The sequence below is a fragment of the Triticum aestivum genome, chromosome 4B (genome assembly GCF_018294505.1).
Source record: "Triticum aestivum cultivar Chinese Spring chromosome 4B, IWGSC CS RefSeq v2.1, whole genome shotgun sequence".
Lineage (NCBI taxonomy): Eukaryota > Viridiplantae > Streptophyta > Magnoliopsida > Poales > Poaceae > Triticum > Triticum aestivum.
Genome location: NC_057804.1, coordinates 307,189,829 through 307,261,917, shown reverse-complemented (window position 1 = coordinate 307,261,917; position 72,089 = coordinate 307,189,829). Strand labels below are relative to the sequence as shown.

The window sequence follows — 72,089 nt, the reverse complement described above, 5'->3', positions numbered from 1 at the left end:
GACCCAAGAATGTACGAAATCTGGGGTGCGCTCATTGCCTACCGTTCCGCTCTACCTCGCGACCCACAACTTCATGGCGATGATCCGGAATGCTTGGGCTAAGGAAGGAGAACAATGGAAACGACAGTTTACCCATGTCTGGGACACCTTGCGGTGTAAGACCCTACTCCTGCATTGTGGTTGGATTGCCTGGCGAGGGAGGATGAGTACGAGTGTACAAGGTGAAGGATGGAAGAGGACCCTGCCCTTACTTATATGTAATGCCCCGGATCCGATGCGCCAGGTGTCCGCCAGTTATTCGTCGTCATTGCCATGTCATTTGCTTGCATGTTGCATTTTATCATGTCATCATATGCATCTCATTTCGCATACGTGCTCGTCTCATGCATCCGAGCATTTCCCCCGTTGTCCATTTTGCAATCCGGCACTCCTATGTCCTCCGGCGCCCCTTTTTACCTCATTGCGTGAGTGGCCGAAAAATGTTTTCGGAATGGGTTGAAACTTGGCATGCGGTCTTATTATAGTGTAGACAGAGCGCCTGTCAAGTTTCGTCGCATTCGGAGCTCGTTTGATAGCCCAACCATTAATCATATATCGGCATAGTTGTCGGTCAAACGTCGGACGTTTTCGGTCTTCGGAAACAGTTGCCGGGCTGCATTTCTCTCCTCTCCTCTCAGCCCAACCCTCTCTTCACAGCCCACCTAGGCCTGCTTAACCCCCCTCTTGATCGGGTCCATCGGATCGCGATCGGAGGCTCCGAAACCCCTCCAAAATCCTCAAACCCTAGTCCTTACCCTTTATATACACCTTCCCCTTCCATTTTTGGCAGCCTACCCCCCTCTCCTCCTTGTTTTCACCGCCTCCTCCCACCTCGAGGGTCGCGCCGCCGCCTCCCTTCTCCAGATCTGGCGCGCCCCAACCTCCCTCCGCCACTTGGCAAGCCCCCAGTGGCCAGCCGCCGCCTGCGCCGCCCTCCACAGCCTATCCCCGTGCGCCACCGGGCCTCCCCGCGTCCCCCAGCAGCCTCCCGCCGCCGCAGGCCCGCCCAGGCCCGTGGGAAGCCCCTCCGAGCCCATCTGGGCCCGGATCTCACCGCCGCCAGGGCCCGAGTCCCCACCGCCCGATGATGCTCCGCCTCCTCGAGCAGCCCCGCTCCAGGGACCCGCCACCGCCGTGGCTTCTCGCCGCCTCCGCTGGGACCATCCCGCCGGTGGCCCCGAGCTCCGCCGGCGACCTTCGCCTCCAGGCCAGTGCCCCGGCCCCTTCCTTTTCTCCTCCCTTCTCTGTTTTCCTCTCTCTCTCTCATCGATCTCTCTCTCTCTCTTCTCGGTTGCCATGGACAGGAGCTCACCGGAGCCCCGATCCACTCTCTTCCGGCGGGATCCGGCCCCCACCGCCCGGATCCATCCATCCCCGGCGGGATCCGCCTCCCTCCTCTGTGGGAGCTCCGCCGGAGACGCGCCAAGCCGCCGCCGCCGTCCTGCTTCGTGCGGAGGAGCGCGCCCAACCGCCTCCCCTGCAGCGCCCGCGTGAGCCCGGCCCAGCGGCGTCAAGGTCGGCCCGCAACCAGGCCCAACTGCACAGGCCCCGTGGCCCAGCCCAATTCCTCTCCAGACCCCGCCGACCTCTCCTTCCTCTCTGGGCCCAAGCCCATGGTGATCCACCCACTAAAACTCGCCCGTGCACATTTTAACTATTTGACGCTCGCTGTAAATTCTGCTAAGTCATGTAATTATCATATTCTGGTGCCATGTTCATCGCATCATATCTCCTTGCATACTACTCCGTTTCGTGTGTGTGATATATCAAAATGTTCGTTGTGAGATGCTCTTCATTTAATTCCATTATGCCATGGTTGTTTGATTCCATCTTGATGCCCAAATCATCGTTGCAAAAGTGCTATATGATGTTAACCTGCTGAAACTGTTATAACTTGTTGTTTTGTCTTTTTCGTTGCATTTTGTGTGTGCATCCTATGAGCTTTATGTCTACATGAGTGTTGAGCTACATCATGCCATCTTTACAATGGTGCAATCCATGTATTTTTGTGAGTCTTTTAGTGAGTTCATCGAGCTCGTGAAGTAGGGTACTTGATGTTGCTGTTTTGCTAGTCTGAATCTGCTATATCATGATGCTATGTAAACTTGCTGCTACAAGTCATTCTATGCATAATCTGGAGATGTTCACTAAGGATGTTTTGTTATACATGTCATGATCTATCCATTCAGGCCCCTGGTTGCATTTATAGCCTGCTGTAACTTATTTTTATTTTGCTCCAAACTTGCTAAATAATGTTGCTGTCAGCCTGTTAACATTAAGTTCAATGTTGCCATGATTGTTGGTAGTGATCCAAGCATGCTATGAACTTTCTCTTGCCATGTTTAGCTTCATAAATATGCCATATTACTGTTGGTCACTTTTCCATGCCATGTATTGCTCTGTGGTGAGTGGTTCAAGCTCACCAACATGCCTACTTATTGTTGTTCCTGCGATGTATGAATCAGTCATATCATTTTCCATGTTTGCATGGATGATACCATCTTTTCTGTTGATCTTTGGAATTAGTTCAATAAGGGAGTTTTGTTCTTTGTCTTTAGTATTAGCATGACATGCCTTTGTTTTCCATGTTAAGTTCATGTAACATGTTGTTTGATAGCTCTAAACATTGCAACCTGATGTTATTTTCTGCTAAGTCTGAAACTGTTATTATTTGCAATCTTGCCATGTCCTTTTGAGCATGTTATAGTGTTTTCTGGAGATAGCTCAGTGTCCATGTTTTGTCATGCTTTACCTGTACTTCATGCCCGTGCATTTTTTCACGTTGAGATGCTTTAGCATATTGTTTTGATGCTTGCTAGATGCCTAGTTGCTGTTTTGGACAGCTTGTCCTTTAAATTTGTATAGTGTATATGTTGAACCGTTGCTCCGTTTTGAGTGCGCTCTATATGAAACTTGCTTGTTTTTGCATGAAGTTTCATATTATCATGTTGCATACTTGTTTTGAGGTGTTTGCTTGATGTTTGTATGTATTTTGCATCAATGTCATGTTTAACTTGTTTTGCTCATATCTTCTAGGTCGTAGCTCCGAACTAAATGAACTTTATATGTAACTTGACTAGAATTTCGTGTAGATCATCCTGGTGCATCTTAACTTGATGTTTAACAACTTGAACATAAGGTTTATTCAGGTCAGGATCAATTTCGAAATTTGCATATGGGGACTTACCGGAATTGTTATATGTCGTTTCCGGCCTCATTTAAACTTGCCTTGATGTGTTGTTCTTGTATGCATCATCTCTTGCCATGAGTAGCTTCATGTAGCTTTGTCATGCATCATGCGTGGTTGAGCATCATGTCATGTATATGTGTGGTGTGTTTACCTTGTTGTATGCTTCTTCTCGATAGTTCCTGTTTCGTTGCGATCGTGAGGATTCGTTCTTCTACGCTTGGTTCATCTTCATGACTTCATCTTCTTCATGGACTCGTTCTTCTTCCTTGCGGTATTTCAGGCAAGATGACCGTCAGCTTGGATCTCACTACTATCATTGCTATGCTAGTTGCTACGTTCTATCGCTATGGTGCGCTTCCTATCACTTGTTCTTCAAGCCTTCCCAAATTGCCATGTCAGCCTCTAACCTTTTCACCCTTCCTAGCAAACCGTTGCTTGGCTATGTTACCGCTTTTGCTCAGCCCCTCTTATAGCGTTGTTAGTTGCAGGTGAAGTTGAAGATTGCTCCATGATGGACAGGATTATGTTGGGATATCACAATATCTCTTATATTATTAGTGCACCTATATATTTGGTAAAGGGTGGAAGGCTCGGCCTTATGCCTGGTGTTTTGTTCCACTCTTGCCGCCCTAGTTTCCGTCATATTGGTATTATGTTCCCGGATTTTGCGTCCCTAATGCGGTTGGGTGATTTATGGGACCCCCTTGACAGTTCGCCTTGAATAAAACTCCTCCAGCAAGGCCCAACATTGGTTTTACCCCTACCACCTATACCTTTCCCTTGGGAGTAATCAACCCGAGGGTCATCTTTATTTTAGCCCCCCGGGCCAATGCTTGTCTAAGTGTTGGTCCTAACTAGAGCACCGTGCGGGACCATCCCTTGGCAACTTGGGTTACGTCGGTACCTGTACGCTTAGCTTATCCGGTGTGTCCTGAGAACGGGATACGTGCGACTCCTATCGGGATTGTCGACACATCGGGCGGTCTTGCTGGTCTTGTTTTACCATTGTCGAAATGTCTTGCAACCGGGATTCCGAGACTGATCGGGTCTTCCTGGGAGAAGGAATATCCTTCGTTGATCGCGAGAGCTTATCATGGGCTAAGTTGGGACACCCCTGCAGGGTATAAACTTTCGAGAGTCGTGCCCGCGGTTATGTGGCAGATGGGAATTTGTTAATGTCCGGTTGTAGATAACTTGACACCAGATCTGAATTAAAACACATCAACCGCGTGTGTAGCCGTGATGGTCTCTTCTCGGCGGAGTCCGGGAAGTGAACACGGTTTTGGGTTATGTTTGACTTAAGTAGGAGTTCAGGATCACCTCTTGATCATTGCTAGCTTCACGACCGATCCGTTTGCTTCTCTTCTCGCTCTCATTTGCGTATGTTAGCCACCATATATGTTTAGTCGCCGCTGCAACCTCATCACTTTACCCCTTCCTTTCCCTTTAAGCTTTGCTAGTCTTGATACCCATGGTAATGGGATTGCTGAGTCCTCGTGGCTCACAGATTACTACAACAACAGTTGCAGGTACATGTTATGCGATGATCATGACGCGAGAGCGATGTTTGCTTGTTTTGGAGTTCTTCTTCTGCTTCTCCGATTAGGGGATAGGTTCCAGGTCGGCAGCCTAGGCTAGCAGGGTGGATGTCGTTTGAGTTTCTGTTTGTGTTTCATCCGTAGTAGGATGGTGCTCTTATGTAAGATGATGTTGTATTCGTGTGGTATTGTAATGCCTCTTCACTACTAGGGAAAACCTTATACATAGAATTTTAGTAGCAGCGCGGCATAAAAACAGGCGCTATTGCTAATTAGTAGTAGCGCGGGTTAGAAACCCGCGCTACTACTAAGTTGATAGTAGTAGCGCGGGGTATAAACCCACGCTACTACTAAGTGGTATCCACCGTGCTCACCAGGACAAGCAGTAGTAGTAGCGCGGGGTATAAACCCATGCTACTACTAAGTTGATAGTAGTAGCGCAGTGTATAAATCCCACGCTACTACTATATGCTCTCCATCGTGCCTCTCGCGACAGACCGTAGTAGCAGCTTAAGGTATAAACCCAGCGCTACTACTATAGAACCGTACACATGTATACGCACATTAGCTCGCGGAGGCCAAGCCCAAATTTCCCTCCACCTCGCCTGACCACGTCCCCGGCACCCGCTCTTCCTCACCTTTTTCCCAAGTCCCCGGCACCACCGCCCACCGTCCCCACCAAGCACCACCCGTCCGCCACCGCCACCACCTCCCTCTCCCTCTACACCCGCGCGTGCTGCCTCCCCCAGCGCCCCGTCCCCCTTGCTGTCTCCTGCGGAGGACGGGGTCGGCCCCACGGCGCCGACGTGAGGCGACGTGTACCTGGGGAGGCAGCTTGCGGCCGCGGTCGTGGCGGGTGCCCACACGCGCGCGTCAGAGGAGACCATGCAGCGGAAGAGGAGGGAGATCGCCTCTCCCTGGAAGCCGCAAGGGAGCGCCTCTGCAGCTCTCCCGAAACCCTTGACGCTGCTTGCCGCGACCAAGCAGCGCCAGAGGAGGGAGCGAGCGCCGTTGCAGCTCTCCCGAAACCCTAGCCGCAGGTCAGGTCAGGTCAGTCCCCCTCCCCTCCCCTCCCCTCCCCTTGCCTTGCTCCTCTTCCTCCCTCTACTTTCCTTCCTCCCCACATCTGATCTGATCCGATTCCTTGGATTTGTGCAGGACGGCTTTGATCTGGTCGCCTGGCCAAGAAGACGCCCTTCGGCGTCGCCTGCTGCTACGGCTGCGGCGCCCCGCTGCACACCGGCGAGGAGGGGTCCCCCGGCCCCGTCGAGCTGGCCACCTATGACCTGGTAAGCAGGCGCATCCACGGGCTCAGCTCGCTACCATTTTTAGTGTGTTCATCGGTTGTACTAAGAAAAATGAGATACAATGTTGGGATTGAATCACATAAAAGATATCTTTGTACAATGATGCCAGCACAACGGGAGTCATCCAGCCTTTCAACACTGAATACAAGGTCAGTTGATGCCAAAGTGATTAAATAGTTAGAATATAGCTGCATTGTAGTGAAAAATACACTAATTTGATATGCAGATTATGTTTTTTGCATTACACAACCTTAAGATTTTAATTCAGAAGTAAAAGTCAGTTTCAATTACAAACAAATGATTCCATATTTGGACCTTTCAGGTAATGAACGCTTATTCCCCTTTTTTTATTCAGTGGAGATTCTGGGATTGTAAAACCATAACAAATCTGAGTTTTATCTGTCTCAGTAACTTTGACAGTGGAGACAGTCTTTTTCTAATAGATGAACTGTTTCTAGGATGAGTTATGTTTTTAGGTAGCCATATGCTGCTGTGCTCTGTTTCCTTGCTTCAACTTATTTGATGGCGTGCACGCCGGACCTCCTGACCCCTCCATGCATTGATGGATAGCTAGCCGTACAGTTTTCTGTTTTTTGTTTCATTTACTCCAGGCCTCCTTTTGTTTAATTTTGTTGTCTATGCCTTGCTTTGTTTTCATTTGGTTGCCTGTACAGGTTGTGTCATCTTGATACTTCCTCCTAATGTTGGAAATATGCCCTAGAGGCAATAATAAAAGGATTATTATTATATTTCCTTGTTCATGATAATTGTTTTTTATTCATGCTATAATTGTATTATCCGGAAATCGTAATACACGTGCGAATACTTAGACCACAACATGTCCCTAGTGAGCCTCTAGTTAACTAGCTCATTGATCAACAGATAGTCATGGTTTCCTGACTATGGACATTGGACGTCATTGATAACGGGATCACATCATTAGGAGAATGATGTGATGGACAAGACCCAATCCTAAGCATAGCACAAAGATCGTGTAGTTCGTTTGCTAGAGCTTTTCCAATGTCAAGTATCTTTTCCTTAGACCATGAGATCGTGTAACTCCCGGATATCGTAGGAGTGCTTTGGGTGTACCAAACGTCACAACATAACTGGGTGACTATAAAGGTGCACTACAGGTATCTCCGAAAGTGTATGTTGGGTTGACACGGATCGAGACTGCGATTTGTCACTCCATATGATGGAGAGGTATCTCTGGGCCCACTCGGTAATGCATCATCATAATGAGCTCAAAGTGACCAACTGTCTGGTCACGGGATCATGCATTACAGTACAAGTAAAGTGACTCTCTGGTGACGAGATTGAACGAGGTATTGGGATACCGATGATCGAATCTCGGGCAAGTAATGTACCGATTGACAAAGGGAATTGTATACGGGGTTGCTTAAATCCTTGACATCGTGGTTCATCTGATGAGATCATCGAGGAGCATGTGGGAGCCAACATGGGTATCCAGATCCCGCTGTTGGTTATTGACCGGAGAGCCGTCTCGATCATGTCTACATGTCTCCCGAACATGTAGGGTCTACACACTTAAGGTTCGGTGATGCTAGGGTTGTATGAATATGAGTATGCAGCAAACCGAAAGATATTGGAGTCCCGGATGAGATCCCGGATGTCACGAGGAGTTCCGGAATGGTCCGGAGGTAAAGAATTATATATGGGAAGTCGAGTTTCGGCCATCGGGAAAGTTTTGGGGTCCACCGGTATTGTACCGGGACCACCGGAAGGGTCCCGGGGGTCCACCGGGTGGGGCCACCTATCCCAGAGGGCCCCACGGGCTGAAGTGGGAGGGCAACCAGCCCCTAGTGGGCTGGTGCGCCCCTCCTGGGCCCCCCTCTGCGCCTAGGGTTGGGAACCCTAGGGGAGGGGGCGCCTCCACTTGCCTTGGGGGGCACTCCACCCCCTTGGCCGCCGCCCCCACCTAGAGATCCCATCTCTAGGGTAGGCGCCCCCCTGGGGTCCCTATATAAAGAGGGGGGGTGGGAGGGCAGCCGCACCCCAACACCCTGACGCCTCCCTCCCCTCCGTACTACACCTGCTCCTCTCGCAGAAGCTCGGCGTGTTGGAAATATGCCCTAGAGGCAATAATAAAAGGATTATTATTATATTTCCTTGTTCATGATAATTGTCTTTTATTCATGCTATAATTGTATTATCCGGAAATCGTAATACACGTGTGAATACTTAGACCACAACATGTCCCTAGTGAGCCTCTAGTTGACTAGCTCGTTGATCAACAAATAGTCATGGTTTCCTGACTATGGACATTGGATGTCGTTGATAACGTGATCACATCATCGGGAGAATGATGTGATGGACAAGACCCAATCCTAAGCATAGCACAAGATCGTGTAGTTCGTTTTGCTAGAGCTTTTCCAATGTCAAGTATCTCTTCCTTAGACCATGAGATCGTGTAACTCCCGGATACCGTAGGAGTGCTTTGGGTGTACCAAATGTCACAACGTAACTGGGTGACTATAAAGGTGCACTACAGGTATCTCCAAAAGTGTCTGTTGGGTTGACACGGATCGAGACTGGGATTTGTCACTCCGTATTACGGAGAGGTATCAGTGGGCCCACTCGGTAGTGCATCATCATAATGAGCTCAAAGTGACCAAGTGTCTCGTCACGGGAGCATGCATTACGGTATGAGTAAAGTGACTTGCCGGTAACGAGATTGAACGAGGTATTGGGATACCGACGATCGAATCTCGGGCAAGTAACATACCGTCTGACAAAGGGAATAGTATACAGGGTTGCTTGAATCCTCAACATCGTGGTTCATCCGATGAGATCATCGAGGAGTATGTGGGAGCCAACATGGGTATCCAGATCCCGCTGTTGGTTATTGACCAGAGAGCCGTCTCGGTCATGTCTGCATATCTCCCGAACCCGTAGGGTCTACACACTTAAGGTTCGGTGACGCTAGGGTTGTATGAATATGAGTATGCAGCAAACCAAATGTTGTTTGGAGTCCCGGATGAGATCCCGCACATCACGAGGAGTTCCGGAATGGTCCGGAGGTAAAGAATTATATATAGGAAGTGTTGTTTCGGCCATCGAGAAAGTTTCGGGGTCACCATGTATTGTACCGGGACCACCAGAAGGGTCCCGGGGGTCCACCGGGTGGGGCCACCTATCCCGGAGGGCCCCGTGGGCTGAAGTGGGAGGGGAACCAGCCCCTAGTGGGCTGGTGCGCCCCCCCCCCTTGCCCCCCCTGCGCCTAGGGTTGGAAACCCTTGGTGGGGGGGGCGCCGCACTTGCCTTGGGGGGCCCTCCACCCCCCTGGCCGCCGCCCCCCTTGGGAGATTAGATCTCCCAGGGCCGGCACCCCCCCTGGGGGCCTATATAAAGGAGGGCAAGGGGGAGGGTAGCCGCACCCCTGTATCTTGGCGCCTCCCTCCCCCTGCTACACCTCTTCCTCCTCCCGCAGCAGCTTGGCGAAGCCCTGCCAGAGTCCTGCTGCATCCACCACCATGCCGTTGTGCTGCTGGATCTTCATCTACCTCTCCTTCCCCATTGCTGGATCAAGAAGGAGGAGACGTCATCCACTCCATACGTGTGTTGAACGCAGAGGTGTTGTCCGTTCGGCACTTGGTCATCGGTGATTTGGATCACGGCGAGTACGACTCCATCATCACCGTTCTCTTGAACGCTTCCGCACGCGATCTACAAGTGGTATGTAGATGCACTCTCTCTCCTATGACTCATTGCTTAGATGAACTCATAGATGGATCTTGGTGAAACCGTAGGAAAAACTTTAATTTTCTGCAACGTTCCCCAACAGTGGCATCATGAGCTAGGTCTATGCGTAGTTCTCTATTGCATGAGTAGAACACAATTTTGTTGTGGGCGTAGATCTTGTCAACTTGCTTGCCGCTACTAGTCTTTTCTTGCTTCAGCGGTATTGTGGGATGAAGCGGCCCGGACCGACCTTACACGTACGCTTACGTGAGACAGGTTCCACCGACTAACATGCACTAGTTGCATCAGGTGGCTAGCGGGTGTCTGTCTCTCCTACTTTAGTTGGAGCGGATTCGACGAAAAGGGTCCTTATGAAGGGTAAATAGAAGTTGATAAAATCATGTTGTGGTTATTCGTAGGTAAGAAAACGTTCTTGCTAGAACCCAATTGCAGCCACGTAAAAGATGCAACAACAATTAGAGGACGTCTAACTTGTGTTTGCAGCAATTGTCATGTGATGTGATATGGCCAAAAGTTGTGATGAATGATGAATGATATATTATGATGTATGAGATCATGTTCTTGTAATAGGAATCACGACTTGCATGTCGATGAGTATGACAACCGGTAGGAGCCATAGGAGTTGTCTTTATTTTTTGTATGACATGCGTGTCATTGAAGAACGCCATGTAAATTACTTTACTTTATTGCTAAACGCGTTAGCCATAGAAGTAGAAGTAGTCGTTGGCATGACAACTTCATGAAGACACGATGATGGAGATCATGATGATGGAGATCATGGTGTCATGCCGGTGACGAAGATGATCATGGAGCCCCGAAGATGGAGATCGAAGGAGCTATATGATATTGGCCATATCATGTCACTACTTTATATAATTGCATGTGATGTTTATTGTGTTTATGCATCTTGTTTACTTAGAACGACGGTAGTAAATAAGATGATCCCTTATAATAATTTCAAGAAAGTGTTCCCCCTAACTATGCGCTGTTGCTAAAGTTCGTCGTTTCGAAGCACCACATGATGATCGGGTGTGATAGATCCTTACGTTCACATACAACAGGTGTAAGACAGTTTTACACATGCAGAAACACTTAGGGTTAACTTGACGAGCCTAGCATGTACAGACATGGCCTCGGAACACAAGAGACCGAAAGGTCGAACATGAGTCGTATGGAAGATATGATCAACATGGAGATGTTCACCAATGATGACTAGTCTGTCTCACGTGATGATCGGACACGGCCTAGTCAACTCGGATCGTGTAACACTTAGATGACTAGAGGGATGTCAATCTGAGTGGGAGTTCATTAAATAATTTGATTAGATGAATTTAATTATCATGAACTTAGTCTAAAACCTTTGCAAAATATGTCTTGTGGATCAAATGGCCAACGCTCATGTCAACAAGAACTTCAACGCGTTCCTAGAGAAAACCAAGCTGAAAGATGATGGCAGCAACTATTCGGACTGGGTCCGGAACCTGAGGATCATCCTCATAGCAGCCAAGAAAGATTATGTCCTAGAAGCACTGCTAGGTGAAGCACCAATCCTAGAGAACCAAGATGTTATGAACACTTGGCAGTCTCGTGTTGATGATTACTCCCTCGTTCAGTGCGGCATGCTTTACAGCTTAGAACCGGGGCTCCAAAAGCGTTTTGAGCGACACGGAGCATATGAGATGTTCGAGGGGCTGAAAATGGTTTTTCAAGCTCATGCCCGGGTCGAGAGATATGAAGTCTTCGACAAGTTCTATAGTTGTAAGATGGAGGAAAACAGTTCTGTCAGTGAGCACATACTCAAAATGTCTGGGTTGCACAACCGCCTGTCCCAGCTGGAGATCAACCTCCCGGACGAGGCGGTCATTGACAGAATCCTTCAGTCGCTCCCACCGAGCTATAAGAGCTTTGTGCTGAACTACAATATGCAGGGGATGGTGAAGACCATTCCTGAAGTATTTTTAATGCTGAAGTCAGCAGAGGTTGAAATCAAGAAAGAACATCAAGTGTTGATGGTCAATAAGACCACTAAGTTCAAGAAGGGGAAGGGTAAGGAGAACTTCAAGAAGAACGACAAAGATGTTGCCGCGCCCGGTAAGCCAGTTGCCGGGAAGAAGTCAAAGAATGGACCCAAGCCTGAGACTGAGTGTTTTTATTGCAAAGGGAAGGGTCACTGGAAGCGGAACTGCCCCAAATACTTAGCAGACAAGAAGGCCGGCAACACCAAAGGTATATGTGATATACATGTAATTCATGTGTACCTTACCAGTACTCGTAGTAACTCCTGGGTATTTGATACCGGTGCCGTTGCTCATATTTGTAACTCACAGCAGGAGCTGCGGAATAAGCGGAGACTGGCGAAGGACGAGGTGACGATGCGCGTCGGGAATGTTTCCAAGGTCGATGTGATCGCCTTCGGCACGCTACCTCTACATTTACCTACGGGATTAGTTTTAAACCTCAATAATTGTTATTTAGTGCCAAGTTTGAGCATGAACGTTGTATCTGGATCTCGTTTGATGCAAGATGGCTACTCATTTAAATCCGAGAATAATGGTTGTTCTATTTATATGAGAGATATGTTTTATGGTCATGCCCCGATGGTCAATGGTTTATTCTTAATGAATCTCGAACGTAATGTTACACATATTCATAGTGTGAATACCAAAAGATGTAAAGTTGATAACGATAGTCCCACATACTTGTGGCACTGCCGCCTTGGTCACATTGGTGTCAAGCGCATGAAGAAGCTCCATGCTGATGGACTTTTAGAGTCTCTCGATTATGAATCATTTGACACATGCAAACCATGCCTCATGGGCAAAATGACCAAGACTCCGTTCTCCGGAACAATGGAGCGAGCAACCAACTAATTGGAACTCATACATACTGATGTGTGTGGTCCAATGAGCGTTGAGGCTCGCAGAGGATATCATTATGTTCTCACTCTCACTGATGACTTAAGTAGATATGGGTATGTCTACTTGATGAAACACAAGTCTGAGACCTTTGAAAAGTTCAAGGAATTTCAGAATGAGGTAGAGAATCAACGTGAACGAAAGATAAAATTCTTACGATCAGATCGTGGAGGAGAATATTTAAGTCACGAATTTGGTACACACTTAAGAAAATGTGGAATCGTTTCACAACTCACGCCGCCTGGAACACCTCAGCGTAACGGTGTGTCCGAATGTCGTAATCGCACTCTATTGGATATGGTGCGATCTATTATGTCTCTTACCGATTTACCACTATCATTTTGGGGATACGCTCTAGAGACAACTACATTCACTTTAAATAGGGCACCGTCTAAATCCGTTGAGATGACACCGTATGAATTATGGTTTGGGAGGAAACCTAAGCTGTCATTTCTAAAAGTTTGGGGATGCGATGCTTATGTCTAGAAACTTCAACCTGAAAAGCTCAAACCCAAGTCGGAAAAATGCGTCTTCATAGGATACCCTAAGGAAACCATTGGGTATACCTTCTACTTAAGATCCGAGGGCAAGATCTTTGTTGCCAAGAACGGATCCTTTCTGGAAAAAGAGTTTCTCTCGAAAGGAGTAAGTGGGAGGAAAGTAGAACTCGATGAAGTACTACCTCTTGAACCGGAAAGTAGTGCAGCTCAGGAAAATGTTCCTGTGGTGCCTACACCGACTGGAGAGGAAATTAATGATGATGATCAAGGTACTTCGGATCAAGTTACTACTGAACTTCGTAGGTCCACAAGGACACGTTCCACACCAGAGTGGTATGGCAACCCTATCCTGGAAATCATGTTGTTAGACAACGGTGAACCTTCGAACTATGAAGAAGCGATGGCGGGCCCAGATTCCAACAAATGGCTAGAAGCCATGCAATCCGAGATAGAATCCATGTATGAAAACAAATTATGGACTTTCACAGACTTGCCCGATGATCAGCGAGCGATAGAAAACAAATGGATCTTTAAGAAGAAGACGGACGCGGATGGTAATGTCACCATCTATAAAGCTCGACTTGTTGCTAAGGGTTATCGACAAGTTCAAGGGATTGACTACGATGAGACTTTCTCTCCCGTAGCGAAGCTTAAGTCCGTCCGAATCATGTTAGCAATTGCCGCATACTATGATTATGAGATATGGCAGATGGACGTCAAAACGGCATTCCTTAACGGTTATCTTAAGGAAGAGCTGTATATGATACAGCCAGAAGGTTTTGTCGATCCTAAGAATGCTAACAAAGTATGCAAGCTCTAGCGATCCATTTATGGGTTGGTGCAAGCATCTCAGAGTTGGAACATTCGCTTTGATGAGATGATCAAAGCGTTTGGGTTTATGCAGACTTATGGAGAAGCCTGCGTTTACAAGAAAGTGAGTGGGAGCTCTGTAGCATTTCTCATATTATATGTGGATGACATACTTTTGATGGGAAATAATATAGAATTCTTGGACAGCATTAAGGCCTACTTGAATAAATGTTTTTCAATGAAGGACCTTGGAGAAGCTGCTTACATATTAGGCATCAAGATCTATAGGGATAGATCGAGACGCCTCATAGGTCTTTCACAAAGCACATACCTTGATAAGATTTTGAAGAAGTTCAAAATGGATCAGTCCAAGAAAGGGTTCTTGCCTGTACTGCAAGGTGTGAGATTGAGCTCGACTCAATGCCCGACCACGGCAAAATATAAAGAAGAGATGAGTGTCATCACCTATGCCTCAGCCATAGGATCAATTATGTATGCCATGCTGTGTACCAGACCTGATGTAAACCTTGCCGTAAGTTTGGTAGGAAGGTACCAAAGTAATCCCGGCAAGGAACACTGGACAGCGGTCAAGAATATCCTGAAGTACCTGAAAAGGACAAAGGACATGTTTTTCGTTTATGGAGGTGACGAAGAGCTCGTCGTAAAGGGTTACGTCGATGCTAGCTTCGACACAGATCTGGATGACTCTAAGTCACAAACCGGATACGTGTATATGTTGAATGATGGGGTAGTAAGCTGGTGCAGCTGCAAGCAGAGCGTCGTGGCGGGATCTACATGTGAAGCGGAGTACATGGCAGCCTCGGAGGCAGCGCATGAAGCAATTTGGGTGAAGGAGTTCATCACCAACCTAGGAGTCATACCCAATGCGTCGGGGCCGATCAAACTCTTCTGTGACAACACTGGAGCTATTGCCCTTGCCAAGGAGCCCAGGTTTCACAAGAAGACTGGGCACATCAAGTGTCATTTCAACTCCATCCGTGAAAAAGTTCAAGATGGAGATATAGATATTTGCAAAGTACATACGGATCTGAATGTCGCAGATTCGTTGACTAAACCTCTTCCGCGAGCAAAACATGACCAACACCAGAACTCTATGGGTGTTCGATTCATCACAATGTAACTAGATTATTGACTCTAGTGCAAGTGGGAGACTGTTGGAAATATGCCCTAGAGGCAATAATAAAAGGATTGTTATTATATTTCCTTGTTCGTGATAATTGTCTTTTATTCATGCTATAATTGTATTATCCGGAAATCGTAATACACGTGTGAATACTTAGACCACAACATGTCCCTAGTGAGCCTCTAGTTGACTAGCTCATTGATCAATAGATAGTCATGGTTTCCTGACTATGGACATTGGATGTCGTTGATAACATGATAACATCACTGGGAGAACGATGTGATGGACAAGACCCAATCCTAAGCATAGCACAAGATCGTGTAGTTCATTTAGCTAGAGCTTTTCCAATGTCAAGTATCTCTTCCTCAGACCATGAGATCGTGTAACTCCCGGATACCGTAGGAGTGCTTTGGGTGTACCAAACATCACAACATAACTGGGTGACTATAAAGGTGCACTACATGTATCTCTGAAAGTGTCTGTTGGGTTGACACGGATCAAGACTGGGATTTGTCACTCCGTATAACGGAGAGGTATCAGTGGGCCCACTCGGTAGTGCATCATCATAATGAGCTCAAAGTGACCAAGTGTTTGGTCACGGGATCATGCATTACGGTACGAGTAAAGTGACTTGCCGGTAACGAGATTGAACGAGGTATTGGGATACCGACGATCGAATCTCGGGCAAGTAACATACCGTCTGACAAAGGGAATAGTATACGGGGTTGCTTGAATCCTCAACATCGTGGTTCATCCAATGAGATCATCGAGGAGTATGTGGGAGCCAACATGGGTATCCAGATCCCGCTGTTGGTTATTGACCGGAGAGACGTCTCGGTCATGTCTGCATATCTCCCGAACCCGTAGGGTCTACACACTTAAGGTTCGGTGACGCTAGCGTTGTATGAATATGAGTATGCAGAAAACCGAATGTTGTTAGTAGTCCAGGATGAGATCCCGGACGTCACGAGGAGTTCCGGAATGGTCCGGAGGTAAAGAATTATATATAGGAAGTGCTGTTTCGGCCATCGGGAAAGTTTCGGGGTCACACGGTATTGTACCGGGACCACCGGAAGGGTCCCGGGGGTCCACCGGGTGGGGCCACCTATCCCGGAGGGCCCCGTGGGCTGAAGTGGGAGGGGAACCAGCCCCTAGTGGGCTGGTGCGCCCCCCCCCCTTGCCCCCCCCCCCCGCGCCTAGTGTTGGAAACCCTAGGTGGGGGGGGGGGGGCGCCCCACTTGCCTTGGGGGGCACTCCACCCCCCTGGCCGCCGCCCCCCTTGGGAGATTAGATCTCCCAGGGCCGGCGCCCCCCCTGGGGGCCTATATAAAGGAGGGAAAGGGGGAGGGCAGCTGCACCCCTGTGTCTTGGCGCCTCCCTCCCCCTGCTACACCTCTTCCTCCTCCCGCAGCAGCTTGGCGAAGCCCTGCCGGAGTCCTACTGCATCCACCACCACGCCGTTGTGCTGCTGGATCTTCATCAACCTCTCCTTCCCCCTTGCTGGATCAAGAAGGAGGAGACGTCATCCGCTCCGTACGTGTGTTGAACACGGAGGTGCTGTCCGTTCGGCACTTGGTCATCGGTGATTTGGATCACGGCGAGTACGACTCCATCATCACCGTTCTCTTGAACGCTTTCGCACGCGATCTACAAGTGGTATGTAGATGCAATCTCTCTCCTATGACTCGTTGCTTAGATGAACTCATAGATGGATCTTGGTGAAGCCGTAGGAAAATTTTTAATTTTCTGCAACATTCCCCAACACGGAGAAGCTCTGCCGGAACCCTGCTGCATCCACCACCACGCCGTCGTGCTGCTGGATCTTCATCAACCTCTCCTTCCCCTCTTTCTGGATCAAGAAGGAGGAGATGTCACGCTAACCGTACGTGTGTTGAACGCGGAGGTGCCGTCCGTTCGGCGCTAGGATCTCCGGTGATTTGGATCACGACGAGAACGACTCCCTCAACCCCGTTCTCTTGAACGCTTCCGCACGCGATCTACAAGGGTATGTAGATGCATCTCTCTCTCTCGTTGCTAGATGAACTCATAGATTGATTTTGGTGAACGTAGGAATTTTTTTATTTTATGCAACGTTCCCCAACAGTGGTATCAGAGCTAGGTCTATGCGTAGTTCTCTATTGCACGAGTAGAACACAAATCTGTTGTGGGTGTAGATCTTGTCAACTTGCTTGCCACTACTAGTCTTATTTTGCTTCAGCGGTATTGTGGGATGAAGCGCCCCGGACCGACCTTACACGTACGCTTACGTGAGACAGGTTCCACCGACTAACATGCACTAGTTGCATAAGGTGGCTAGCGGGTGTCTGTCTCTCCCACTTTAGTTGGAGCGGATTCGATAAAAAGGGTCCTTATGACGGGTAAATAGAAGTTGACAAAATCACGTAGTGGTTATTCCTAGGTAAGAAAACGTTCTTGCTAGAACCCAATTGCAGCCACGTAAAAGATGCAACAACAATTAGAGGACATCTAACTTGTTTTTGCAGCAATTGCTATGTGATGTGATATGGCCAAAAGTTGTGATGAATGATGAATGATATATTATGATGTATGAGATCATGTTCTTGTAATAGGAATCACGACTTGCATGTCGATGAGTATGACAACCGGCAGGAGCCATAGGAGTTGTCTTAATTATTGTATGACCTGTGTGTCAATGATTTAACGCCATGTAATACTTTAATTGAATTTCTAAACCGTTAGCCATAGTAGTAGAAGTAATAGTTGGCGAGCAACTTCATGGAGACACGATGATGGAGATCATGATGATGGAGATCATGGTGTCATGCCGGTGACGAAGATGATCATGGAGCCCCGAAGATGGAGATCAAAGGAGCTATATGATACTGGCCATATCATGTCACTACAATATAATTGCATGTGATGTTTATTATGTTTATGCATCTTGTTTACTTAGAACGATGGTAGTAAATAAGATGATCCCTTATAATAATTTCAAGAAAGTGTTCCCCCTAACTGTGCGTCGTTGCTAAAGTTCATTGTTTTGAAGCACCACGTGATGATCGGGTGTGATAGATCCTTACGTTCACATACAACGGGTGTAAGACAGTTTTACACATGCAAAACACTTAGGGTTAACTTGACGAGCCTAGCATGTACAAACATGGCCTCGGAACACAGAGACCGAAAGGTCAAACATGATTCGTATGGAAGATACGATCAACATGGAGATGTTCACCGATGATGACTAGTCCGTATCACGTGATGATCGGACACGGCCTAGTCGACTCGGATCATGTAACACTTAAATGACTAGAGGAATGTCAAATCTGAGTGGGAGTTCATTAAATAATTTGATTAGATGAACTTAATTATCATGAACTTAGTCTAAAATCTTTGCAAAATATGTCTTCTAGATCAAATGGCCAGCACTCATGTCAACATGAACTTCAACATGTTCCTAGAGAAAACCAAGCTGAAAGATGATGGTAGCAACTATACGGACTGGGTCCGGAACCTGAGGATCATCCTCATAGCTGCCAAGAAAGCATATGTCCTAGAAGGACCGCTAGGTGAAGCACCCATCCCAGAGAACCAAGACGTTATGAATGCTTGGCAGTCACGTGCTGATGATTACTCCCTCGCTCAGTGCAGCATGCTTTACAGCTTAGAACCGGGGCTCCAAAAGCGTTTTGAGCAACATGGAGCATATGAGATGTTCGAGGAGCTGAAAATGGTTTTCCAAGCTCATGCCCGGGTCGAGAGATATGAAGTCTCTGACAAGTTCTATAGTTGTAAGATGGAGGAAAATAGTTCTGTCAGTGAGCACATACTCAAAATGTCTGGGTTGCACAACCGCCTGTCCCAGCTGGACATTAACCTCCCGGACGAGGCGGTCTGATGAGGACATCAATACCATTGTTACACCCACAGCCCCTACTGCTACATATATGGGACCAATTACTAGAGCTCGCGCACGCCAATTAAATTATCAGGTACTTTCGTTTCTTGGTAATGATTCTAATGTTCATGAGAATATGATGCTGCCTAAATTGGATACATTTGCTTTGCTTACAAATGAAGGGCCTAGCTTGGAGAAGGATGAACATTGGAGCAAGAACAAGCATGGAGATGATGCCATGCGCAAGGGGAACAAGAACGGAGTTACAAGTGATGATTTCAGGACTTTGAAGCCACCATAATGGGTGCATGAAGCCATGGACGAAATATACAAGATGCCACTTCATAAATTTCGTCCCGAGGCTATTATAGGTGCTGCGTCACCTTTTTATTTGGCCAGGCCCATGTAATTTCGAAATACATAAGTATAGGCTATTTTTAGAGTCCATATGTGTGGGGAAACAAGAGATAGGGTTGATTTCGGACCCCTCCACCAAGGGCCACGAAATTCCCCCTCTCTTCCTCCATATATACAGCCCTTAGGGCACCGTTTAGACTTTGGGTTTTGTTTAGATTAAAAGTTCGCCATAGCTGCAACTTCGCGTACTTTGTTTGTGTTCAACGACCAGACAAAGGCGTCACAGAACCCCACCTTGATCAATAAAGCTTTCATCTTATATTCGCAATATCCAGATTGCAATCTTAGTTTCTTGCTTGTTCTTCGTTTGCTCGCAGGAAACAGACCCTCGTGGTCAAGTTGATCGTGCTCCGGCGTGGTCAATAACCTCTCGGAGTTGGTTTAGCGATTGCTAAGGCGCGACGTCCTCGCACGTTCGTAGTCGGATCGTCAAAGTCGACTTCCACCAAAGTGATATCCATCATCTCATCGAAAGACGGGACACCTTTGCCTCTATCAAGTGGTATCAGATTTCCAGGTTGCTCGGTGAGATTTTATAGTTTTTCGTAGTTTAGATCGAGTCTGTTCTTCATACCTATAGTCCACGAAAAAGCCAAAAAAAAATTAGGGTTAGTTCATCCCATCCGAAACAATCTGAGCCTTGCATAATCTTTTCTGTATTTGCTTTGTTGAATTTGCGGTTGCATCGTCGTGTCCAGTTGCTGGTCTTAGCGTCTAGTCTTTTAGAGTTTTGAGTTCTGTTCACAGGTTGTCACGTCGCCGCTGCCATATATCACCACCGCATCATCATCGTCGCTGTTGCCATATACCACCACCACATATTCACCGCCAATCCGAATCCATATACGCCACCACATATCCGCCGCCATCACGCCAATCCGAGTTCACCTGCAACATATATCCGCCACCTGTCCGTGTTCCACCAGATTCATCTCCGCCACCAGTCCGAGTTCCACCAGATTCATCTCCGCCACCAGTCCTAGTCCGAGTCCAGTAATTGTTGCATTGTTCTCGATTTCCAGATCACGCGACACTCCGAGTCGTGACAGAGAAGGACTCCCCAACTTCCGAGCCATCCGCAGAAGAAAAATAGTTCCAATTTCAAAAAAAACTAAGTCTGGAAAATTCTGGCTAGGCAGTTTTTAGACCATTTGTAGACTTTTTCGAAAAAAAATTTGTTGCGGAGCAAAAGAAAAGAGGAAAAAAAAGTGCAAAAAAAAAGAGAAAAAAAATTCAGAGTGTGCTCCTCCCTTGTTTACGTGCCGTGCCGTGATTTTGTTGGTGTTCTAGGCTCGCGTCTCTAGCACAGTCTAGCCTAGAACCAGCATAGTACCGTCGTTGAGCGCTTATTCAACTTTGCATCTCTGACTTGATTATTGCTGACCCTTTTTGCTACCATATTATAAGCCTTCCCAGCTCCACATACATCTACGTCGTGCGTTTGACTCTCCCTGGTAATCGCTCTATCCAAGCTTTGAGAGTTTTGACTAAATTTCTTAGCCACTTTTGGAGATGTTTATGGGCTAAGTTGGGGACTAAACTGCTTTTTAGTACTACTTGTCACCCCCAAACTGATGGACAAACTGAAGTAGTCAATAGAACGTTGTCTACTATGCTTAGGGCTGTTTTGAAGAATAATAAGAAAATGTGGGAGGAATGCTTGCCTCATATTGAATTTGCTTATAATCGTTCATTGCATTCTACTACTAAGATGTGCCCTTTTGAAGTTGTGTATGGTTTCCTACCTCGTGCACCTATTGATTTGTTGCCTCTTCCATCTTCGGAGAAGGTTAATTTTGATGCTAAACAACATGCTGAATTGATTTTAAAAATGCATGAGTTAACTAAGGAAAACATTGAGCGTATGAATGCTAAATATAAACTTGCTGGAGATAAGGGTAGAAAACATGTTGTGTTTGCACCTGGAGATCTTGTTTGGTTACATTTGCGTAAGGATAGATTTCCTGATTTGCGCAAATCAAAGCTAATGCCACGTGCTGATGGTCCCTTTAAGGTGTTAGAGAAAATAAATGATAATGCATATAAACTTGAGCTGCCTGCAGATTTTGGGGTTAATCCCACTTTTAACATTGCAGATTTGAAGCCTTATTTGGGTGAGGAAGATGAGTTTCCGTCGAGGACGACTTCATTTCAAGAAGGGGAGGATGATGAGGACATCAATACCATTGTTACACCCACAGCCCCTACTGCTACATATATGGGACCAATTACTAGAGCTCGCGCACGCCAATTAAATTATCAGGTACTTTCATTTCTTGGTAATGATTCTAATGTTCATGAGAATATGATGCTGCCTAAATTGGATACATTTGTTTTGCTTACAAATGAAGGGCCTAGCTTGGAGAAGGATGAACATTGGAGCAAGAACAAGCATGGAGATGATGCCATGCGCAAGGGGAACAAGAACGGAGTTACAAGTGATGATTTCAGGACTTTGAAGCCACCATAATGGGTGCATGAAGCCATGGACAAAATATACAAGATGCCACTTCATAAATTTCGTCCCGAGGCTATTATAGGTGATGCGTCACCTTTTTATTGGGCCAGGCCCATGTAATTTCGAAATACATAAGTATAGGCTATTTTTAGAGTCCGTATGTGTGGGGAAACAAGAGATAGGGTTGATTTCGGACCCCTCCACCAAGGGCCACGAAATTCCCCCTCTCTTCCTCCATATATACAGCCCTTAGGGCACCGTTTAGACTTCGGGTTTTGTTTAGATTAAAAGTTCGCCATAGCTGCAACTTCGCCTACTTCGTTTGTGTTCAACGACCAGACAAAGGCGTCACAGAACCCCACCTTGATCAATAAAGCTTTCATCTTATATTCGCAATATCCAGATTGCAATCTTAGTTTCTTGCTTGTTCTTCGTTTGCTCGCAGGAAACAGACCCTCGTGGTCAGGTTGATCGTGCTCCAGCGTGGTCAATAACCTCTCGGAGTTGGTTTAGCGATTGCTAAGGCACGACGTCCTCGCACGTTCGTAGTCGGATCGTCAAAGTCGACTTCCACCAAAGCGATATCCATCATCTCATCGAAAGACGGGACACCTTTGCCTCTATCACGGTCATTGACAGAATCCTTCAGTCGCTCCCACTGAGCTACAAGAGCTTTGTGAGGAACTACAATATGGAGGGTATGGTGAAAACTATTCCTGAAGTATTTTCAATGCTGAAGTCAGTAGAGGTAGAAATCAAGAAAGAACATCAAGTGTTGATGGTCAATAAAACCACCAAGTTCAAGAAGGGCAAGGGTAAGAAGAACTTCAAGAAGGACGACAAAGATGTTGCCGTGCCCGGTAAGCCAGTTGCCGGGAAAAAGTCAAAGAATGGACCCAAGCCTGGGACTGAGTGCTTTTATTGCAAAGGGAAGGGTCACTGGAAGCGGAACTGCCCCAAATACTTAGTGGATAAGAAGGCCGGCAACACTAAAGGTATATTTGATATACATGTAATTGATGTGTACCTTACCAGTACTCGTAGTAACTCCTGGGTATTTGATACCGGTGCCGTTGCTCACATTTGTAACTCACAGGAGGAGCTGCGGAATAAGCGGAGACTGGCAAAGGACGAGGTGATGATGCGCGTCAGGAATGGTTCCAAGGTCGATGTGATCGCCGTCGGCACGCTACCTCTACATTTACCTACGGGATTAGTTTTAAACCTCAATAATTGTTATTTAGTGCCAAGTTTGAGCATGAACATTGTATCTGGATCTCGTTTAATGCAAGATGGTTACTCATTTAAATCCGAGAATAATGGCTGTTCTATTTATATGAGAGATATGTTTTATGGTCATGCCCCGATGGTCAATGGTTTATTCTTAATGAATCTCGAGCGTAATGTTACACATATTCATAGTGTGAATACCAAAAGATGTAAAGTTGATAACGATAGTCCCACATACTTGTGGCACTGCCGCCTTGGTCACATTGGTGTGAAGCGCATGAAGAAGCTCCATGCTGATGGACTTTTAGAGTCTCTCGATTATGAATCATTTGACACATGCGAACCATGCCTCATGGGCAAAATGACCAAGACTCCGTTCTTCGGAACAATGGAGCGAGCCACCAACTTATTGGAAATCATACATACTGATGTGTGTGGTCCAATGAGCGTTGAGGCTCGCGGAGGATATCGTTATGTTCTCACTCTCACTGATGACTTAAGTAGATATGGGTATGTCTACTTGATGAAACACAAGTCTGAGACCTTTGAAAAGTTCAAGGAATTTCAGAATGAAGTAGAGAATCAACATAATCGAAAAATAAAGTTCTTACAATCAGATCGTGGAGGAGAATATTTAAGTCACGAATTTGGTACGCACTTAAGAAAATGTGGAATCGTTTCACAACTCACGCCGCCTGGAACACCTCAGCGTAACAGTGTGTCCGAACGTCGTAATCGCACTCTGTTGGATATGGTGCGATCTATGATGTCCCTTACCGATTTACCGCTATCATTTTGGGGATACACTCTAGAGACAGCTACATTCACTTTAAATAGGGCTCCGTCTAAATCCGTTGAGACGACACCGTATGAATTATGGTTTGGAAGGAAACCTAAGCTGTCATTTCTAAAAGTTTGGGGATGCGATGCTTATGTCAAGAAACTTCAACCTGAAAAGCTTGAACCCAAGTCGGAAAAATGCGTCTTCATAGGATACCCCAAGGAAACCATTGGGTATATCTTCTACCCTAGATCCGAAGGCAAGATCTTTGTTGCCAAGAATGGATCCTTTCTGGAAAAAGTGTTTCTCTCGAAAGGAGTAAGTGGGAGGAAAGTAGAACTCGGTGAAGTACTACCTCTTGAACCGGAAAGTAGTGCAGCTCAGGAAAACGTTCCTGTGGTGCCTACACCGACTGGAGAGGAAATTCATGATGATGATCAAGGTACTTCGGATCAAGTTGCTACTGAACTTCGTAGGTCCACAAGGACACGTTCCACACCAGAGTGGTATGGCAACCCTGTCCTAGAAATCATGTTGTTAGACAACGGTGAACCTTCGAACTATGAAGAAGCGATGGCGGGCCCAGATTCCAACAAATGGCTTGAAGCCATGCAATCCGAGATAGAATCCATGTATGAAAACAAAGTATGGACTTTGACAGACTTGCCCGATGATCGGCGGGCGATAGAAAACAAATGGATCTTTAAGAAGAAGACGGACGTGGATGGTAATGTTACCATCTATAAAGCTCGACTTGTCACTAAGGGTTATCGGCAAGTTCAAGGGGTTGACTACGATGAGACTTTCTCTCCCGTAGCGAAGCTAAAGTCCGTCCGAATCATGTTAGCAATTGCCGCATACTATGATTATGAGATATGGTAGATGGACGTCAAAACGGCATTCCTTAATGGCTATCTTAAGGAAGAGCTGTATATGATGCAACCAGAAGGTTTTGTCGATCCTAATAATGCTAACAAGGTGTTCAAGCTCCAGCGATCCATTTATGGGCTGGTGCAAGCATCTCGGAGTTTGAACATTCGCTTTGATGAGATGATCAAAGCGTTTGGGTTTATGCAGACTTATGGAGAAGCCTGCGTTTACAAGAAAGTGAGTGGGAGCTTTGTAGCATTTCTCATATTATATGTAGATGACATACTTTTGATGGGAAATGATATAGAACTTTTGGACAGCATTAAGGCCTACTTGAATATGGTTTTTTCAATGAAGGACCTTGGAGAACCTGCTTACATATTAGGCATCAAGATCTATAGGGATAGATCGAGACGCCTCATAGGTCTTTCACAAAGCACATACCTTGATAAGATATTGAAGAAGTTCAAAATGAATCAGTCCAAGAAAGGGTTCTTGCCTGTATTGCAAGGTGTGAGATTGAGCTCGGCTCAATGCCCGACCATGGCAAAAGATAAAGAAGAGATGAGTGCCATCCCCTATGCCTCAACCATAGGATCTATTATGTATGCCATGCTGTGTACCAGACCTAATGTAAACCTTGCCGTAAGTTTGGTAGGAAGGTACCAAAGTAATCCCGGCAACGAACACTGGACAGCGCTCAAGAATATCCTGAAGTACCTGAAAAAGACAAAGGACATGTTTCTCGTTTATGGAGGTGACGAAGAGCTCGTCGTAAAGGGTTACGTCGACGCTAGCTTCGACACAGATCTGGATGACTCTAAGTCACAAACCGGATACGTGTATATGTTGAATCGTGGAGCAGTAAGCTGGTGCAGTTGCAAACAAAGCGTCGTGGCGGGATCTACATGTGAAGCGGAGTACATGGCAGCCTCAGAGGCAGCGCATGAAGCAATATGGATGAAGGAGTTCATCACCGACCTAGGAGTCATACCCAATGCGTCGGGGCCAATCACTCTCTTCTGTGACAACACTGGAGCTATTGCTCTTGCCAAGGAGCCCAGGTTTCACAAGAAGACCAGGCACATCAAGCGTCGTTTCAACTCCATCCGTGAAAATGTTCAAGATGGAGACATAGATATTTGCAAAGTACATACGGATCTGAATGTCGCATATCCATTGACTAAACCTCTTCCGCGAGCAAAACATGATCAACACCAGAACTCTATGGGTGTTCGATTCATCACAATGTAAATATATTATTGACTCTAGTGCAAGTGGGAGACTGTTGGAAATATGCCCTAGAGGCAATAATAAAAGGATTATTTTTATATTTCCTTGTTCATGATAATTGTCTTTTATTCATGCTATAATTGTATTATCCGGAAATCATAATACATGTGAATACTTAGACCACAACATGTCCCTAGTGAGCCTCTAGTTGACTAGCTCGTTGATCAATAGATAGTCATGGTTTCCTGACTATGGACATTGGACGTCATTGATAACGGGATCACATCATTAGTAGAATGATGTGATGGACAAGACCCAATCCTAAGCATAGCACAAAGATCGTGTAGTTCGTTTGCTAGAGCTTTTCCAATGTCAAGTATCTTTTCCTTAGACCATGAGATCGTGTAACTCCCAGATACCGTAGGAGTGCTTTGGGTGTACCAAACGTCACAATATAACTGGGTGACTATAAAGGTGCACTACAGGTATCTCCGAAAGTGTCTGTTGGGTTGACACGGATCGAGACTGGGATTTGTCACTCTGTATGACGGAGAGGTATCTCTGGGCCCACTCGGTAATGCATCATCATAATGAGCTCAAAGTGACCAAGTGTCTGGTCACGGAATCATGCATTACGGTACGATTAAAGTGACTTGCCGGTGACAAGATTGAACGAGGTATTGGGATACCGACGATCGAATCTTGGGCAAGTAACGTACCGATTGACAAAGGGAATTGTATACGGGGTTGCTTAAATCCTCGACATCGTGGTTCATCCGATGAGATTATCGAGGAGCATGTGGGAGCCAACATGGGTATCCAGATCCCGCTGTTGGTTATTAACCGGAGAGCCGTTTCGGTCATGTCTACATGTCTCCCGAACCCGTAGGGTCTACACACTTAAGGTTCGGTGACGCTAGGGTTGTATGAATGTGAGTATGCAACAAACCGAAAGTTGTTCGGAGTCCCGGATGAGATCCCGGACGTCACGAGGAGTTTTGGAATGGTCCGGAGGTAAAGAATTATATATGGGAAGTCGAGTTTCGGCCATCGGGAAAGTTTCGGGGTCCACCGGTATTGTACCGGGACCACCGGAAGGGTCCCGGGGGTCCACCGGGTGGGGCCACCTTTCTCGGAGGGCCCCATGGGCTGAAGTGGGAGGGGAACCAACCCCTAGTGGGCTGGTGCGCCCCCCTGGGCCCCCCTCTGCGCCTAGGGTTGGGAACCCTAGGGGAGGGGGCGCCTCCACTTGCCTTGGGGGGCACTCCACCCCCTTGGCCGCCCCCCCCCCCCTAGAGATCCCATCTCTAGGGCCAGCGCCCCCTGGGGTCCCTATATAAAGAGGGGTTGGGAGGGCAGCCGCACCCCAACACCCTGGCGCCTCCCTCCCCTCCCTGCTACACCTCCTCCTCTCGCAGAAGCTCGGCGAAGCTCTGTCGGAACCCTGCTGCATCCACCACCACGCCGTCGTGCTGCTGGATCTTCATCAACCTCTCCTTCCCCTCTTGCTGGATCAAGAAGGAGGAGACGTCACGCTGACCGTACGTGTGTTGAACGCAGAGGTGCTGTCCGTTCGGCGCTAGGATCTCAGGTGATTTGGATCACGACGAGAACGACTCCCTCAACCCCGTTCTCTTGAACGCTTCCGCACGCGATCTACAAGGGTATGTAGATGCATCTCTCTCTCTCTCGTTGCTAGATGAACTCATAGATTGATCTTGGTGAACATAGGAATTTTTTTATTTTATGCAACGTTCCCCAACACCTAATACAAAATAACGCGCATTTTGGTGCTTATTTGAGAAAAAGAACTTATTTGATAATGTTCACACAACAAATACTTCTATATATTGCATCTTTTAAGTTTCTGACATCACTTCTTGATAAGGTTTATATCCTTGCGATCGTTGCATCATGATTACACACATTTTTTTGACAAAGACAAAGGTATTTGCAGTATAACTCATGTATTGTGTTTTGACTGAATAATTTTGTATCTATGACGCCGTCTCTATTTAGGGGCAGCTGAGTACTTCACCAGAAATACTTAAATCTTTTGTTTCATCCATAATTTGGTTGAGCTGGTCACTGTAGGACCAACTTCTTTTGCACCTCTTATCTACGCGGCGATTTCAGTTGTTGAAAACAGTAACTACCAACATCATGTCCTCATCATCATAGCTGATGGACAGGTAATATGTTCATTGTAGCAGTAAATTCTTCAATGGAACTTCGTCCCTGTAGCATGAGTCTCACTTGAGCAAAAATGAAACCTTCATTTTGGAAATACTGATTTCAGTTCTGTTATATTGAGTAAAGTGAAGACCATCGAGGGTTTATATTATCTATCTACAATAATTTTAGTTTTTGTGTGACATAACTAATTCAAGTACACTATTATTCCTGTTTAGATGCCAGTCAGGCTTTGATTGAACACTTGAAGGATGAATACCATCAATATATGCTCCAAGCTGCCATATTTGATGAGGCTTTGACCTGTTTATCTATTCCAGGTACATACATTTAGACCTTTGTGGCATCCAGTGCTATAAGTGACACTCTCAAATTCATTCCAAAGTACTGCAAACTCCAAAGCATGTCCCTTTCATCCATTCAGGTTAGCAGCGAGCAAGGCCATGGCATCTTTCTTTCCCTTATAAGTTTAAAGAACCCAATTAGTCATTGACAAATACTTTATTACAAATAGTTGATGTTGTATATGTGTAACACGTGGAGAATATCAATGTAAGACATGATATGAGTTGGTGTACGTAGCAGGTTCATTTGTTTGTAGATATTACATAAGCGATCTCTTGTTAATAGAAATCACTTTCTTTTTCATTTTCGTATATTTATTCCCGTAGCAACTGCACAACATGCAAGGAAATATATATCTGCTGAAATTTAATTTAATTTGTTCTTTGCTCTGTACAGAAATCTTGGATTCATAAATGGGAGAAGCACATAAGGGAGAAGAAGATGATTGCAAGGATGGAGAGGGAGCACATCATTTGGAGGGATAGAATGCCACTGTTTGATGTTTTAAATGCATTTTTGTTTGCTTTCGACTGTGTTTGCACTAGCTCCTGGTTTACTATAAATCTTCATTTGTAATTATGTGTAATGTTGCTGGTTTATTACAAATCTGGGCTTGTTTTAGTATTTAGAATTGTATGCATAAAATGGAATTGATGGATTTTATTTTTTAATTCCTAATTAGTTAGTAGTAGCGTGGGGGTGAAAAGAGCGCTACTAGTATTTAGGATAGTAGTAGCGTGTAGTATTATACACGCGCTACTACTATTTCATTAGTAGTAGCGTGGGTGCGAAATAGTAGTAGCGCGGGTGACAACCGCGCTATTAGTAAAATGTTAGTAGTAGCGTGGGTTTACCCCGCGCTACTGCTAACTTTTAGTTGTAGCGTGATACTAGTAGCGCGGGTACCCGCGCTACTAGTAGCCATTTTACTCGCGCTGCTAGTAGCCTTTTTCCTAGTAGTGCTTGTATGTATCCCCATCTATTATGTAATGCTGATGTAATGATATCCACCTTGCAAAATTGTATCAATATGCGGTTCTATCCTTGGTGGGACCTTCGAGTCTCTTTAGGATAGTATCGCATATTGGGCATGACATTATACTAGCCTTGGTCCTCTTTCCCTGAAAACACAAGGTGGGAAGGGTTGCCACAATGGCCAATTCAAAGGGGGACAGGGTTGCAGCTTATCCTGACTATAGGTGGTCTTCGCTTGCAAAAGCCTCCCGCCGTGACGCACCAGTGGGCTCGGTGACGACCTCCGTCCTGGCGAGCCCGTCGTCTTGGTCTTCCTGCATCGAACGGGTAACCTTTGGGGGTTGCTTTGGGAACCGGTGTGCTACACTTGCTCCCTTAGCACCAAAGAGGAAAGCCCCCTCTGTCGTGCCTGCTGGCACGACCTCTGGCTTTACTCATCGCCACGTGTGTCACCCACGTGAAGACGCATGGCCGCGTGACTCCGCTAAACAACTCTTGACTCGCGTGCCTCCGTGAGGGGCCTCGGGAGGCAGCCTCGAGAAGCCGCCCCGCGAGAGGGCCTCGTGAGGCACCTGGTGACACTTGATGACACATGCCTCGCGAGGGTCTTGCTTGGGATACCCTGGCGGTGGGCTATCCTTGGGCCTTCTGGTGGCACCGCACACTGGGCCACATGCAAACGGGCCTGGGTACCCCTAGTCCCACGGGAAGACACTCGTGTTATGGACTATAGACTTGTGACGAAATCATCTCCTAGTATAATATACAACTTTGGTCAATTCGACACAAGTGTTCTTCTAACATCGTGCCCTCAATGTTGTTGGCATCATCATCACACTTAATTATGCCTGTGATCAGGAAAACAGAACCATTATGCAACACTTGAGCTAGTCCTATAGGCAAGACTAGGAATCTATTTGACCGCTTATAATTCTACACGTGCACATGAGTTTTCCTTTGAGCCTCTTGGTTTTCGCTAACTCAAGAACCATAGCAATTTTAACATAGAATATAAACATTAGTCATAAACATAGAAATAAATAATTTTTTATTATTGCCCCTAGGGCATATTTCCAACAAGCACCATGGCCAAAAAACGAGCTTGAGGATCCTATGTTGTAGGTACAGTTACCAAAGACATAATCCTGGCGGCCTCCTCGAAAACTTGTTATTGTCGCTCATCATGGTAGGGACATCAATCGTCATAAGATTGATCATAGGAGCCCCGACTTTGTCCCATACCTTGATTACCATGACCTCCAAAAGAGTTGATGTGGCCACCGTTGCGATAACCTCGTCCGCCATCACCGTGGGAACCACCATGCTGGGCAGCGGCGCACGCCCACCAGGACTAGCATGAGGTGCCTTGCCATGGGAGGAGGAGCACTCTCAAGATCATGACCATCACCACCCAGCTCCATGCCCCGCCCTGCCATGATGACTTTGACAAAAAGGCGTGAATCCGAAGTTTGCCACACCCATGTAGATTTTGCACGTGCCGGAGACCTAAACCCAATTTTATCCATACAAGCAACAAAGGCTGAACGTAAATCACATGGTGCAGTAGGGAAGAAAATGATCAATACCGTCCCACACATGATTCCTGTCACAAAGTCATGGGCAGCATGCATATCCTGATGGGCCACATCTGGCCCATCATCATCTAGCCGGGTCCGACATGCGAGCAAATTTGAACTTGACAACCAATGTCCATCCACCAAAGTTGCATCCGACTTCGACAATGGTGATGCTGCAAATCGGGGAAGGAAGGAGGCATCCCTATTCAGATTACGAACACTTTGAAGATTAACATACGCTGCCACATGGTGCATTTTATCCTTCCTTTCCAAGGCACTACCTTGGTCCATGAACTATCTAGAAAATCGATGAGTGTGACGGTCGTACGGCTGGCCACCAATAGAGGTCCACACTGGGGCTTTGAAGAGCGCCGAGCCACAACCCTGCGCACCAAGTCGCCCACCACGGCCTCTTCAAATCCTTGCATGCCATCTCATCGTTGCCCCTCCCGCGCCGGATCGAATGCCGAGATTTGTAGGATCGCCCCAACCTCCTTTGCTGAGTATTCCGCTACGTGGTAGTCGTAGGCCCAAAGAGAGGGAGAGAACGAACAGGAACCAAACCACCTTCACCATCGGGATCGCCTTTGTCCTCGAACTCGTCGGAGAGAACCCAAAATCACCCATCAACGGTCATCCGCTCGCCCCCATCCGAAACCAAGCATCGTCCGCTCGGCCCCCATCCGAAAACCAAGCATGGCAAACAATTTTGCCTAAAACTTTGACATAACCTATGGCAAGGAAAACCAGAGGAACACAACCTAGCTTTAGTGAATGATGATTTTTGCCACATTTCCAAGACTTGGTCAAACTTGACGGTACACCATCCCCGCGGCCTCCAATCCAATGGCCGAGAACTGTCCACGTCATCACCGGACGCAACTTCCTCACCCAATCCACTGGGCTGTTGGAACGAGCTAGAGAGAAGCGTCGTCTCGTCAGGTCACGCCATGAGAGCCGCTTGCTTCTCCTTGTCCTTCACCGCCTCCTCCCTCCCCCTCCCTTCCACCTCCACCGCTGCCTCGATCCCACGCTGTCAGAGTCACGCCCCCTACCGCTGGTCCCAGCCACGCCACCACCGCGGCGGGGTGGTCCAGGCCCTCGACGAGCGGTTGCTAGAGGCACCAGCCCCCGCACCAGCGGAGACCGAGGTCGAGGATGAGAGTGGTGTCGGTGAGATAGGAGACGGCGGTGAACGAGATGGAAGAGATGGGGAGGCTGATATTGTGGGCCCGTCGGAGGCCCATGAGTAGCCGAAGAGCAGGCGACGACAGCAGCAGGAGGAAGAGGATGCCGCGGCGGAGCGCGCCCGGCTCAAGCTCATCAACGGCAAAGAGGTAGACGGCTTCGTATTGCTTAGCTGCTCTAGGATCATGAATTGCCCCCGCACAGATAAGAATCGCTGATGCTTGTGAGAAACCGAGGATGAGACAATTAGATGCAGCTACCGAATTCACCGGAGATGGCCCTGTTTTCTTACATTCCAGAAAGTAACTCTATTTGTTATTTGAATCTATGGTGTGGTCCAAGGACTGAAATCGGAAGCTTGCTGCAGATATTTCAAGAGAAAACCTACCTAGTTGGAGTCGAGTGCAAGAGGGCCGCAAGAGATAACTTCAGCATAGAGGAATCGCTCAAGGAGCTCGAGCAGTTAGCTGATACTGCTGGGCTTATGGTTCTCGGATCGACCTATCAAAAGTAAGCTCCTGACCCCCTCATTTCCTAACTGATTCTCATTCAGTTGTTGAGGTGGACCATGAGGGACAGGATGTAGTAGCAACTAGAGGGATCGATCTATTACAACTCTCTGAAGTAGTAGCTGGTACAGATCGAATTACAAGAGGAGGGTAGTGTTCTTGCGGGATGAACTAGGTCAGGTAGCCGCCGCTGTCGGGTTCGGGTATTCACTGGATACCCTCGCTTGTGAGTGAGATGCGCTTAAGTAGTGGTGGTAGTCCTGGGCTGGGCCGTCTTCCATTCAGGGCCGAGGTACTTGCTGTTGGGCTTGCGGGTGCGGCTGGGCCGCGCCTGTCCGTGCTGGGCCGCGTCTGCTGGTGGGGCTTCTCCGTCAGGGGCGCTGACATCCCCCCTTCTTTGCGTGAGGCTTGACCCCAAGCCTCTGCTTGTGGAAAGCGGTGCTGGAGGGCTTCCTTGTCCTCCCAAGTATGCCCGAGGCCAGCACCCGGCGACCACTCCACTTGTACTTGTTCACACATCGCCCCGTGTTTCTTGCGCCATCGAGTTTGCAGAATCTTGACAGGAATCGCGAGATCATCAGTACAAAGAGGGAGCTCAGAATGCACTTGCGTACCAGGGAGAAGTGCTTTGCGGAGTTGCGAGACGTGGAAGACTGGATGCACAGTTGCTTGTGGAGGGAGTTGAATCTTGTAAGCCACCTCGTTGATGCGCTGAATGATTGGAAATGGACCATAGTACTTGAAAGCTAGCTTCTAATTTGCTCGGGGGGCAACCGATGACTGAACATACGGTTGTAGCTTCAGGAACACTTGCTCTCCAACCTCGAAGGTGCGCTCGGATCTTCTCTTATCAGCTTGTATCTTCATGCACTACCTTGCTCGGTTGAGATGTTGTTGTATCAGTTCTTGCATCACGGAGCATTCTTCCAGCCATGCTTGTAGGGATGGTACCGAGCAAGAATCAGTAGCTGACAGTCCCCATTGGCGTGGCTCGTGGCCAAATATAGCCTTGAAGGGGCTCATCCCAATGGTTGAATGCAAAGATGTGTTGTACCAGAACTGGGCGAGAGGTGTCCAAAAACTCCAGCGTTTTGGACAAGCATGGGTGAAACAGCGGAGGAAAGTCTCTAGGCATTGATTTACCCGCTCCATTTGCCCGTCCGTTTGAGGATGGTTGGCTGTGCTCAGGCGGAGTTCTGTCCCTGCATACTTGAAAAGCTCTTGCCAAAAATGACTCGTAAACATTGGGTCACGATCCGAGACTATAGCTTGAGGGAACCCATGGATCTTGTAGATCTGACTCATGTAAAGATATGGTCTCCATTGTTCCACTGCCACTAGGATCGCCAAGTACTCTTTTTCATAAGCAGATAACCCACGGTACCTTGGTGAAAGGGCCTTGCTGATGAAAGCGATAGGGTGGCCTTGTTGCTGCAGGACAACACCGATTCCTGAATCACTGGCATCTGTCTCAACTGTGAATTGTTGACTGAAATTGGGCAAGGCGAGGACTGGTGCTGAAATAAGTTGTTGTTGCAAGAGTGTGAAAGCTGTTTCTGTGGTAGCAGTCCAGACGAAGGGCACCCCTTTTTTGAGCAGGTTAAAGAGTGGCCGAGCGATGATCCCGAAATTCTTGACAAAGCGGCGATAGTAACCGGCCAAACCCAAGAAACTCCGTACTGCTTTGACATCTGTAGGCACTGCCCAGTTGGATACTGCCTTGATCTTCACTGGATCCGTGGCCACTCCAGCAGGGCTGATCACATGACCCAAGTAAGAGATTTGTTGCTAACCGAATGCACATTTGGATGGTTTCACTTTCCAGCTGTCGCGGCGCAGAAGAGTGAGCACTTCGCTGAGCTTCTGCACGTGTTCACGGAGATTCTTGCTGTGCACCAAGATGTCATCAAAGAAGCAAAGCACTCCCTTGCGCGACACTTTCAAAGTGCCGTTCATAGTGCCAGTAAAAGTACCAGGTCCTCCAGCCAAGCCAAATGATAGAACTTTGAATCCGTAATGGCCAGAGTGAGTTTGAAAGGCAGTCTTGTACTCCTCTCCCTCGGCCAATCGGATCTGATGGTAACCCGCACGCAGATCTAACTTCGTGAACCAACACGATCCAAACAGTTCGTCCAGCAGCTCCCCTATGACAGGTACTAGATATTTGGCAACATTGGTCAATGCATTGAGGTGCCTATAGTCAGACACAAAGTCACCAGGTACCGTCCTTCTTCTTCACAAGTATTACCGGGGAAGAAAAGGCACTTGTGCTTGGTTGAATGATCCCAGCTTTCAGCAGTTCTTCGACTTGCTTTTCTATTTCATCCTTGTGGTCTGGCTTGTGACGATAAGGTCTGATGTTAACCGGCTATGCTCCAGGAATCAACGGAATACGATGGTCGCAAGCCCTCCGAGGTGGTAGCCCCTGTGGCTCTCCAAACACCTCCGAAAATTCAGACACAAGTTGCTGAATAGGTTCTGGTACAAGTTGCTTCTGTTCCTCCCCCATGGTAACTGAACAGATTTGAACAATATGCGAGACCGCTCCCTGTTTGCAGAGCGCCTGCAATTGAACACTATTGATGCTCAAATAAGTTGACGATGCTGCTTCATGGCCTTTGAGAATCACGACTCCACCATCAGACTGACATTCCAAAGTTTTGGCTCGCCAATCCACTGTCATTGGAGTGTGAGCTTCAAGCCAATCCATACCCAAAATTGCGTCGTACGTGCCCAGAGCTAGTATCTTCATATCAGTAGCAAACTCTTGCCCCTGCGAAAACCACGCACATTGACGAACAACTGAAGTGTAGAAGAGTTCCCCTCCATCAGCCACCTTCACTCGACACGTTGTGTTTAAGGGCTGCACCGCGCTGAGTTGCTTGGCAAGCTCTTGGTTGACAAAAGACGTGGAACTGCCTGAATCCAGTAACATCAGAACTTCATGACCTTGTATCCATGCTTGAAGTTGAAATGCTTTGGCTGACACGCCCCCAGACAGCGCAGTGCGCGAGATGGCGCACACTATTTCTGATGCTGTCTCCGCCGGCTCGGATTCGTCCTCACCGCAGACTGTGTTGATGCCGAACAACTCCAGGAGCTCCTCGACTACGTGCAATTGCACTGACATGGGGCAGACATGGTCACGGCCCCAACATTCCCCACACTTGAAACAGAGCCCCTGCGCGCGCCGATAATCGCGGAGAGCTTTGACCTTGGCGAGGTCCGAGCGTGGTTCGCTCTGACGCCCTCTGTCTGCTCGGGCTCCTTCCACACCGCATCGATTAGTGGCCGTCGTTGGTGTAGGCAGCCAATGCTGTGGAAGAGGCAGCGGCAACGGCGTCGGGCCACGTGATGGGATATCAGGTGGCCTTGACGTTGACGCTTGTCGTGCATCCCCGGACGCCCCGTGGATGACCTCCTCTTGGAGCAGGGCGAGGGAGCAAGCCGTATCCAAGTCCGGTGGTCGTTGTACCACGACCACCGCTCGGATGTCCGCCCGTAAACCTTCCACAAAACGGGTGAGGAAATAATAAGGGTGAATTGAATCTGAATAAGAGCTTAAATTGTTGATAATGGATTCAAACTGCTCAATATAATCCGTAACAGAAGATGTCTATTGTATGGTGTAAAACTGGCGAATAAGCAGTTGGTGCCGATCGCGACCGAAACGAGTGCAAAGCAAAGTGGTAAAAGACTCCCAATCAAACTGTGATAATTTTTTCTAAATAGTTTGCAACCACACCGACGCTGCCCTTGAGAAATTGAGTGATGCCATGGGTACCCAAAATGACTGGTGTATGCCAAACATGTCAAAGTACTGCTCGCACAAGACTTTCCAGAGGCGTGGATTGTCTCCAGCGAACATGGGAAACACCATGGACGGGTGCGCCTGGCCTAATCCCGTGAGCAACTGACTAGCATGCGTGAAAGGTGAAGAAATAGTAAACGGGGGACTGTGAGCGAGCTGGCCGTTGTTCGGGAGCGGCGGCGGGGTCATGAAAGACACTGCCGGCGGCTCCCATTGTTGATTTGCAACGCCACGGTCATCAGACCCATGGAAGAGATCCGCCGCGCCGGCTGCGGAGTCTGGAAGGGCCCCGAGCGTCGCAGGCCGCTGCAGAGGAGCGGTGCCCGAGTGGTTGTCGCCGCCCTCCTTCTGTGGCGCGGGCCGCACCTGTTGAAGAACCGCCACCGCATCGCTCAGATCCGCTACCCGACGCTCCAGATCAGGGCGCCAAGAGAGCAGATCATCGATCTTGGCGTTGGTCACCTTGCTCGCCACCGTGTTCGCCTCCAGAGTGGCGTCGATCTTGTCCAAAAACGCCTTGATGGCCGGATCCATCGCGGCAAGTTGTTGCCTGGCCAGGTGCAAGCTTCGGGTGTGGATGAACTGCGCTAGATCGAACGCGAGGAAGAGGTGGTGGATGTCTCTGATACCAGATGTGAGGGACAGGATGTAGTAGCAACTAGAGGGATCGATCTATTACAACTCTCTGAAGTAGTAGCTGGTACAGATCGAATTACAAGAGGAGGGTAGTGTTCTTGCGGGATGAACTAGGTCAGGTAGCCGCCGCCGCCGGGTTCGGGGATCCACTGGATGCCCTCGCTTGTGAGTGAGATGCGCTTAAGTAGTGGTGGTAGTCCTGGGCTGGGCCGTCTTCCATTCAGGGCCGAGGTACTTGTTGTTGGGCTTGCAGGCGCGGTTGGGCCGCGCCTGTCCGTGCTGGGCCGCGTCTGTTGGTGGGGCTTCTCCGTCAGGGGTGCTGACATAGACCCTGCTATATCGGAGTAACCGATTCACTGTTAGAGTTAAGCACGACTTAACTTGTATGGAACGTTCTTGTATCCAAGTCCATCTAGGATTGGTAGTCCTACTAGGATTAGATATCCTATACGTCTCGGTCATGTAATTAGCTAGCCTGCCTGCTATATATACATGTACCCAGCCCCTGTAAGCTGTAACAACGAAAAAAGTAATACAAAGAAAAAGCCCAGGAGCAACACGCTCCTATAGCTATCACCAAAATCAGTTTCCTTCCTGTTGTTTCGTTCGCTGCTACGTGAGTCTCGCCGAGTCTGATCGAATAAATAGAGCCCTAGCTTGCTCACGTATGGAAGCTACGTACATGTACGTAAGTCGCCGGCTAGACGTTCATCTAGCTAGCTTTGCACTACGTGTGTGAGATTCTGGGTGATTTGATCTAAGGATCAAAAACCAACAATTGGTATCTAGAGACTCGACGATCTACGATCTACGATGATGGATAGCGACGCTGAGTCAGTCAAGTCCGGCAACGGCGGTTCCAAGGCGAACAAGTCCGGCAACGGCGGTTTCAAGACGAACAAGAATGGCGACAAGGTGAAGAAGGGCGGCAAGTCAGCAACCAGTGGTGGCGGAACGGGCAGCGCCAACGTGCAGGCGCATCGCAACATCCCCATCCAGTACCCGATGCTCACCGACGCCAACTACGGCGTGTGGGCGGTGGATATGAAGATCATTCTCCGAACCCTTCGAGTGTGGGAGGCCATCACGGACGACGATGTTGACGAGGAGTGCGACGAAGGTGCCATGGCTGCCATAGCCCAGTCTGTGCCGGATTCCGTGCTGATGACATTGGCGGAGTTCGAGACAGCAAGAGAGGCGTGGAACGCACTCAAAGAGATGAGGATCGGAGAAGATCGCGTCACCAAGGCTTGGGCACAAGTGCTGAAGCGCCAATTTCACAAGTTGCAGATAGAGGAAACAGAATCGGTGAATGACTATGCCATGCGTCTGACTACATTGGTGGGAGAGATCCGCGCGCTTGGTGCAAAGCTCGAGGAGACCGAGATCGTGGAGAAGTTTTTTAGTTCGGTGACTGATAAATTCACGTACATCATCGGCACGCTCGAGTAGCTTTACGACATCGACGACATGACCATAACGGAGGCATTCGGACGCTTGCGGACATGGGAAGAGAATGCTCGTGGCTGTCGAAAAGGCAACGGAGGAGGTAGTGACCAACTCATGTACTCGCGCGCAGATTGGGAGTCCCCAAGTAGAAAAGGAAGGTGCAACGTTGGCGAAGACTCAAGCAACGCGAAGCGCGGCGGACAAACCGAAGAAGGCAAAGGAAATGGCAAGCCACAAGGTCGTGGTAAGGCGGACCGATCTAAAGAGCAGAACCACGGAACTTGGACATGTCCGAGATCAAGTGCTATAACTGCAACGAGATGGGTCACTTTGCGAAGGATTGTCCGGAGCCTAACAAGAGGGAGATCAAGGCAAATTTGGCGAAGCAGGAAGATGCATGTCCAGGTCTTCTGATGGCCGAAGTTTGTGATCTCGTGGAGCCTAACAAGAGGGAGATCAAGGCAAATTTGGCGAAGCAGGAAGACCAACGTCCAGGTCTTCTGATGTCTAAAGTTTGCGATCTCGTCCAAACAGTGGTTGTGAAACCAAACCGGAAGGTGCTACTTCATGAGAAAAAAGTTACACCAAAGTTATCCGGAAGCCAGAACGTGTCATGGTATCTAGACACGGGTGCCAGTAACCACATGACGGGGTGCAAGGAGAAGTTCCTCGAGCTAGAATATGATGTTCAAGGCTCGGTCAAATTCAGTGATGGTTCAAATGTGGAGATTTGCGGGCAAGGTTCTGTCCTCTTTGAGGGTCTCACAGGAGAACATCGCATACTCACCGGAGTGTACTACATCCCACGGCTTCACAACAACATCATCTCTGTCGGGAAACTTGACGAGAATGGATGCAAGGTGGATATCGAGAACGGAGTGATGACGATCCTCGACAACCTCCGAAACGTGCTAGCGCGTGTGAATCGCACGCGGAACAGGCTCTATATTCTCAACCTTGATCAATCTCAACCAGAGTGTTGGTTCGCCAAGAGTGATGATGATTCGTGGTTATGGCATGCTAGACTTGGACACGTTAACTTCTACGCCTTGAAGAAGATGTCGAAGATGGAGATGGTATCTGGGATGCCGTTTATCGACCATGTTGATCGAGTATGTGATGGGTGCTTGGTTGGAAAACAGCACCGCAGGCCGTTCTCTGCTCAGTCTACCTATCGTGCAAGTGATGCACTCGAGCTGCTCCATGGTGATCTATGTGGCCCTATCACCCCAGCAACTCACGAAGGAAAGAAGTACTTCTTCCTTGTGGTAGATGACTACTCAAGATACATGTGGGTCGTTCTCCTACAATCTAAAGATGAGGCGTTTGAAGCGTTCAAGAAGCTCAATGCTGCAACGGAGATGGAACACAAGCTGAAGGTTCGCGCTCTATGGACAGATCGCGGTGGAGAGTTTACGTCGAACGAGTTCAATGACTACTGCGAGAAGATTGGCATAAAAAGGTTCCTCATGGCACCTTATACGCCACAGCAGAACGGGGTTGTTGAAAGGCGCAATCGAACCGTCGTTGACATGGCGAGAAGTTTACTCAAGAGCAAGAACTTGCCGGGGACATTTTGGGGAGAAGCTGTCTCGACGGCGGTCTATCTTCTCAATCGGGATCCAACGAAGGCGGTGATCGGCAAGACTCCGTATGAAGCAATTTACGGACGTAAGCCGAATGTGTCTCATCTACGGACGTTCGGGTGCGTGGCGCATGTGAAGACGGCAGAGCCGCATCTCCCAAAGCTTGCTGATCGTAGCACCAAGATGGTGTTCATCGGATACGAGAGGAGTTCCGGTACCAAGGCATACCGCTTCTACGATCCACGAACCAAGCGTCTACGAATTTCACGCGACGTTGTGTTTGAAGATAACCAAGCGTGGAATTGGAGCACAGCAGCCGACGATGCTCCAAACGGTAACATATTCATAGTTAAATTTCCAACTGATGATGATGCAGGGGAGGATGTCCAGGTGGTTGGCAAGACGCACAACCAAGGTGACCGCAATGGCAGTGATCACCATGGTGCCGACACCAACGACGATGCGCATGGGTCGCAAGGTGATAGCGACAACGACGCGCAAGACACGGGTAGAGATCTCGGCAACGACATCGACAACGAGGCGCATAGTGATGATGACAATCAAGATGATGGTCACGATCACGATGACTACGCCGCCGACGCGGATGCCAACGACCCGACATCTACCATGCCCGAGACTCAACGGTCTTCCTCAAGTGCATCGACACCGACACAATTTGTGTCGCCCCCTTCGCAAGCCACGACAGATTCTTCCGGGCCTCATCGCTACAAGACCCTCAAGAAAGTCTACAAGTACGCAAAGCCAGTTATGCTTGAGTACTCCGATTTGTGTTTACTCGGAGTTGAGGAGCCAGCGAACTTCGTAGAGGTGAGCAAAAGTTCAAGTTGGATGCACGCCATGGATGAGGAGATGAAGGCGATCGAGTGCAATGGCACATGGACTTTGGTAACGCGACCTCCGAACCAAAAGGCCATAGGTTTGAAGTGGGTTTACAAGTTAAAGAAGGACACGAAGGGTGCCATTGTGAAGTACAAGGCAAGACTCGTTGCAAAGGGCTACGTACAACGTCAAGGAGTTAACTATGAGGAGGTGTTCGCACCGGTTGCTCGAGTCGAGACGGTGAGAGTGCTCCTAGCTTTGGCAGCACAAGAGGATTGGAAGGTTCATTATATGGATGTTAAATCCACTTTCCTCAACGGTAACCTCACAGAAGAAGTGTACGTGGAACAACCCCTCGGCTACGAGAAGAAAGGAGAAGAAGAGAAAGTTTACAAGCTCAAGAAGGCACTTTACGTGAAGCAAGTGCCAAGAGCTTGGAACTCAAAGTTAGACCGAATTTTGGTCACGCTCAAGTTCAAAAGATGTCCCCTTGATGATCCAAAAGACAGTCTACCAAGCACCGAAGAACAGGTGAAGGTTGAAGACGCGACCAAGGAGGAGTGCTGGCGTCAAGCTACGGACGAGCCGACGACAGCAAAGACGGTCCCTGAAATGCTACGAAGAACGGTAAAAGCAATGCCAAGGATATTTCCTATGAGTAGTAGTCATCGCATTTGGGATCCAGGTCGCACCGAGAATGTCGTGCTTAAGGGGGTGAATGTTAGAGTTAAGCACGACTTAACTTGCACGGAACGTGCTTGTATCCAAGTCCATCTAGGATTGGTAGTCCTACTAGGATTAGATATCCTATACGTCTCGGTCATGTAATTAGCTAGCCTGCCTGCTATATATACATGTACCCAGCCCCTGTAAGCTGTAACAATGAAAAAAGTAATACAAAGAAAAAGCCCAGGAGCGACACGCTCCTGTAGCTATCACCAAAATCAGTTTCCTTCCTGTTGTTTCGTTCGCTGCTCTCGCCGAGTCTGATCAAATAAATAGAGCCCTAGCTTGCTCACGTACGGAAGCTACGTACACGTACGTAAGTCGCCGGCTAGACGTTCATCTAGCTAGCTTTGCACTACGTGTGTGATATTCTGGGTGATTTGATCTAAGGATCAAAAACCAACATTCACAACGTAGCTATATTTAGGGCATGTACAACGGGGTTGAGTCAGCTGTCTGTAATAAGACCCACGTAGGAATTTGGTTTACGTGGATGAAAGAGAAAGATCAGAGAGAAACCGGCCGTCTGTATAATTACCGATCGGTGAAACACACGAAAATCGCTCCCTAACGACAGCCTTTCTCCCGTTGTACGATGGATGTCTGCAACCAACCGTTTTTCCTTTGAGGATTCGTTGAAGTTTTTTCTGTAATTTCATGGCTTATACAGACCACTAACAATGCATTGTAGAAGATGTCTGTACTGCAGACTAAATCTGACATGGACAGAGGCTATAGACAGCAGTCGTCTAAACTGTTGCACATGCCCTTACTCCCCAAAAGGCCTTTTTTTTCTTTCTAAAAAATCCTTCCGTTTGTCACCCAAATGTAGGAACCAGAAACCATGCTTTGTCTTGTCTACATTGTGTTTGAGGACATGCGGAGAATATTTGGCGTGACAAGTCCGAGTCCATTGCTGACGATTCATGTGCAAACATAAAATTGATGAATGATTAGTATAGTTATACTAAAAGGAGTTCCAAAACTGGTAAGCAGGTCGCACAATCATATCATCAGACACAACTGTAGCAATGGATTCTTTCAGCAAGCGCCGGGATGCTCAATTTCATCCAGCAAGCGCTGAGGTGCTCGATTTCATCCAGCATGCTCAGATATCTAACTTGCACAACTTTATAATGTTGGATTTGGTGGAAGCAACTCAACACCCATACATGGGTGCCCGCGAAGTATCTATTGATAGGTTGAGACTTTGGGTCTCGTAGGATTACAGAGGGCTACGGTTGTTGAACCGTGAGGAGGAATACATGGAGGGATAAAGAGATAGAAAGATAAATGAAATATCTCTTACTACTCCTGATTCTATACGTGAGAGACAAGCTCAAGGCTGTCATGTCACGTGGTACAAAATATCTCCAACACACCCTTATAATCACAACGCTACCAAGTTGAGATTACGCCTAAATTCTTTAGAACTTCTAGTAGGCAAAGCTTTAGTGAAGCCATCTGCAAGTTGATCTTTGGAGGGAATGAACCTGATCTCCAATTGTTTGTTGGCGACTCGCTCTCTTACAAAATGAAAATCAATTTCAATATGCTTGGTTCTGGCATGAAAAACTGGGTTAGCAGATAAATATGTTGCTCCAAGATTGTCACACCAAAGACAAGGAGATTGCACTTGGGCAACCCCAAAATCTTTCGGCATAGGCTGAACCCAAATAACTTCAGCGGTTGCATTTGCCAATGATTTATATTCTGCTTCTGTACTTGACCTGGAAATTGTTGCCAGTTTCTTTGCACACCACAAAATTAGGTTAGGACCAAAAAATATAGTACACCCACCAGTGGACCTTCTGTCATCTACACAGCTAGCCCGGTCTGCATCAGAGAATGCACTCACAAGAGTAGAGGAAGACTTGTTAAATGTGAAACTAACTGTCATTGTATTCTTAACATACCTCAAGACTCGCTTAACTGATGTCCAATGACTGTAGTGGGTGCATGAAGAAACTGTCATACTTCGTTAATTGCAAATGAAATGTCAGGTCCGGTGAGAGTCAAGTACTGAAGTCCACGAACTATACTTATGTAACTGGTGACATCCTCCTGACTCAGGGGTTCCCCTTCTGCCAAAGACAAGGATTTTGAACTGGACAGTGGTATTGGTGATGATTTGCAGTTTTGCATGCCAACCCTGCTTAACAAGTCAGATGCATACTTTTCTTGTGACAAATGAATACCACTCTTAGTTTTCTTAACTTCAATGCCCAAGAAAAAATGCAGATCACCTAAATCCTTGAGAGCAAATTCAGAACTTAAATCCTTAAGCAATGCTGTTACGGCCGCACTAGAAGAACTAGTTACAATGATATCATCAACATATATGAGAACACATATAGATGTCTGCAACTTGTTGTAGATAAACAGAGATGTATCAGACTTTGATGGAGCAAACCCAAGTTTCTGCAATTTTGTTATCCTCTGGGTGCTTGCTTTAACCCATACAAGGCCTTATCAAGCTTGCAGACATGAAAGGGTGCATCCTTGTTTTCAAACCCAGGAGGTTGTTTCATGTAAACCTCCTCTTCCAGAACACCATGAAGGAACACGTTTCGCATATCTAGTTGTCCGAGACTCCATCCCCTGGAAACAACAATGGATAACACAAGACGAATGGTTGCAACTTTTACAACTGGACTAAAAGTGTCCTCATAGTCAATGACATATCTTTGCTTAAATCCTTTTGCTACTAATCTTGCCTTATAACGATCAATAGTGCCATCAGATTTTTTTTTCATCCTATAGACCCATTTGCAATCAATCAAAATTTTACCTTCATGCCGAGGAACCAAATGCCACGCATTATTTTTCTGCAATGCCAAGTACTCCTCCATTGCCTTTTTCCATCGGGAGTGCTTCACTCAATGTTTTGGGTTCACCACCTGCTGAACATGCCAAGCCATATTTAGTTTTGTAATTGAGACGAGTAATTAGCCCCCGTTGGAGACGTGTGCGCGGTGGAGAAATTTCAGCAGTGGCTTCGGGCGCAGAAGATCCAGACTGCATGGCTGTAGCAGATCCCATTGCACTAGGAGACAGCCGGACAGGTGTGGATCCCGAAGCCGGATCCTCTGCGGCAGAGGTTGCTGATGAAGACAAAGGCGAGGCCACAAAAGATCTGAGCGCGCGGGCCGGATCAGATCCCGTGCCCGAGTCGGGCCCGGTTGGCGCGTCGGCAGCTGCATGCGGGGCTGCCTGACGTAGACGTGGGGAACCGGCGCGTACCGCGCGGTCGGCGGGGTGGATGCAGGGGCCGAACCAGGCGCAGACAAGTGGAGACGGTCCGGCCCCACGCGCCTCGTGGGGAACCTAGATTGGCGAGCGGCTGTGGCATCTGGTGCGTGGAGTCCGACGCAGGCGGATCGCCCTTGCCTGGCACGCCTGTCACCTGCTGGGGATCCTGGGAGGATTGCGTGGCAGACGGCTCAGGGGTCAATCCCGACGCGGATTCGCCCAAGATTTATGTGCAGGAAGTAGGCACATAGAGACGTCGTACTGCTTCATTTGCCAGCGAATTTTCACCAATTTCTGCACGAGAAAAAAAGTGAACCACCAAGCTGGGGGGCAGGGTTAGTCAATGATGGGTTAGAACAATTATTTTCAACCCCATTATCAATGCCAGAAACATGTGACAGAAGATTTCTGTGCCAGGAGGCGGGCACATAAAAAGATGCCGTACCGCTTCATTTGCCAGCGAATTTTCACCAATTTCTGCACAAGAAAAAAGGAACCACCAAGCTGGGGGGCAGGGTTAGTCAATGATGGGTTAGAACAATTATTTTCAACCCCATTATCAATGCTAGAAAGATGTGACGAAAGGAGAAGAATTTCTTTGCGACGGAGAGCGCTGACATTAGGATGAAGTTGTTCAAAAGGATTTTTGTTTCAGCAAAGACAACGTCACGAGAGATGTTGTCACGGCCAGTAGATACATCAAGACATTTGACTCCTTCGTGTTGTGCACTATAGCCAATAAAAACACACTGTTTAGAACGAAACATGAGTTTGCGATTATTATAGGGGCGAAGGTTAGGCCAACATGCACTCCCAAAGACACGAAGGGGAGTGTAATCTGGTTTGACATGCAAAAGTCATTGTGTAGGAGTTTCATTTTTAATGACACGACTAGGCAAGATATTGATAAGATGAACAACAGTAAGAAAAACTTCATCCAAGAATTTTAGTGGCATAGAGGCAGCTGCAAGAAGAGCTAAACCCACTGCAACAATGTGTCTATGTTTTCTCTCTGCAGATCCATTCTTCTGATGAGCATGTGGGCATGACACATGATGAGAAATCCCTAATTGCTGAAAAAAGAATTTAACTTCTCATATTCACCACCCCAATCAGATTGGACAACAATTATCTTAGCATCAAACTTTCTCTCAACAAGAGCTTGAAAATTATGGAATACTTGAAATGAAACTAAAATTGTATGTATGTCTACCAACAGACGAGAGGGTTGGACCCCAAACATCAGAAAAAATGAGTTGTAAAGGTTTGACAGAAACACTAGTGGAAATTGGATAAGGCAATTGATGACTTTTAGCTCGCTGACAGGAATCACAAATAGTTTCTGGATTGTGCTCACCGACAACTGGGAGTTTATTTTTGCTAAGTACTTGCTGAACAATTGGAAAGGAGGGGTGGCCTAATCTATCATGCCATCTTTCTAATGAGATTTTAATGGCACTACAAACTTGTTTATTGAATCTGCTAACTGGAGAAATCAACGGGTAAAGTCCATCCACGCATCTACCTCGGTAGAGAATTCTCTTCGTGGCCTGATCCTTGATAAAAAAAGAATGGGTGAAATTCAAGAAAGACATGACTATCAAGAGCAATACAATGAACAGAGAGTAGATTTTTTTCAATGGTTGGACAATGTAAGATTTTGTTGAGATGGATGTCACGATATGGGGTTTTAATAATTGACTTGCCAACATGACTTATTTGCATAACTGCCCCGTTTGCATTGTGGACTTGCTCATGACCATGGCACCACTCTGTCGGCGTTCTGGGATCGGGGGTACCTAGACTTGCCTGCCTGCGGCGCAGGACGTGGCATCACCGACGGCCCGGTACGCCCCAGCTGCAAGAGCCCCAAGACAAGACCCTCGCGAGGCAGACGACGCCAAGACCTCCCGAGGGGCAACTCCCCGAGCCTGCCTCCCGAGGGGTGGAGACTTCTGTGCAGGTATCCAGCCTCACGAGGCTCTCGATGAGGTAAGCCATGACGATCAAGGCCAGGCGGGCGCCAGCGGGCGCAGAGGAGGACAGTTTCCTCTTTGGTGCCAAGGAGGCAAGGACGTACGTGGGTTCCCAAGGAATCCCCCAAAGGTTTACATTCCAGTGCAACAAGACCAAGACCACGAGCTCAACAGGACGGATGTCATCACCGAGCCCACCTCTACGTCACGACCAGAAGCTTTGCAGGCGAAGACCACCTTTTGTCAGGATAAGATGTACTACTTGTCCCCTTTCAAATTGGCCGCTGTGGATCCCTTCCCGCCTAAGCTATGAGGGAAGAGGAGTAAGGCCACTATAAGTATAGGCTAGTCTCCATCGTAGAGAGGCATCAGATCCATCCCACCTTCATTCCTAGAGCCCTCGCGAGGCAGCTCATCCACTGTACTAGTTCATCCTCAACCTCCTCGTGAGGCCAATCCACCACAAAGCAGGAGTAGGGTTTCACACCGCAAGGTGGCCCGAACCTGGGTAAATCTCCGTGTTTATTTTCTTCCCCGCTCGCACGAACTCGACGAGGCCAAGACCGTGAGGCGATGAGCCTGAGGCCGGAGCTGGTTTAGATCTTTGCACACGCCCTAGAGTTCGAACCTTTTTGGGTCCGCGGAGTTTCGATTACGACATTTGGCGTGCCAAGTATGGGGCGTGTCGAGATCCTCCTTCCAGCTCCGCTTCGTCCCCGCTTCGTCGCCCCCATGGCCGACGTCGTCCGCCTCGCAGCTCGTCCCGTCGTTCCCGACGTCACAGCAGGTTGCCTTGCCTTCACTCCAGACCTGCGTCGGGTTTGCTGGCCGGTAAGGTTCAGGCCGGTGTTGCCCCCACGGTATGACGGCACGGCTGATCCGGAGGAGTTTCTCCAGTTGTACGAGCAGGGTATCTTGGCAGTAGGCGGCGACGAGAAGGTCGTGGTAAACTGACTCCCTATAGCCCTCACGGAGGCTCCCCATTCTTGGATCCATGCCCTCCCGGAGGCTTCAGTATCCTCGTGGGGGAGCTTTGCGTGCAATTCGTCGCCCACTTCGCGGCCCTAGATCCCCACGCGGTCGCATGCATCCTCGACGGGTCACAAGCACCTATGTCCGATCGCCACGCCAAACAGCTCCTCCGCCAGGCGATCGCCGCCCGACACCACCCTGAGACCCCGCGGAGCCGCGCGCGGCGTGAGGTCGCCATCACCTTCGACCATAGGGATCACCCAGGATCTATGGCCGCCGTCGGCTCGCTCCCCATGCTCTGAACGCCCACCATCAGCAACGTCTCCGTCACCAAGACTCATCGACGGCGGCGCCGGGCTCAATGTTCTTTCCATTGAGACGTTCGATACGCTCCAGGTGCCCTTCGATCAGCTCATGCCCACCAAGCCATTCTCCGGGGTGACCAGCAGCTCTGCCACTCCCTTGGGGCAAGTGCGCCTTCACGTCACCTTCGGCAAGCGCAACAACTACCGCACCGAGCTCATCGACTTCAACGTGGCCCGCTTCGGCCTCCCTTACAACGCCATCTTGGGGTACCCCACTCGCTAAGTTCATGGCAACGACTCACCCAGGCTACAACATCATCAAGATGTCGGGCAGCTGTGGTGTCATCACCGTGACCGGAGATAAGAGAGATGCGGTTCGGGAGCTCAAGCTCGTGTACAGGGCCGCGACGGCCTTGCGTTCGGGCGATGAGGATGCCACGGGGGCTCCTGAGACCGCGCCTGCGAAGAAGAAGCAGCTGTTCTCGCAAGACCGTGCCGAGACGAAGAGGGTGCCCGTCGACGATGACAACCCGGGCCCCACTTTCACCATCGGCATCGGCTTGCCCGCGGACCAGGAGCAGGCGCTCATCCATTTCCTCCGAGCAAACAAAGATGTGTTCGCATGGAAGGTGTCCGATCTGGTCGGTGTCCCGAGAGGGGTAATCGGACACCAGCTGGCGGTGTGCCTCGGTGCCCGCCCCGTAAAGCAAAAGGCAAGGCGGCAGGCGCAAGAAAAGCAGGCGTTCATCGTCCAAGAAGTGCGCAAGTTACAAGACACAGGGGTCATATGTGAGGTGTGGCATCTAGAGTGGCTCGCCAACCCCGTCGTTGTGCCCACCCAAGAAGGGCGGTCAGGAGCGTACGTGCGTTGACTTCACCAGCCTCAACTAAGCTTGCCCTCAGGACCCCTTTCCACTCCCGCGTATCGATCAAATTGTGGACTCTACCTTGGAGTGTGACCTGTTGTGTTTCTTGGATGCGTTCTCGGGCTACCACCAGATCAAGATGGCGGCCGAAGATGTCAAGAAGACGGCCTTCATCTCGCCATGCGGCGTGTACTGCCACACCTGCATGCCCTTCGGGCCGAGGAGCGCCGGCGCCACCTTCCAGCGGCTCATGCGCATCGCGCTGGGTCGCGGCTGGGGAAGAATGCGGAGGCTTACGTCGACGGCATCGTGGTCAAATCGTGCAAGGCAACAACTCTGATCGAGGACCTGGAGGAAACGTTCGCCAACCTGCGCAGGGTAAACCTCAGGCTTAACCCCAAGAAGTGTGTTTTCGGGGTTCCGTCCGGCAATCTGCTCGGATTCCTTGTCTCGCACCGAGGGATAGAAGCGAACCCAGAGAAGGTCAAGGCTATCGAGAAGATGTGCCCGCCCGAAACCCTCAAGGAAATGCAGAAGCTGGCAGGATGTGTGACCTCCTTGGGGCGCTTCATATCCAAGCTGGGCGAGCGCGCGCTGCCGTTCTTCAAGTTGATGAAGAGGAAGGGCCCCTTCGAATGGACCCCCGAGGCGGAGGCGGCCTTCCAGGACCTCAAGAGGTACCTCACGAGCCCGCCCATCATGGTTGTGCCCCGCTGTCGCGAGCCTATGGTGCTTTACGTAGCGGCCACCCCGCATTCGGCCAGCGCTGCGCTCGTAGCAATTCGAGAGGAGCGCAGTGACCCTCGAGGGGAGCTCCGTGACCTATGCGGGACCGCAAAGCCTTCCGAGTCCTCGTCGCCTCAGGACGGCGCTCCTGAGGGCTCTGCCCCTAAGGCCTCCGACAAGATCCCCAAGCCCCGCGCACCTTGCGCGGAGCGAGACTCCGCCGATGCTCTACGCCTCGTCGAACACCCGGTGTACTTCATCAGCACAGTGCTCCGGGACAAGCGCACGCGTTACCCTATGCAGCAGAAGCTCCTCCTCGCACTCCTAGTCGCCTCAAGGAAGCTGCGCCACTATTTCTAGGGCCACCCCATTAAGGTCGTATCCGCATACCCCCTCGAGAGGATCTTGCACAACCCTAACGCCACTGGCAGAGTCGCCGAGTGGAACATCAAGCTGCAGACCTTCTACATGGAGTTCAGCACGGCCAGGGTGATCAAGGGAGCGGCGCTCGCCGACTTCGTGGCAGAGTGGCCAGGGTGATCAAGGGAGCGGCGCTCGTGTGACCAGGGGCTGCGCAAGGATTAGTCCTTGGTGCCGGGCGACGAGGCGCCCGATGGCTGGGTCATGCACTTCGATGGAGCCTTCGCACGGCGAGGCGCGCGAGCCGGGGTCGTGCTCGTCTCCCCGACCAACGAGAAGCTCTACTATGCCGTCCAGCTATGCTTCCAACACAGCGAGAAGGTCTCCAACAACATCACGGAGTATGAGGGCTTGATCGCTGGGCTCAATGTCGTGGCCGCCCTAGGGGTCAAACACCTCACCATCAAGGGTGATTGCCAGCTCCTTGTCAACTTCTCCAACAAGGAGTACAAGCCAAAGGACGAGCACATGGAGGCATACCTGGAGGAGGTACACAAAATTGAGAAACAATTCTTGGGCTTGGAATTGTAGCATGTCCCGAGGGGCGCAAACAAGGAAGCAGACAACATCGCCAAGCGGGCATCGCGCCGTGAGCCCCAGAGCCCTGGCGTCTTCGAGGAAAGGCTCTTTAGGCCATCAGCCACACCCCCGACATCAGGGACGGTGATGCCTCAGGAAGAGTTGCCCCTCGTGCCACCAACGGGCGCCCTCGCTTGCGGCCCTACCACGGGGGCCCGCCTGCTCCTGGCGATCGAGCCTCAGGTGGGCAGCTGGACCCAGGAGTTCGAGGCGTACTTACTCCGTGGCGCTCTACCTGAGAAGGAAGAGGACGCGGAGCGCGTGGCCCGCCAGGCCACCGCCTACTACTTGCGGGATGGCAAGTTGTACCGAAGGCGCCCCAACGACGTCTCGTTGAGGTGCATTCTAGAAGATCAAGGGCGCGAGCTGTTGGTAGATATCCACGGGGGAGATTGCGGGCATCATTCGTCGGCACGCACCCTCGTGGGAAAGGTGTTCCTGAATGTGCTAGTTATCGACTAGAGGGGGTGAATAGGCCATTTTTATGGAAGTCTTCAAAACACGAGGTCTTTGAAGACAAACTGTAAATCTGAACCGGTATGATATGCAGCGGAAGATAAACTACACTAGACAAGCAATAGTCAAGAAAGCAATACAGTGAACGCTCGAAGACTAACAACAGCTAGGAAGAAAGGATCAGAATGGAAGACAGTACGAAGCCAAACAATTACAAGTCTTCACATAGTGAAGTCAAATGGATCAGGCAAGCAAGCAATGACTTCACGAAGACAAACTGAAAAGTAAGGAGGGTAGGGGATAGAACCAGTTGCTTGGTGAAGACAGGGATTTGGTAGACCAGTTCCAGTTGGTGTGACAACTGTACGTCTGGTTAGGGGGACTGAGATTGAACTCAGAAGACTGTGTCTTCATCTAATTCCCCTAGAGCTAAGGACACCCAGTCCTCGCCCTATCACTCTGGTAAGTCTTCAAGGTAGACTTCCAAACCTTCACAGACTCCGTTCACGGGCAATCCACAATGACTCTTGGATCCTCAGAACGTGACGCCTAACCGGCTGGAGGATGCACAGTCCTCAGTGTAACAAGTCTTCAGGTCACACGGACAGAAAGACTTCAGTGATGCCTAACACTCTTTGGCTCTGGGTGTTTTGGGCTTTGTCCTCGCAAGGATCTCTCTCAAAGGCTTCGAAGGTGGGTTGCTCTCGAACGACAAAAGCCGTGCACTAACTCTGAGCAGCCACCAATTTATGGTGTAGGGGGCGGGCTATTTATAGCCAGGAGACAACCCGACCTGATATGTCCGAAATGACCCTGGGTCACTAAGGAACCGATACGTGTCCAATGGTCGGATTTTAAACACACGCGGCAACCTGGCTTGGGCTACAAGCAAAGCTGACTCATCCAACTCTGAATAAGATTTGCTCTCATTGTCTTCGCTCGAAGACATAGGATTTTGGTTGAGCACCACTTCAGTCATTTGACTTACAGTACGGTGGTTCCTATGACTCAAGAAAGAAGAAAAGGAACCTACGAAAGAAACTATGTCTTCGCACTCCATAGTCTTCAAGTGAATGTCCTCATCGTCATTATCTTCGACGTGAATGTCTTCACAAACCACCATTGTCTTCAATGTCTTCATACATTTTTAGGGGTCATCTCTGGTAGGTAAACTGAATCAATGAGGGACTACTATCTGTGTTATCCTGCAATTCTCACAAACACATTAGTCCCTCAACCACGTTTGTCGTCATTACTCCAAAACCAACTAGGGGTGGAACTAGATGCACTTACAGTTCCGCAACGGGTTCTACTGGCCTACGGCGCTCCACGACGCCACCGAGCTGGTTTGGTCCTGTGAGGCCTGCCAGTTTCATGCCAAGCAGATCCATCAGCCGGCGCAGGGGCTCCAGACCATTCCGCTCTAGTGGCCCTTCGCGGTCTGGGGGCTGGACATATTGTGCCCTTTCCCCAGGGCGCCCGGGGGCCACCGCTACCTCTACGTCACCATCGACAAGTTCACCAAGTGGGCGGAAGTGGAGCCGGTGCGCACCATCCCCGTGGGATAAGCCGTCAAGTTCATCAAGGGCCTCGTGAGCCGGTTTGGTGTCCCCAACCGCATCATCACCGACAATGGCTCGCAGTTCACAAGCAATCTTTTCAAGTCATATTGTGCTAAAGTTGGAAGGCAGATATGTTACGCTTCGGTGGTCCACCCGAGGAGCAATGGCCAGGCTGAGCGTGCCAACGCGGTGGTCCTGAGGGGCCTCAGTACCAAGAGCTTCAGAAGAAGCTCGAGGCCTGCGGCAGGGGTTGGCTCGATGAGCTACAGTCCGTGTTGTGGTCCGTCCGCACCACCGCGACTAAGCCCACCAGCGAGACCCTATTCTTCCTCGTCTACGGGGCCGAGGCGGTCCTCCCGCTCGAGATCAAGTATCGTTCCCCGCGGGTCTTGGCGTTTGACGAGGCGCGTCAGGATGCCTCGCGGGGGACCAATCTTGTGCTCGGAGAGGAGGCCCGCCGCCAAGACTCTTTCCGGGCCGCAAGGTACCAGCAGGCATTGCGGCGCTACCACTGCCGCAACATCCGCCCCCGGACCCTCAAAGTTGGTGACCTCGTCCTGAGGCGGGTCCTCTCCAGGGAGGGCCTTCATAAGTATCGCCCATGTGGGAGGGCCCGTTCAGGGTCGCCCGCGTCTCCAGGCCAGGCGCCGCGTGCTTGGAGACGGAGGACGGGGTCCCCATCCAGAATGCCTTGAACATCCAACATCTTCGCAAGTTCTACCCGTGACACTCTCACGTAATAATGAGTGGGGCTGTACACGCCCAGGAGTCTCCCGGTGCGCCGGTCCGCCGCCACGCGGGAGCTCCCATCCACGCCCAAGTGGAAGCCCCATGCTCCGCGCTGGCGGACGACACGGTCGAACAGTGACTATGCCCACGCCCAAGTGGAGGCCCCATGCTCCGCGCTGGTGGGAAGACTAGCTTAGGCGCCTGACGCAGCTGTTCTTTCATTCTCTCTTGTAACCAAATTTGCCATTTCTTGGAATGAAGTTTGAAGTTTCGCGTCTTTATTTGAAAGGGATCGGGATTTTCTCCTTGCAGTGTTTTCCTTCTTGAATCTCGCTTTTAAAGGAAGTGACGGCTGCCAGTTTCTCCCTCCCTTGCGTCCCGCGAGCGGGGACTGGCCACGGTGTGTATGCCCGAGCTAGCCCTGGCGGCGTTGAGGCCTAGGCCACGATAGTCACGGGTCCGCCCGTGCGCACACCTCGCCAAGATCTTGGCGTCCCAATCCTGGAGCGAGCCAACAGGCACCTGTTGCCTTCGGCCCCTGGCCTCAGGAGCACTCACCTCCTGACCTTGCCGGGCATCGTGACCCAGCAAACCGGCGACAGTCGACCCTCGCTCGGGGGCTTCGGATGTAGGGTGAGCATCAAGGAAAGGTGGCCTGGGAAAGCGCAATCATGGTCAGGCACATCATTAAGGAGTCCTTCGCTAAGTGTTTTTCACATCTCCACGTGGCACGATGCCTGGCGGAGGCACCTCCGGAGGCCCCGCATCCTCGCAAGTCCAACAAGGGCCTCGCGAGCCACGAGCCCCTCGAGACTCCGGAGCCATCCGATCCGTGGGGAGGGAGTCCCCCCCCCCCCCCCCCCCCCCGACAAGCTCCTTCGGCTGCCTCGATGCTCCAGCAACACCGCACCGAAACGAGGGGCGTGCACAGGACCAAACAGCTCTGGAGGAGCGCGCCCCCACGACGCAGGAACCCGCCAGGGTGGCGCCGACGCATAAAAATCCAAATCCCCACTCGGGGGCACGGAGGAAGCCACCATCTCCGTCGAGGGACCACCGTAAGGCGCCCCGTACGAAGCAGATGTGCCATGAGGAGGCACGGTCGGCCGGGCTGTCGGGTAGGCGTACGCCAACGGGGCTGTCCGGTAGGGGGCCGGCATCGCGGCTGGAAGCGGCCATTGATTGGCCGGGGCAGCGCCGTGGGGTGGCGTCGTTCCTACGGCATCGTAGGGTTGGGCCACGGGCGGGTGTTGGCCGCCGTGAGGCGCGGCATAGCCCCACCAGGAAGTGGCCGCATGCGGGGCGCCATAGGGCGCGCGCCCCCCGTACACCTGCATCGGCGGCGGGGCCAGGCCGGGAGGCGGCGGCTCCATAGGCCACTGGCGGTGCATCAGCGGCGTGGAAGCCCGGAGGGAGCGGCGCGGCAGCGCCAGGCCGGGAGGCGGGAAGGAGGCGGCGGCTCCGTAGGGCACCGGCAGTGCAGCAGCGGCATGGAAGCCTAGAGGGAGCAGCGCCGAAGGGCGCCGACGACACGGCGACGTCGGTGAAGACGGGAGGTGGCGGCGCGGCGGCTACGGAGGCCAGCGGTGGAGACGTCAAAATGAAGAGGCCAGGGCGGCCGAAGCGGCGGTCGGGACAAAAGCCATCAGTGGCGAAGGCTAGCAAAGAGCAGCGCGATCGCTTGAAAGCTAGCTAGCAAGCCACGGGCAGCAATCGCTTCAAAGCTAGCTAGCAAGCCACCGGCGGCACTAGCTGCGCGAGCGGGCAGAGGTGAACGGAAGCAGCGGCGACGGCGGCGGGATCGTAGGTTTAGGCTGACCATATTAGATTTAGGGTTTGGGAAACTGTACGACACCCAATACGGGCGTGGCTATCTCATATATATATAAGGGTACACGAAGTGTACAAATACAAGATACAGGGTATATACAGAAGCTAGGTATAAACGTTGTCTAATAGGGACTATTGCTGGAGATGCTTGTCACGTTGTACATATCTTTTTTTCTCGGGTAGGTTTCATGTTTTGTGCTTTTCATCAGGCTTTCAAATCCAAATCCAAGGACTTATATTGGTTCAGGGAAGGTTGCGGAAATTAGGAGTGCAGTTCAGGCCCTTGATATTGAGACTATAATTTTCGATGATGAGTTGTCTGCTGGGTAAGCTCACATCAGACTCAACATGTTTATTTTATCTACTAAAGCTATTGCAATCAAAGAACTGTTTTGTGTTGAAATGAGAAAACAATTACTCTCTCCGTTTGGAAATGTGATGTGTACTTTGACTATTCAAGATCAAACTTTGACTAACAATTATGATCCAGTAATATGTGGGTTTGTTACACACAATTGATATCATTGGACTTGTATTCAAAAGTACCTTTTATGACTGAATGTTGTAACAATTTAAAAATGCTGTACAAGAATTATAAGGTCAAACTTTGCATGGTCAAACTCTGCCCTGCATTTTTCCAAATGAAGGGAATACCACTCTATGTTTTATTCGGTTTGCGATTTATGGTATGTTTGGTTGCTGTCCAATTTTATCCCACCAAAATTATGGTAGGGTATGTTACTTTGACTCTTGCTTGGTTGGTTGCCAAGATCTTGGTTGCCTATGGAATCTCGCCAACTTTTCTCACACTCTTTTCACAAATCTTGCCAACTTTTGGGCCAATAAATGGTCAAGGAATTAGCAAATTGTTGGCCAATTTTGGTAGGGCATTGTTATGGCATGAACCAAACATACCCTTAGTGCCTCTGTTTATCTTCACTTCTGCGCTCCAAGGTTAAACACAAAGAAAAAAAGAGAAATCTAGTTATCTTTGTTAAGCTTCATCCAGTAGCCAACGCAACCAAACGTCCGAACTGATGGAAAGGGCCAGGCAATCCGCATATACACTTCAACACCCCCTCTCACGTGTGACGCGGGAAGTCAACTCATGAATAGACTAAGTGGTACGACTCAAGAGGCCTATACATGGAGACAGAGGGGCAACAACAATTTTTGGACATATTGCGAAATGAAATCTAAGACTTGAATTCAACACCTTAGGCTCTGATACCATGTTAAGCTTCACGCACTAGACAACGTAATCAAAAGTACGAACTGATGGAAAGGGCTAGGCAATCCATATATACACTCCAACAATCTTGTTTGAGAGTTTATTCCTTGATTATTTGCTCAATTTTAAGCACACAGCTACGTAACTTGGAGAAGTCCTTTGGTGGAGGTGTTCGAGTCTGTGACCGGACTTCTCTTATTTTGGACATTTTTAATCAAAGGGCAGCGACACATGAAGCTGCTCTGCAGGTAAACATAACAGATAGGTGTTAAGTGGTCCTTTAAGGTATTCTGTGACTGCTGCATTAAGTGATCCTATAAGATATTTTCTGAGGTTATGACTTCTCACCAATATTTGGATAACATGGAAAATGATCTTCTCAATACACTACTGGCGTAGTAGTGTATGCCCCTTGGTATGCTGGGCTGTTAGGTTGCCATAAGGTAAAACATTTCTCTGGCATACTATCTTGGAGACGAAGTTGTACCAGCTCATCACCGTTCTGATGACATATTATTTGGAACTACATTGCTATTTGTGAACATCTGAAGTTATCTGCACAACTCTGTACCATCATCAGACTAAATTTCTACATAAACATTTAATGTGCGGACTTAATTGAGATATCTTTACAGTGGAAAGTAACTTCATTTGCTTTGGAATTGATGCACACATCTGACGTTTCCTTTTTAGGTCACCTTGGCACAAATGGAATATCAACTTCCTAGGTTGACAAAGCTATGGACTCACCTTGAGCGGCAGTCAGGAGGCCAAGTCAAGGGTATGGGTGAGAAACGAATTGAAGTTGACAAGCGCATCTTGAGAACACAAGTAATATTCTTGTTCTTACAGTTAGATAATTTATACGTGAATTTCCAAATACAAAACCACCAAGGTTCAAAATACTCCAATGCCTTAAGGACATTAATTGTTCAATAGAGGAATAATGTTCTGTACCTTTTTTGTGCCATGGAATCTGATCGCATTTTTTAATACTTAAGATCTTCTCTATCATGTAAATTGTATCAACGTGTGTATACAGTTCAATATATGTAACCAGAACATAGCCAGAGATGCTCCATTGCTTGTTTATTAAGTAGTTCGAGCAATGTAATATCTGTGACTTCATCATTTTGTAAGCACCTATTGCCTATTCGCCAATTACATGTCACTTTCACCATTGTTGTGTAGAAGAAATGATGATTTGTAGCCATGTACTGTTACACACGAGTTCCTCGTCTTAATGTCTGAGAAGCTTGTATATAATTATGTTACTTACTCTAGTTGCACTTCCTGTTCTTTTTCTAGAATTTGATTATTCTCGAACCTAAGTATCTTCTGCAGGTAAGCACTTTGAGGAAGGAATTGGAGTCTGTCCGAAAACATCGAAAGCTTTATCGCAACCGTCGACGGTCGGTGCCTATTCCTGTTGTTTCTCTGGTATAACCATGGAGTTTTTGTTCAGTCTAATAGGAAGTTCCTTTTAATTATTAGTTATTAATAGATAAAGTTTCCAAAAAAATCAGGTGGGATATACAAATGCTAGAAAAAGTACACTCTTGAACCGCTTAACTGGAGCTGATTTGCTCGCTGAGGATAAATTATTTGCCACACTAGACCCAACAACACGGAGGGTGTTGGTATGTTGCTAAGAAACTGACATCTTAAGGAAACTTAGATATATGGCACTTTTAAGTGTCTGTGCAAGGTACGACGTTTAATCAGTGCATGCACCACTTTGCAGATGAAGAGCGGCACTGAGTTCCTCCTAACAGATACTGTCGGGTTCATTCAGAAGCTACCCACTATGCTGGTATGCTTTTTAGACATCATCTTCGTGGACAAGCTTTATTGTGACCCTCCTCCCCTTTATGATCTTCTGAGCATTAACTATTGGTGCTTGTCCAGGTGGCAGCATTTAGAGCAACACTGGAGGAGATATCAGAATCATCAATTATTGTTCATCTTGTAGATATCAGGTGTGCAACTGAAATACAAAAGATATTCTCGTCATTATGATTCAATTTAATGCATCTATTTAGGTATCATAGTGTTTGTGTCATGTGTGTTCCAGCCATCCATTAGCTCAACAACAGATAAGTGCTGTTGACAAAGTACTGAAAGAGCTGGATATAGACTCGGTTCCGAAGTTGGTTGTGTGGAATAAGGTTCGTTGTTAGAAGTGACCTAGTACTGACAGCAATTTAATCACTTTAAGCTAATTTCAAGTGTTAGTAAATGTCAAATTTTAAGCTTCCAGCTTGTGTTTGCTCTAATTTTAACTTCTCTATAAAATTTTATTTTGGTGCACCAAGACATTGTTAATTAAATTAGTAAATACCTAAGATCTGGATAAATAGTATTTTGAATTGCTCTTAATTAATATGTTTCTGAATTGACCGAAGTAAGTTGTATGGCATGCAGATTGACAATGCCGATAACCCATTGAGAGTGAAGGAGGAAGCCGAGAAACAAGGGATAATCTGCATATCCGCCATGAATGGCGATGGTTTGGAAGAGTTCTGCAATGCAATCCAAGCAAAGTTGAAAGTATGAGCTGTTTCGGTTCTGGACTTTTGAGGCATGTGGTGCGTCTTTAATTTATCTGAGGTGAATATGCGTCTTGTGCAGGACTCACTGGTGCCCATAGAAGCTTTTGTTCCGTATGACAAAGGAGATCTGCTAAATGACATACATAAGCTTGGAATGGTTGAGAAAACGGTGAGTGTCCTGTTTGCTCATTGGAAGCAAAACAACAACTCAGTTTTTTAAATACGGAGTACCCCACTATGAAGTCAATCCAAACCCAACATGTAAATTTCATAAACTACAAAAAAAGATGACGCAAACTTTGAGATTTTTATGACCTGGCGCAATCAATCTTACCTGCAGGAGTACATGGAAAACGACACGTTGATAAAAGCACATGTGCCTCTACCTCTTGCAAGGCTTCTCACGCCGTTGCGGCAGCATGTGGCTGCTCCTCTATGATCATCCCTTTTCCAGCTCGAGTCCATCATCGGCCGTCATATAGTTTTTGTTGGCGGGCGATGTACAAAGTTTAGTAGGAGAGATTATCTTGTTTCCCGTTTGACCATTGTACACAGTTAGTTTTTGTGACAAAAACAAGTATGCAGTTTTTCTTTGACAATTAAAAAAAAGTACACAGTTGGTTGTACATGAGTTAGTCTACTGTACGACATCAACCAGTTTGGAAAGGAGAGACTCCTTACTCTTATTCAGTCAAACAACTCAGGTTTCGACCCAGCTTGGAGAAACCAGGTTGAATCTTTTACACAAAAAGGGAGTGTTGGAATCAAAGTGAATGATGACATAGGTCACTATTTCCAGACACATAAAGGTCTGAGACAAGGAGATCCGATGTCACCTATTATGTTCAACATCGTAGCTGACATGTTGACCATTCTAATAGGTAGGGCAAAGGATGCTGGCCAAGTAGGTAGCCTTGTACCTCATCTAGTTGATGGAGGGGTGTCTATCCTACAGTACGCTGATGACACTATACTTTTCATGGAGTATGACTTGGCAAAAGCGCGAAACATGAAGCTGGTGTTATGCTTATTCGAACAATTGACGGGCTTAAAGATTAACTTTCACAAGAGTGAATTGTTCTGCTTTGGAAGAGCCAAAGAAGAACAAGAGGCTTATAAGAAATTGTTCGGGTGTGAAATTGGGAGTTTACCTTTTACGTATTTAGGTATACCAATTCAGCATCGTAAGCTAACAAATAGAGAGTGGAAGTGTGTTGAGAATCCATTCGAGAAGAAACTAAGCTGTTGGAAGGGCAAGTTGATGTCCTATGGGGGCCGGTTAATTCTTATTAATTCAGTCCTCACGAGCATGTCTATGTTTCTTTTGTCGTTTTTTAGATACCAGTTGGAGTTAGGAAAAGACTAGATTTCTATCGATCCCGTTTCTTTTGGCAAAGTGATGATTCCAAAAGGAAATATCGACTCACTAAATGGGATATTATTTGCCGACCAAAAGACCAAGGGGGTCTTGGGATTGAAAATCTAGAGGTGAAAAACAGATGTCTTCTCAGCAAGTGGCTGTACAAGTTATCTGTAGAGTCAGAAGCCTCGTGGGCGCAGATTCTGCGCAACAAGTACCTTCATTCCAAAACTTTGTCACAGGTGACAGTAAGGCCGACGGACTCACCTTTTTGGAAAGGGCTGATGAGAGTTCAAACGGTCTTTTTCAACAGAACAAAGTTTATTATCGGATACCAGATTCTGGGAGGATACATGGCTAGGGGAAACTCCTCTCGCGCTACAGTATCCGTCTCTTTAAATGTCGTGCAACGGAGAGACGCTCTGGTTGCAACCGTTCTTAGGACCGCTCCCCTTAATATCCAATTTAGCAGAACACTTGTCGGAGCACGTTGGGAAGCCTGGCTACATCTGGTGAGAAGACTGATGGATGTGCAGCTTGCTCAACGGCCGAATTCGTTGAGCTGGAAATTAACCAGGAATGGAGAGTTCACGGTTAAATCGATGTACTTAGATGTCATCAATTCTAAGTGTTTATGTGGTTTGTTCATAAATAAGTTATTTTAACCAAGGATAATTTGACAAAGCGCAATTGGACCGGCTCTAAGAGATATAGTTTTTGTGATCAAGACGAGAATATCAAACACCTCTTCCTCAATTGTCCTATGGCAAAGGTTCTTTGACGGACTGTTCACATTGCTTTTAATATTACTCCACCGAATAATATCAACACGTTATTTGGGACATGGCTGGATGGGATAGAGGCCCAAACGGCTAAACACATTCGTGTAGGAGTATGTGCCTTACTCTGGGCAGTCTGGAACTGTAGGAATGATATGGTTTTTAACAGAACAACATATACTCATTTTTTGCAGGTCATCTTCCGAGCTACTACGCTGATCCGTATGTGGTCGCTACTCACTCAGACGGAGGCCAGGGAGCATTTGGTTACTGGATCTGCCCGATGGGAGATGGTAGCTCGGGCTATTTTCAGCCGGTTTGGATGGCGGTCATGTAATAGGATAAACAATTAGTTTTCTTATCTTTATTTTGCATGCCGGCTGTGGCTTTTACTTTGCTGCTCTTGTGAGCCGTTTGGGGACTATTGTGTAACGGAGTTACAAACCTTTGTTGGACCTATTTTTATTTTAACAAATGTGGCCGTATGCATCTTTCTGATGCAGAGGCCGGGGATGCGCCCCTTTTCCAAAAAAAAATCAACTAGTTTGATTTTCTTTGTAAAATTTTTATTGGAACGGTTTCTTGTTTCCTTCACCAGAGACTAATTTTTTTTTGCGGGTACCCAGTTTGATTTTCTTTGTAATTTTTTTATTGGAATGGTTTCTTGTTTCCTTCACCAGAGACTAATTTTTTTTGCGGGTATCAGAGACTTATGTTTGAGTGGTGTGCGCATGTCACTGGTGTTGTGCACGAGTACTTCGGTCGAAACGTTTGGTGCCGGGGCGCCGACCGAACGCTCGACCGGACGCCCCTCACTCGCTTGCGCTTTTACACGAGAACAAACTGGCACATGTGTTTGTTTGGTGGGCCTGAACCTCATCTCTTCCGTGTCACATTTTTTTCTTTTTTCTCAGCTTTTCTTCTCTCGTGTTGTCACTTTTTCCTCTCACCACCTCCCCATGCATCTCAAACTGCGCTCCTACCTATGCTACAACCGGACAGATTTTTTGCTGGAACCCATGGTAAATTTTGCTGGAAACAGTGTTCACCTTTTGCTGCATGGTGATACAACTAGTTCTGTGCAACGTGCAAAGCTGCAACCGACACCTGAGAAAGATATAACTAACCATGAAAAAGTGTTTAAACCGGAGATGGCAGAAGCTGGAGGCCGGCCAATGCTGAAACCGTGATAGAAAAGTTTCAACAGTAGATGAAAAATGCACCAACCAGGCACTATGAAAAGGGAAAAGCTACAACCGTTGACTAAAAAAGCTTCAATCGTAGAGATTGATGGAACCGGCATAGAATTGCCAGAACGGGCTTCTTCTTCAGCGTCGACCATTGTGACTAGGGTGACCACGATGTTTTTTTTTCTTTTTTTGTTGCAACCGATATATGTTTTTGCTGCAACCGGTGATTTGTTTTGTTACACCTGTTTCATTTTTTTCTACATTCATTCATGGCCGAGCTGAGTCCCGGAACGACATCGACTTTCTTGTTGCAACCATTGTAGTTTTTGCTACACCCGTCGAGGAATTTTGCTACATCCCCTTTTTTCCTTGTGGAGCTGCAAGCTCGACGACGGCGACAAGGATTTTTTTTCTGCAACCGTTGTTTCATTTGCTACAACCGACATGGAAAAATGCTACAACGAGCATCTTTGTTTTTTGCTGGAACCAGTCAATCATTGGTGAGGCGAAGCTGCATCCATGACAAAAAAAGCTACAACTCACATGTTTTTTTGCTAGAACCAGTGTCAGCGTCGGTCAGCCAGAAAACACTAGTAGATTTCCTACCACGGGTTAGCTCGGGGCTCTCCGGCGAGTGCAGGCGGCCAGAACGGCGAGCACGGACAGCCGGGGCGACGAAGCACGGGCGGCGCCCTTGCCAGGGCGACCTTGCTAGGGCGATGAGCGATGCAGCGCCATGGCCAGGGCGACGAGCGCCACATGCAGTGAGGACGACGACCACGGGCGGTGCCCAGGTGGCAAGCGCGGGCTTCGCGGTCACGCATCCATGGCGGCCTTGACTGTCTCGCTCCTCTCTCTGTGTGCGTGCTGGAGAGGATAAGGTAAGGAAAAAATAGCATAGGAGTTGTGATTTGACGGTCTCGTGCAGTCAGATCGGGCGGCTGGGGGCAGAACGGCCGAAACTTTCGGCCGGCACACCGGCCCCCAGTGCTGCCCTATTTTTATCTCTCCTTCCAAATTTGATTCAGTTTGAGTGGTTGAATGATGCGCTCGGCTTGTGGGCCTTGTTGGTACTGGAAACAAGAAAAAACTAGGAGAGGTGCGATGACTTTCTTTAAGGGAAAGCCATCATGAAAAAAAACGAGATCCTAAGCCTAGGTATAATTTTAGGAAAGACTAAAGCCCACACATGTGGCAGTTTTGCAACTGACCCACATGCGCGGATGACCGTCCAGTCGAGTTTGCATGAATCTTGACACACTGAGGCAGAATTCACGTGTCACGTAGGACGGGGCTGGTGTGTGGGTGTTGGAGAGTTCACCCACACGCCCGCAGCACGCGGTTTGGCAGCTGCGCTCTGTGGGCGAACTAGTTTCTGCCCACACAACCAACACCTAGTCCATGCGCGTGTGGGCGAAATACCCGTATGTTGTTGGATGGCACATGCAATACTTGTACGTAGCAACTAGGTAAACACACATGGCAACTATGATTCATTGCAAGACGGCAACTGCAGTTGCTTGTACGAGGCAACCAGATAAACACACATGGCAACTATGATTAACCATACATGGCAACTATGGTTGGACCACACGTGGCAACTAGGTAAACACACATTGCAACTATTGTTTGACCATATGTGACAAGTAGTTAATCACACACGGCAACTATGATTTGATTATACGCGGTAAATACCATAAATTAGACATGGCAACTATAGTTACCCAAAACAGATAGAGTTGCCATGCTTTTACAACTATATTTGCCATCCCCGGATAACTATATCTGCCATCCCAGATGACAATTAAATCGTCATCCCGCGGGAGTACCTAACGTAGCTGCGCCAAGATGTGTGGGCATCTTTGCTTCGTGCCACACGCGCGGGATGAAGATGAGTAGTACTTTGTTGGATGTGTGGCACTAAGTAGCTGTGCCCACACGTGTGGGCAATTCTAATGTTCACCCACACACAACCCGTGTGGGCTGCCTTCTGCTCACGCCACACATGGTGTGTGGGCGAATGGCTAATACGCCACACGTGTGGCAGTTGGCCGCGTCCATAATTTTTATCTAAGTAGCCACTTCGGGACTTGAGCACGGAAAGCCATCGTGATGACTTTATTAATTTTCGGACATGATTACGTCGTCCATCAAGCTAGATATAGTGAAAGTCGGAGATCCTTAAAAGTTAGAGGATCTCTCATCCAGATACATATCTGGGACCCTTCCGTGTGGGTGGCTTATAGACGGGCTACACTATTCCTTTCCTTAGAGCATTTCCAGCCGTTGTGCCCTCCGAGGAGCCATTTTTCGGCCTCCTGGGATTGCCCCGGCGGAAATTTTGCACTGGGGAGGAGAAATTTTCCAGCCGTCCCCTACCCAAATGCTCGCACACGCCGCCCCTGCACGGCCTCGACGAAGCAGTTGATCTCTCTGCCATGGCCGGGGATGCCCACGCTAGCTTCTCCCCGTCCGCCCTGTCCGCGCCCAGGGACAGGCCCATGCTGAGCTCGACCACTTCGACAGTGTGTCGGACTCGCTCGCGTTCCTCATCTTCAACAAGCTCACCGGCGACGCCGACGACGCACGTCCTCGCCGTGTCCCCTCCCCTGCTTCTGTTGTGCTGCTGCAAACAGCTGCTGCCGCCGACGTTTTCCCCCTCCATCGCCGCGCCCGCAGCCCCGTACAGCGCTGCCGCATCCCTTCGAGGCCTGCCTCGCCCTGGCCGCCCCGCTCGCGCGCTCGACCCCCTCTCCGACTACCCTGGCCCGCCGCATCCCGCGGCCCTGCCTGCTACTCTCGCGCCGCTCCTGCTGCTGCGTGCTACCGCGCTGCGCCCGCCTCGCCTCTCCGTGCTCCCCACGTCGGCGCTCGCTCGCCACTGCTCCCACTCCGCATCGATCGCCTCATCGTCGCCGGCGACACCGACGACGCGCTCGCCGTCCCGCGCCGGCGCGGCGTCCTCTCCGGCCTCCTCAAGACCGTGCTCCTCGCCGTGCTCAAGCCCTTTGGCGGACACCGCGACGCCGGAGCCGGGCCCGCCGGCCATGCGGCCGCCAAGCACGCACCGCACCACTCGCCCGTGCAGGTGCTCAAGAACTTCAGCAGCATCCGCAACCTCCGCATGGAGCTCCCCATCTCCGACGTCGGCAACAAGGCGTCCTCCTCAGGTGGAAGGCCGTCTTCGGCACCATGCTCCAGAGTTGCGTCATCCTCGGCGGGACCAGGCTAGACCACCTGAGGAGACGAGGAGCATGGCTGCGTCGGCGGGGGCGAGAAGGGCGGTGGAGAGAGTGGGGCGACGAGGAGGCGGGGCGGGGCGGAGAGCTCTGGCCAGAGCGAGGAGAAGCATGCGGCGGGAGGGAGAGAAAGGAGGAGGCGAGGCGGGGCGAGGCAGATTTTTTACATGCACGGTGGGCCTAGCAGAGAAAGGAGGAGAGAGAGAGGTGAGAGGTTGACCCGTGGGGTTTAGCCATGCAAAAGGTAATGCCGGCGGCCCCAAGTGCCCCTCGATGGGCTGGGTGTGGCCTGAGGTCGCCGTGGCTGCAAAAACTAAGCACTTGAGGCATGAGTGGGTTGTTTTTTGCCCGCCAACGCCCAAAAGGTGACTTGAGGGGGCGTCTTAGGGGGCCTAGTGGAGATGCTCTTACCCTTTGACGTGGGCAACTAATATACGAGCTACACTAGTCCTTCGCCTAAGGCAACGTTATTACATGAGAAAAAAAATCCTTACTAATAACCCACACTTTTTGTAGATTGCCGAAGCTTCTGTCCATTGAAAAGCCACCATCATGCTTAGTCTGAACTTCTTCCATGCAGTCTGAGTTAATTATAATCTTCTCATATAATGTACAATTTATCCCGCAGGGATGTGACCATCTAGGCTGGTCCTAAGATTTTACGGGCCCGAGGCGAATCTAGAACCCGGGGGCCTATTATAAATGTCGAAAGAATAAATATGTCAATTTTTATGTATATTAATGTTACCGAAAGCATTACAAGTGCATCCAAAAGTGACACGCTTAAATTCAGCTCGAGCTCATGTGAGCTCGGGTGATCAGTAAAATTACAAAAAGGAAAAAATCAGCAATTTTGTTTCAAAATATGAAATTCAGTTTATTTTATATTTGTAATTTCGATATTTTTTAAATTTTTTCAATTTTATTGTTCATTCAAGCTCACATGAGCTCGAGCTCATAAAAGCACTTTTGATCAAAAGGCAACAATATATTGAATAATTTATACATATTACCTTAAAGTTTTTTCACTCACATTCCGATATGTCAACATTGTCTTCCATAAAGTACTGGCAACCCCTACCAAGGACCATCTAACCCTGGAAGTTCTGGACCAGAACCTAGAACTCGTACCATTTGTTCGCTGATATCCTAAAAACACGCAGGGGCTTGATCACCAGCCACTACTTCATCATATCCATGAACTTGGGCAGGATGATGAGCATGGCGAGATCCTCCATGTCCCTTATATGAACGTAGAAGCGAAGCAACTCCCGTGCACCTTCTTTGTGGACAATCCTCAGAGACCATCCCCGTGATCCTGGCTGGCTCATGGCAGTGACCCTGCCAAGCAGGTTCACCCTTTTAAGTCACAATTCGTCGAGATCAGGTCCTCAGTGCCCTCGGCGCTAGACACGACATGCGCTCCTCCACCGACTACATCCCACTCCGTATTCATGATCTTGTCGGGTAAGACGACTTGTGTTAGTAACATTGCATTGGCAACTGTCTCTAATGATTGGCAGTTACAAAATGATCAGGGCGATGATCATTAACAACAATGTGGTACCAATGTAAAATTTAATGCCTGCTTTACTTGTCATATTTTCTTTCCGTTTATTGGGATCATTAATTCGTCGCATGCATGCAAGGAAACTGAGTGGGGGAAGTAGTTGACTATCATTATGACTACATGCATGCAAGTATTAAATAGGTTGCTAGTACAAGAAAATATCATTAATTTTGCCTCAATTATTGTTGGTGGCCTTATATAGATGAAAAATGTATATTCCATAGTGGCCTTGTATAAATAAATGGAGGGAGTATCATTTTCTAAATCCCTACTTTGGGAGTCTATGGTTGGTGATGGTACATCGGTAAGTTGTCATTCATTTCGTAGTTCCCATCGAACGAAAGGATCTATGCACCTCGCCCGCTCCCCTCCGGTTTTTCTTATCATCCCAAAGTTGCCAACTTTATCCGTAGAGGCAACCAACATATCCCGTCCGAATCAATACTTTCCCAAACAACCAAATGAAATAATCTCAACCAAATCGATCGTTGCGAGAGAAACTGCTGCATCGGCACCCGCCACTGGATCTCACGGGCCGCACAGCGATCCACCGCCTCGCTGCCTTACGAGTCGCGACCTGCTTCCCACGCGAAGCAGACATGACTCAAACATGTATTAGTCTGGTCGCGTTCCTTGCTCCCGACCGATATCTCTCCGGGCGTGTTTGGTCGTCATCTTCATATTTGCATGCATTGCATATTTGTCTCAGTTCAGCCTCCTGAGCAAAAACAGGCCAAAAACCAACATCTACATGTTGTTTGGTCGCCCGTATTGCATCTGTGGCCATTATAGGGTCGGCTGTTTGGTTGCACATGTATGTGCTTCAGGGGTCAACGAATGCACACCATAACTGTTTGGTTGCGTGCATGTTTGTGTTCTGCTCACCCCTTTCAAATGTGGTGGCCTTGCCACCACATTTATAGTAGAACAGCAGACACAACATATAAGAGTAGACTATGTAATTAACAGCACAACAACAAATAAACAACATGTTAGAGAGTAGATAAACATGCATACTACTAGTAGGGGTTAAGTTTTAAGACAACATGGGCATCCCATGCCCCCTGCTTAACACCAGGGTGCTGACCCCGGGCAAAACATTAACAAGTTCACAACACTAGTTCAGACCATCACCATAAACTACCACCAAGTTCATACTTAAGACTTCGTACTAACTGATGATCTAGATCGCAAGACTAATGTCGCCGATGCAGCTATGCCTGTTGCAGCGGACCCTGCGCATGATGGAGCTGTCATGGTTGTAGATCTGCACCTTGAGACCAAGCCCAGAGATATCAGGACGTGGAGGTCGCTGGGGACGATCATGTGGCAGCGACAGAAGTACTGGCAACCCCTACCAAGGACCATCTAACCCTGGAAGTTCTGGACCAGAACCTATAACTCGTACCATTTGTTCGCTGATATCCTAAAAACACGCAGGGGCTTGATCACCAGCCACTACTTCATCATATCCATGAACTTGGGCAGGATGATGAGCATGGCGAGATCCTCCATGTCCCTTATATGAACGTAGAAGCGAAGCAGCTCTCGTGCACCTTCTTTGTGGCCAATCCTCGGAGACCATCCCCGTGATCCTGGTTGGCTCATGGCAGTGCCCTCGGTGCTAGCCACGACATGCGCTCCTCCACCGACTACATCCCACTCCGTATTCATGATCTTGTCGGGTAAGACGACTTGTGTTAGTAACATTGTATTGGCAACTGTCTCTAATGACCGGCAGTTGCAAAATGATCAGGGCGATGATCATTGGCAACTATCACTGACCAGTGGCACTTGCCCAAGCTCAAGTGGCACTGATTAGTGGCACTTGCACTTTGGAAACTGCCAATGATCAGTGCCAGTTGCCAAACATGCAATGCTATGCTTAGATCATAGCACTGGATCATTGGCGCTTGCCAAATCATCAGTGCTATGATCTAAACATAGCACTATAAGTTTGACAAGTTGCCTATCATTAGTTGCACTTCCACATTTGGCAGCATTCATATAGGTACTAGTACCTAAATGAGCAAACACATTGGTCGTACAACGTATATGAACATGCACATTTGTCCTACATACACTAATCACCATGCATGTACTAAAATCATGCACAAACCCTATGTACAAACAACACAAAATATTGATTAGTAACACTTGTGCAGCATGAACGTCAAAGCAAATATCATGAATATCAAGCAAATGTCAGTACCAATCTAGCATGAACATCAAGCCAATGTCACTACCAATCTTGCAAGCACAAATCTACCAATCTAGCAAGAACAACAACGCCTATTTTGCATCAACACCTGAGGCAGTGCATGAATCTACACTAACAGTCAACAACAATCGAATGGATTTGAATTGATTCGATTGGAATCGGATCGAATCAAATCAAATCGATTCAAATCCAATCCAATCCATGCCTAGTATAGTGCAAACCCTAATCTACATCTACGAGCAAAGGGGAAACACTACTAGGTAAAAGCCTATACACAGGATCTTACGAGCAACGCATTTTAAAATAAGGCGCTGCTGCAATGTAGCAGTAGCGCGCTCCAGCAGAACTCGCTGCTGAAATAAAAGTAGCAGTAGCGCGCCTCCTCTAAGCCACGCTACTGCTATAATTCCCACGACCCCGCCGTGAAACTAGTTATGGCAGCAACGCGTTAATTTGAAGTGCGCTGCTGCTAGGTTGTTTAGCAGTAGCGCCTTTACCTATAGCGCGCTACTGCTAAAACGAGCTATCTCTCACCACCCACGCTCTCCTCTATCTGATCCACTCACACTCACAGTCACTCAATCTCTCCCTCAACCCCCCGCACCGGTCCTCCCCCGCCGTCCACCATCGTCCCCGCCAGCCGCCGTCGCCTACCCCTCCTCCCTCTGCGCCGTCGTCACCTCCTCCTCCTTGCTGAACTCGGTACCGCCCTCCTCCTCCATCCTCCCTTGACTCACCGCCGGCCGGCCCCTCCTCGCTCCGCGCTTCCTCCTCCGTCCTACTCTCTCCTCCCTCCTCTAATCGCCCCTCCTTCTCCCTCCTCCCTCCTCCATTCACAACCCCTCCTCCCTGCTACATTTTGATTTAGTAGGCTAGTTCATATGCAACATTTTGATTTAGTTCATATGATTTAGTTGATTTAGTAGGCTAGTTGATTTAGTTGATTTAGAACATTTTGATTTAGTTGATTTAGTAGGCAAGTTTATTTAGTAGGCTAGTTGATTTAGTTGATTTATAGGACATTTTGATTTAGTTGATTTAGTAGGCAAGTTGATTTAATAGGCTAGTTGATTTAGTTGATTTATAGGACATTTTGATTTAGTTGATTTAGTAGGCAAGTTGATTTAGTAGGCTAGTTGATTTAGTTGATTTATAGAACATTTTGATTTAGTTGATTTAGTAGGGAAGTTGATTTAATAGGCTAGTTCATTTAGTTGATTTATAGATCATTTTGATTTAGTTGATTTAGTACGCCAGTTGATAGCTTTGAAGATTTGGCACCACCTAGCTAGATCTTAGGATTATAATTGTCCATCAAATTACTTCTCGCGGAAGAAGAATCAAATTGCTTCTCGTGGAAGATTTGGCATTTGCCTGCTAGCTGTTGGTTCTATTCCAGAAGGTGTTAGTAAGCTATGAAAATGTAACTGAAGAAGAACCAAAAAAATCACATGCTACTGTTTTTCTTTCCTGTGAAGTGGATTGTTAATCCTTTGCTCATATTGCTTTAGGAAAATGGCGCCACCACCACCACCACCATGTCGACTGTGCAAGTCAAGGTGCGCCAGCAGCCTTGCAACTGGCAAGCTATTCGGCATCTACTTCCAGCCGATTTTTCGTCGTGCGGTGGTAACAAATTATATGAAATGTAACAACTATTTTATTTTTAGTGTTGGCATTACCGCATTGTGTCATTTTGCTTTTCTTTACACAGATCGTCCCATGCAATGTGAGGTTGAAATTCAACAAGCTAATAGAAGATACTGTGACATTTGAGGCTCCTGGGGGGGCGTACACTATGGAGGTCGAGAAAGGACGCAATATGTCGCAGATTGGAGGAGATGGATGGGCCCGTTTCCTCGCCTGCATGCATCTTACTGGTGGTGAGTTGATCAGCTTCTCCTTCAAAGCAGAAAGACCCAAGCTGGCTGTCATTTATATCAACCTGGTGGAAGAGGATGAAGATGACGAAGATGATGAAGATAATGCGGACCCACTCGATGAAGATGATGAGGACCCACTTCATGAAGCCATCGTAGTTCAAAGAATGATGCTGAGCAAGGAGGAGGTGTGCAACCTGTAACATCCCAAATTTTCAATTTGGAATGTTATACATTAGATCATCATTGCATATCATATTTTATTGCATTTTGGCTTGATCCTAGAAATTCTATGCAACTCAAGGACCCACAGAGAGAGTTGGTGATTTCGTTATTTTCATATTTGAGTTTTCTCAAATTTTGAAAAGAGGATCATTTGATTTTAATTATTTTCTCTTCGAATATTTGTTTATGAAAATAAAAGAAAGGGGATAAAATGACTTCCCCAAAATAAAGAAACATTGGAGGTTAAATATTAAAATCAAATAAGATTTTATTCGGAGTTTTATCGCTATTTTATT

The 72,089-nt window shown here is 48.3% G+C and overlaps 1 pseudogene; it reads left to right on the top strand.

Moving 5' to 3' along the window:
• Positions 1-32,078: 32,078 nt before the first annotated feature.
• LOC123090089 (GTPase HflX-like) lies at positions 32,079-59,768 on the top strand (annotated as a pseudogene).
• The last annotated feature ends 12,321 nt before the right edge of the window (positions 59,769-72,089 follow it).